This window comes from Musca domestica, unplaced genomic scaffold (genome assembly GCF_030504385.1).
Source record: "Musca domestica strain aabys unplaced genomic scaffold, Musca_domestica.polishedcontigs.V.1.1 38, whole genome shotgun sequence".
In the NCBI taxonomy this organism is placed as follows: Eukaryota; Metazoa; Arthropoda; class Insecta; order Diptera; family Muscidae; genus Musca; species Musca domestica.
The window spans coordinates 8939026-9011114 of NW_026712324.1; the positions used below are offsets into that span (position 1 = coordinate 8939026).

The window sequence follows — 72089 nt, forward strand, 5'->3', positions numbered from 1 at the left end:
GATATTACCCTTGGCATTTTGAACAGGGACATTTACACAATATTTACGCACTCCGTCGTGCTGTTATTATTGTTGTTTTCCATTTTACAGCTAAATATAATCAAATGATCATCCAAAATGCTAGAATTCTTCCTAGCCCTTAACTGTCTTCTCAGGCGTGTCGATTGGCTTCAATTGTGTGATCAGGCGATCATCTTCAAAAAGAGTAGGCTTCTATTCTGACCCTCATCTTATCCCCATGCAAAATTTCGTAAGGATAGGGCCATAAATGCGATCTGTATATGATATCTTGATATCTCAACTACTTAATTTTGTTAGCTATAGAAATATTACCAAATGTTTAATTCAAAATGAAAATATGCCAAAAATATGACAAAATTGAAAAAATATGAGACAATTTTACAAAATCAATATTTTCATCTTTAGAGAGATATTTTTATGCGATTTTTTCAGACGTTTTTTCTTTCCTGCCAAGAGGCCATTCTGAATTAATGAGAACTGTCGAAATCAGTTCAGTCGTTCTCGACATATAAGAGATCTTTCAAGCATATCTTCTTTAATAGACATATATATCGCACATATTTTGCTATATATCCGTTTTGTTGGATGTTAACATCAATGTAAAGATTAGAAGTAACCTTGTCATGGCTTTGGCATTTCGCCGGGATTTAAAATATTCGAGGTTTAATGAAAAATTTTGAATTGTTTCAACACAAAAGATATGGTCTATTTTACCCGCTAAATATTATCCGATGCTCACCCAATTTGCTAGGCTTCTTCCCCGCCCTAAACTCTAGCTACATGCAAAATTCCGCGTCGATTGGTCTATAATTGCGACCTGTACAGCTACTGCAAAATCCGACATTTTTTCAGTGTTTCAGTATTTCAACCCCTAAACATTTGGCGATCATCTCCAAAAGAAATAGGCTTCTATTCTCGTCCTAACCCCACCTTCGTGCAAAATTTCGTTAGGATCAGGCCATAATTGCGACCTGTAGCGTGATTACAAATTAACATGGAAAGACGGACAGACGGACGGACGGACATACATAGCTAGATCGACTCAGCTCGGCGAGCTAGGAAGATCCATATATACTTTCCTATGTGGGAAACCAATATTTCGAGGCGTTACATAATTTTTGGCCCAATCAAACTTATAATACGCCCAACACATAGTGTTGTAGGGTATAAAAATGTTTACCTTTTACACCAACAAATCTTTAAAATCTTTCATTTTGCCGAGGAGGATATTAATAAAACCATTGCACAATGGACCCATATATAATTTTTCTGTCCAAAACCATTTTAAGAAACTTCAATATCAAATTTCAAAATTTCAGTCAATACCAAATTTAGCAACATTTAGTACGTATATCCTAGACACCATCACTGATCCAAAACTAGTACCATTTAGTACTTTTTGAACAATTCTGGTAGGCATTTGCAAAACCACCACAAAATCTAAACAACAAGCACCAAAAGAAACCTCAAAATTAAAATTTCAAGATTCCATCTCTATACATTCACTCAAAACCCAACATTGACCTAAGTATCAAATTTCACAACTTCATCTGTATCGTTTCACCCACATCCAAATTATACCAAATTTAATAGCATTTAGTACACATAAGTACAAATTTCCATAACTACTTACATCATGCAATCTAATAGATTAAAGAATTCCAACTCTACTCTCCCAAAAGGTTAATTGTAGCAAATTTAGTACCATTTAGTACACATAAGTACGAATTTTCAAAATACATATCCCCCTGCCAGTAATCTTCATTTCAAATTTCCGGATTCCAGCTCCATCCGTTGCTCAATTCTTTTTCCTCCATTGTGCCAATTTCAATGCCTAGTACTTTTCGTACTCTTTTTTACAAAACTACCTCCCTACATCTACCATACTCCTCAACCTTGATCCAGATTTCAAATTTAGAGTTTTTAGCTCTAAGCGTTGACATGATGAGAAATGATTCCAAATTTAGGTTCTTTTAGTAATTTTAGAACACTTATAGTTCAAATTTCCAAACAACCTTTGGTAGGGTAAGTGTACCAGTAATCGGCACTTTTAGGATTTTCGCGTTTTTAATCGCTCACCATTCCGAGTGGAACTTTTCAATTATTACAAAGTTAATTTATTCAGATTCGAAATTTTGTATTCCAAATTTTTTTGCACACTTTCAGCGACCCTCATTCCAAATTTTATTTTATTTATTTATTTTCTATTAATACTATTTCCTAGCAATAAGGACATGGACGGTTCCAAAAATTTCAGAATTTTAGCTCTATCAATTTTTCCAATCGAGTGGTTTCAAATTGTTGTACCTTTTAGTACCCTTCTAGTATAAATATCCAAAAACCCGACCTTATCACGCCCCTACACACTTAGTCATCACTCTACTCTTTTTATACCCTCCACCATAGTATGTAGGGTATATTATGTATGTCATTACATTTGTAACACCTCGAAATATACATTTTAGACCCCATATTCTTGATCAGCATAAAATTCTATGTCGATGTCCGTCCATCTGTCCGTTTATGAAAATCACTCTAGCCTCCGAATTTTACTCAAACATGTATTATGTCTGTAGGACTTTTGGTATTGAAAATGGGCCATGTAGGTCCACGTTTTGGTTTAGTCCCCATTTTGGGAATTTTTGGTGATTAAAGCGACATTATTTAGCGGAAATGTTTCAAAGTTGGCTTTTGAAGTTCGTAATGGATTCCACAGCCTATGACTGAAAATTGTCTGAGCGGGTCCACGTTTTGGTATAGTCCCCATATAACGGCACCTCCCGATATTCGGTATTTTGATGATTTTAGCGACATTATTCACCGGAATTATTTCATATTTGGTATTTGAAGTTCGTAATGGGTACTTCAGCCTATGACAGAAAATTTTAAAAATTTGGTATAGCCCCCAGATATATTAGTACCTCTCTGTATTCGGTATTTTGATGAGTTTATCTACATTATTCACCGATTTTTTTAGTTTCACATTTAAATATTGTAATGGCTTATGACATGTCGTCGTATAGGCCCTAATATAACGGATACTTTCGGTATTTTTAGGATTTTAACAGCATTTTTAACTGATTTTATTTTTTTGAAAATTTGCTGCAAATGGTGGAGGGTATTTAAAATTCGGCCCGGATGAACTTACAGCTTTTTTACTTGTTTATATATATATAAATATATTGCGTCTATAACTCCAATTATCCCTTAAAAATCTATGGCTCTGATCGTCCCTTGAAAATAGTTTCTAAAACTTACGCCTGTACCTCGGATGATTCCTCAAAAATAGTCCTTTAAAATCCCTGCATATAGCTCTGATGTCCCCTTGAAAATAGTCCCTAAAACCTACATCTATATATCTGATGATCCCTCAAACTATAGTCCATTAAATCCTCGTATATAGCTCTGATGGTTCCTCTAAAATAGTCCCTAAAAGACTAAGCCTGTAGCTCTGATGTTCTGCAAAAAAAAATATATCTTAAAAATCCTGTCTGTAGCTCTGATGACCCCTGGAAAATATTCCCTTATAAATTTCGCCTGCTCCTTAAGAATGTCAATAGTTCCAATGATCCCTTCAGAAAATAGTCATTTAAAACCAAAGTTAATAGCTCTTATGATCCCATAAAAATATATATAAGAATGCATTTTAGTGGATCGTACGGTCCAAAATAGTCCTTAAAGATACACTTTTATGGTTCTGAAAAATGGTCCTTGAAAATCCACACAAAATAGTCCATAAAAGTCCACGTTAATGACTTTTTATGGTTCCTCAAAAAATAGTCCTCAAATCCATACCTAGGAAAATAGTCCTTAAAAATCCAAGCTCCTAAAGTCCGTAAAAAGCCCTTAAAATCCAAATTCAAAACTCTTAAAGTTCCTTAAAAAGAAAAATTCAAGTTTAAAGCTCTTCGAGTCGCTTAAAAAATAGTCCTTAAAACCACACATGTAAAGCTCTTAAAGTTCCTTAAAAAGAAAAATTCAAATTCAAGCTGAGGTACTGGACCTTAAAAAATGTTCCCCAAGAAATACACCCTTATAGGTCTTAGGGCCCATTTTTTTTTTTTTTTTTTTTTTTTTTTTTTTGAAGATTCCACGTTTACAACTCTCCTTCTGATATTTTTAAGAGCCAGCGTTTATAACCATTTCGACCCCTCACAAATTTTTTTCTTTAAAAATCCGCATTTCCAGTCCTCAAAATCTGTATTGGCATCACTGGCCGACATGTGTGATGGTTGGTTGACTGAACGGTATTGTAGCCAAGCTAAGCTAACTACCCACATTGAGAGAAACGGACAGACATACGTCTAGCCTTTCTGATGTTTTGGAATTAACTTCAAATTGTAAATAGCCTTCTTGTTGTACCAGACCAGTCCACAAGTCTGCCAGCCAGCCAGCCAGCTTGTCATCCACTCAGCCAGCTAGACAACCAAACACCAGCCGTGTATGATTTTAATTGCCATTTCAGTTTCAGTTGCCAAATGATACAGTTCGAAACGGTAAGTGAAACGCTTGCGTATTCAAATTTCAAATAAAAATCCTCTATTCAATAATTCTATAAAACAAAATTTCAGTGATTGGTTGAAAAGAAAACAAAAAAACAACAAAAAAATGCCCTGTTCCAGTTTTGTTAAGCGCCGTCGCCGCTCTACAGCTGTTGCTGTAACTGTGACAATTGTGGTTAGCTTGGCTTGTCTCAACTGCGTCTTGGCGGGGACCTATCGTAGCAGTGGAATTTACTCAGCACCAGCTTTGCCACCACAAGAGATTGAGTATGGCGGAGCAACGGCATATGGTTATGGTGCACCCGATGCACAATCAGTTGGAGCACCAATAACACGAAAATCACAAGCATTTCAAATTGTCAACCAATGGAAATATTTGGATTTTGAATACCCCACCTTTGGTCAGAGACAAAAGGCTATTGCCAATAGGTATGCAAGGCAGCCCTCTTTATAGTGAAATCTTTAACTGCTGAAGGCCATGGATTAGAAACTCATTTTTATGCCAATGTGTGTGTGTGTGTGTGTTTCTGTTTCTATTTCCAGAGAATTCATAGCCGAAAATAATCTACCCTTGGGTGTTGACTTCTATAAAGATCGCATATTTATAACAACTCCACGCTGGAAGGATGGTGTCCCCGCCAGCTTTGGCTGGTTGCCATATCCACCACAGGAAGAAAGTCCTCCAATACGTCCATACCCGAATTGGGAGGCCCATGGCGATCCCTACAATCCAGATTGTTCGAAACTTATTTCTGTCTATCGTACCCAAATCGATGATTGTGGTCGAATATGGTTAATTGATTCGGGCATTGTCAATGCCACGGTAAGCCTTAGCCAGGTGTGTCCCCCGAAAATTGTGGCCTTTGATTTGCGCACCAATCAAAAGGTGGTCCAGTATCAATTCCCTGCCGATCAGGTGAAGCAAGATAGTTTGCATTCCAACATTATTGTGGATGTTCATCGTAATCGTTGTGACGATGCCCATGCCTATGTGACAGATGTCTGGCGTTTTGGCATTGTTGTGTACAGCCTGAAGAAGAATCGTAGCTGGCGTGTGACCAATTACAATTTCTCACCCGATCCAGTGGCCTCGGATTTCAATGTGTTTGGTTTGAATTTCCAATGGTTGGATGGTGTGTTTGGCATGAGTTTGTCGCTGGCCAAGACTCCCGATGAGGAGAGGATTTTGTATTTCCATCCCATGGCTAGTTTTAAGGTGGGTGTTTTAAAATATTGAAAAAAAAAAATTAAAAACTATTAAATATTTTTCAATTCCAGGAATTTGTGGTCTCCAATGCCCTGCTAAAGGACGAAAGCCTCTGGCCAGCCAAGGCCCAGGATTTGGCCAAATATTTCCTGCCCATTGGGGAACGTGGTATCAATGGCCAGTCATCCACCTCGGGAATCGATCGCAACGGTGTCATGTTCTTCACCCAAGTACATCGTGATGATGTTGGCTGTTGGAATACCAAAAAGCCATATGATGCCACCAACTTGCATCGCTTCCTGGAGGCAGAGGGCAATAGTACGCTCATACAATTTCCCAATGATTTGAAAGTCGATCATGAACCGAAACAAAGTGTGTGGGTGATAAGTAACCGTCTGCCCGTCTATCTTTATAGTCAGTTGAATTATGAGGACATTAATTTCCGTATCTTGAAGGCGGATGCTGACACCTTGGTTCAGGGTACTGTCTGTGATACTCGCAATTATGGGCATCATCATCACCGGCATGAGTTGGTGCCGGAGTATCTATTTCATTGAAGACATTTTTGGGACAATCTAAATGGAATTCCAAGTCGAATTACCATAAATCCCCCGTAAGGAGTTCCATTTAGTAAGTCATTGTTGAATTGTTGTGAGTTCTACAAAAATTTTAAATTTCAAAAAAAAAAAAAGTTGTAAAAATGTTAATCCATCAATCCATCGTAAACTCTTGTAATATTTGAAATTTCAGTAAGGAAATTGGAAATACGCTTCTGCAATTATGACTTGTATTACCTGTAGTTGGATACATACAATGTAATATCATGGCTATACATTTTTCGAATCCAACTGCAGTTAATATTAAAAAAATGGAAATAAAATGTGCGACCAGATATTTAAATTCCAGGACTAGCAAGAATCTACCAGGCTGGCAATTTTCTCCGATATCATAAAGGGAATTTCGGATATCGTTGTAAAAACGTTTACATTCTTGCAGTTCTGGAATAGAACATTACTGACCGGTTTTTTATAAGCCATTTAGATTTTCTATTTATACCCTACACCACAAGGTGGTCAGGGTATTATGTCTTTGTGCATTTGTTTGTAACAGGCAGAAGGAAACGAGATAGACCCATAGTTCCTTTTGATGATCTGCATAGAATCACATTCTGAGTCGATTTATGCATGTCCGTCCGTCCGTCCGTCTGTCCATGTATTTTTGTAAACAAAGTACAGGTCGCATTTATTGCCCGATCCAGATGAAATTTTGCAAAGATCTTTTGTTTGCCCCAAGGACGAACCCTATTGAAATTGGAGATAATCGGTCAAAATTTAGATATAGCTCCCATATATATCTTCGTCCGATTCGAATTTTATTGTGCACCAAACGTGTAATATCAGCCCGAATTGTATGGAATTTTGCATATACACACAAATTAGGCCTGAAAATATGTACGCCAAATTTGATCGAAATCGGTTCAGATATAGCTATAGCTCTCATATATATATTGTTCATCCGATTTGTTATTTTTGTCCACCGCCGCCGTAATATGCACTATGCAACAACAATATTTGGGGAAATATATCAAATACAGCTCAGAAATACATTTGCTAAATCTTATCGAGATCGGTTCAGATTTGGATATAGCTCCCACATATAACTTCGTCCGATTTACCTTTTATTGTGCACCAAACGTCTAATATTTGTCCAAATGGGATGGAATTTGGCACTTACGACCGAATTGAGTCTAGAAGCTAGTATGTCAAATTTGGTGAAGATCGGTTCAGATATAGCTATAGCTTCCATATATATTATTCATCCGATTTTTTGTATTTGTTACCCACAACCGTAATATGCACTCCGTAACAACGATATTCAGGGAAATATATCAAATACAGCTCAGAAATATCTTTGCCAAATTTTATCGAGATCGGTTCAGATTTGGATATAGTTCCCATATATATTTTTATCCGATTTCAAATTAATTTCACACCAAATGGGCAATACAAGTCCGAATTTAAAAGATACAAATGCTTCGGCATATTTAGTCCTTTGAACTTTAAATTATAATTATAATCATAGCGTGTATGATTGAATTCTCCCATAAAAACTTTTACTTGTTATGTGGAGCTCTACTTAATTAGCAAAGTGGTGTAGGGTATCATAAAGTCGGCCCCGCCCGACTTGAAGACTTTCTTTACTGGTTTTACATTATAGTCGATTCAATGGGTCAATAGTTCATAACGAATGATTGAGTTTGCCTTGAGCCGATTTTGCGTCAATTTGACGTAGAAAAACTTACATAGACAATTTAAAATATTTTTTTAGAATCGCAACTTTTTGGCATTGCTTTCACATTCATATTCAGGGAAAAGGGTGTTGATAATTAGAATACCTATTTCATAAGCAATTTTCATTAAACATAAGTATTTTGTTTACACATTTTATTATTATTTTCCCATTATTTTCCCATATAAATAATATACATACCCTATTTTACTATATATAAAATAAATGTTCACTGTTCACGATAAAAATGTTGATTTTAAAGAATTTTAATCCGAGGCAGCACATTTAGGAAGTTTATGTCGCAAGGTAAACAGTCCAACATCGAATTCGAAACAAAGCAATTAAGCAAAGATCTTAAAATAACGCCATGGTATTTTTATGTCATCCACCATGAAACACCTGGAAATATACATTTCAGACCCTACAAAGTACAGGGTGAGATGAAAAATTGCAACCAACATCTGACTGCTGTTATTTCTAAGCCACTCGTCGTTACAGCTGATAAAATTATTCCAGTGACAGCTCATTATGTGGTTTATAATCGTACAAAAACATTTTGGTGAGAATTTTCCAGAAAAAAAATTTATTCGTGATGGAATTCAAGCGTGATAGTGTGATTTCTTTTTATTTGGCTGGAAAACCACAAGTGGCTATCGTTAGAGCACTCCAGCATTTAAATGTGAATAAATCTTTTGTGTCTCATACCATCGCTCGTTACCGTGATACGCAGCCCGACGTCAAGGAAGTGGACAAAAGAAAACAGCAACATCAGGAGAAATGGTTCGAAAAGTAAAGAAGCGACTTAATCGAAACCCACGTCGCAGTGGCCGAAAAATGGTTCATGAGCTGAACATATCGCAATATTCCATTCGGCAAATTTTAAAAAATGAGTTCGGGGTAAAGCCTTTGAAATTCCAAAAAGTGCAAGAATTTACACCGCAAGAGAAAGAAAAGAGACTCAAAAGAGCTAAAGAGTTGCTTCACTTGGCCGAAAGTGGTGAAGTGCTGAATTTGGTTTTCTCCGATGAGAAAACATTCATTGTCCAGCAGTTTGTAAAAAATAATAAAATGATCGTGTTTACTTGCCAAAGAGGTCAGCTGAAAATGTGCACCTTCTGTTGGCCACCAGAACTCAAGCGCCGGCCCACACCATCACCCGCTCGTATTAATCGACCGTGGCATCAGAATAAATGCCGAATATTATCGCTAAAATATTCTGGAGGGTGTACTAAAGCCTAGGGCACGCAAACATTTTGGCCGCAGACCTTGGACATTCCAACAGGACTCAGCATCATCGCACTCAGCACATTCCACCCGAGAATGGTTACAAGAAGAGGTTCCTCGCTTCATTTCCAGCGCACAATGGTCACCAAAATCTCCGGATACCAATCCGTTGCACTATTGTGTCTGGAGTATTTTGGAAAGCAAGGCTGATACTAAAAAATACCAAAGTGTCGATCACCTCAAGCAAGCGCTTCGCAGGGAATGGGCCAAAATACCGCAGAGCAACATTCGGGCAGCGTGTGACGCTTGCATTGGTCGTTTGAAGGCCATAATTCGTGTCAAAGGTGACCAATTCCTGTATTATCTTGATCAGCATAAAATTCTATGTCGATTTAGCGACGTTCGTCCGTCTATCCGTCTATGGAAAGGACTCTAGCTTCCGACCGAAATGAAGTAGGTTGACAAAATTTTACTCATATGCATATTTGTCTAGAGGACTTTTGGTATTGAAAATGGGCCATGTAGCTCTACGTTTCGGTATAGCCATGATGGTACCTCCCTACATTCGGTATTTTGGTGATTTATGAGGCATCATTCACCGAAATTGTTTCAAATTTGATATTTGAAGTTCGTAATGTATTCTACAGCCTAATACAGAAAATTGTCGATGCAGGACCACGTCTTCGTATAGCCCCCATATAACGGTACCTCCCGATATTTGGTATTTTCATGATTTTAGCGACATTATTCACCGAAATTGTTTCAAATTAGTTATTTAAAGTTCGTAATGGATACTACAGCCTATAACAAAAATTGTCTGTGCAGGTCCACGTCTCCGTATAGCCCTCATATAACAGTACCTCCCAATCTTCGGTACTTTGATGATTTTAGCGACATTATTCTCCTGAATTGTTTCAAATTTTGATATTTGATGTTCGTAATGTATTCGTAATACTGCCTAAGACAGAAAATTGTCCATGTATGTCCACGTCTTCGTATAGCCCCCATATAACGGTACCTCCCGTTATTCGGTATTTTCATGATTTTAGCGACATTATTCTCCGAAATTGTTTCAAATTTGGCATTTGAATTTCGTAATGGATACTTCAGTCTATGACAGAAAATTGTCTGTGCAGGTCCACGTCTTAGTATAGCCCACATATAACGGTACCTCACGATATTCGTTACTTTCATGATTTTAGCGACATTATTCTCCCGAATTGTTTCAAATTTTTTATTTAAAATTCGTAATGGATACTACAGCCTATAACAAAAATTGTCTGTGCAGGTCCATGTCATGTCCCCATATGATGATTTTAGCTACATTATTCACCTATTTTTCTTCAAGTTTCGCATTTGAATAATGTAATGGCTTAATTCTTATTTTTATTGAAAAAGTATCAAAGGAAGAATATTATGTATCCAATTTCATTAAAGGTGTCGATTATTCGGTTCAATCAGGTATTCAATTCGATTATTATTCACCACAATCCATAATAGAAAAGGAATTTTAGAGTTTTTAGTACTAGAATTTGAGCAACCGGTTAATCGAAAATCGACTTACCCCAGTCAGTATTTTTTGAAATTTATAATCACATTCGAGTCTTTTTTGATCCTACAGCACGATTAAAAAGGTAGAATATGACGAATTTTCTGATCATAAACATTACTTTTGTCGGGAGAAAAACGTACCCCCAGGACTCTTCTAAATAAATCACATATGTGTATTCCCCTTTTTTGCGGATACTTTATCAAGTCTTTTTGGAATCGTGTTTTTATCATTTATTGCACGAATTTGGGTATTTTTTATGATCGTTCACGAGTCCTAAGTGAATATTTTTTAGTCTTTTTATTATCACATATCACTTTTCTGTCAAATTTGAGTCATTTATAAGTCTAATATGAGTGTTTATGATTCTACAAATCACGTACGTGATCTGTAAGTATTCCTTTGTAATGAAAATTACCAAAACAGTATGTTCATATGTGTTTGCATAAAAGTTTATTTAAAATAAAAATAATTTGTTTTAGAAATATATATGGATTGAATTCATGTCCTTGCAGTTGATGTGTATTTAAGATGATAATTGACTGAAATAAAATATGTAAGAGTTTGTCCATTTTATTAATTTTTTACATTGGTGTTAGAAAAATAATCTTCCTTTTTATTATCGGCACTAGTATCACTTTTCGAGCTATACTGACAGACAACATATTCTTAAAAAACCTTTCGATCTACAGTTCTAAGGCAATAAACTCTCTCTGGAATTAGGTTATCAGAAATATTTGTATTAATAATTACACTTTTTAACACTTTAATACACTTTTGAATTTTTATGTTATGTCACATTTTAATAATAATATCTTCACACTTCGACGCAAGTTTTATAAATTAACAAAAAGTCAAGTTTTTGATAGCCATTCCAAAAAAACAACAAAATCTCCCGTTATACTTAGAAAGAAATACAACAAAATAAGCAAATCTTCTTTAAAAACAATCTTCCAAATGCCTCATGGTAGCCTCTAACCCCAACATAAGCCAAATCTTCTACATCTAAATTTTATTCAGTGCCTGATCATATAATATGTTATTTGAAATTATTGGGTTTTTTGGGGTTTATCGAACTGTTTCTGGGTATTTTTAATAAATAACAAATATGGCAACTCTAAACGCAGTTCACTCTTATTCTCATAACATATAAAATGAATTGCGTTTTATGCTCTCATCGTGGTGACGTATCCACTGTATACACTTTGCTTTGACGAAAATTTGTAAACAATGAATTTTCCATACTTACCATTATTATATTCATGAATTAACAAATATATCAGTTAACTTTTATATCCATGCATCTACAACGGTATTATAAATATTTCCAAGAGTACACGAATATTTATTGCGGAGACACATACCAAAAACAGAGAACAAACAAAAATAAAAACCACTGCTGGCACTGGGCCAAGTTGTTGACTGACGTTTGTTTTTGTTGTATTTTTACATACAATTTGTTATTGTAGCAGCTGATTGTATCCAAGCAAAGCTTTTTTGTTACGGATTCAAACTTCCATTGTTTATTTGTAAGCTCTAGTTAAATTAATTAAGAGCGCCTAAAATTATACTTCATTTTAGAAAGAAAACTCAAAATTGCTTTTGAAGAAATTCACCGAAAAAAATAACTTTGTTCCAGTAACAACGTTCAGAGAAAAATTAATAAAACCGATAGTGATAGTGTCATTCCGTTTGTAACACCTCGAAATATATATTTTAGAAACCTTAAAGTATATATATTCTTGATCAGCATAAAATTCTTTGGCGATTTTTCGATGTCCGTCCGTCTGTGGAAATCACTCCAGCTTCCAAACGAAATGAAGTAGGTTGATAAAATTTTACTCAAATGTATATTATGTGCGCAGGACTTTTGGTATTGAAAATGGAAGATGTAGGCCCACGTTTTGATATAACCCCAATATAATGGTTCCTCCTGATATTCGGTATTTTTATGATTTTTGCAAAATTATTCACCAGAAATGTTTCAAATATGGTATTTGAAGTTCGTAATGGTTACTACAGCCTATGACTAAAAATTGTCTGTGCAGGCCCACGTTTTCGTGTAGACCCCATATAACGCTACTTTCCGATATTCGGTATTTTGATGATTTTAGGGGCATTTTTCACCAGAATTATTTTAAATTTGGTATTTCAAGTTTGTAATGGATACTACAGCCTAAGACAGAAAATTGTCTGTGCATGTCCACGTCTTCGTACCGCCCGATATTCGGTATTTTAATGATTTTAGTGACATTCACTGGAATTGTTTCACATTTTGTATTTGAAGTTCGGAATGGATACTACAGCCTAAGACAAAAAATTGTCTGTACAGGTCCACGTCTTCGTTTAGCCCCTATATAACGGTACCTCCCGATATTTAGTATTTTGATGATTTTAGCTACGTTATTCACCGGAATTGTTTCAAATTTGTTATTTAAAGTTCCTAATGGATACTACAGCCTATTACAGAAAATTGTCTGTGCAGGTCCACGTCTTCGTATAGCCCCCAAATAACGATACCTCTCGATGTTTGGTATTTTGATGATTTTAGCCACATTATTCACCGAATTTTTTTGCAAGTTTCGCATATGAATATTGTAATGGCTTATGACAAAAGTAACCAATGCAGGTCCACGTCGTCGTATATACCCTAATATAACGGATACATTCGGTATTTTTAAGATTTTAACAGAATTTTTAACGGATTGTATTTGGTTTTATTTATTTATTTATTTATTTTTTTTTTATTTATTTTTTTTATTTATTTATTTTTTTTTTTTTTTGAAAATTACCAAATTCGTCCGGCCGAACTTACAGCTTTTTTACTTGTTTATTATTATATTTTTACGCGATTTTCTTAGATTTTATCCTTTTCTGGCAAGATACCATTTCGAATTGATGAGAATTGTGAAAATCAGTCCAGTGGTTCTTGACTTATAAGCAGAATAACAAAAAATATAGTTCTTTTACATATATATATTGTACATATTTTGCTAAATATCCGATATCTTGGCTATAAGTATCATGGTCAGAAGTGACATTTAAATGTATTTGTGATTTGGCCGGTTTAAAAAATATTCGCGGTTTAGTTGAAATTTTCGTATGTTTTGACATAAAAGTTATGGTTTATTTTACCCTCTACATATTGTCAGATGACGGTACAAATTGATAGGCTTCTGCCCAGCCCTGAACTCTAACTCCAATCAGGAAATTTTTCTCTTTTTGGTCCATTTTAATCCCTAAATATTTTGCGACCACCTCCAAAAACAAAAGGCTCCTATTCTGACCCTAACCCTACCTCCATTTTCAATGTCGTGAAGATCGGGCCATAAATGCGACCTCTAGCTTGATTACAAATTAACAGGGACAGACGGAAAGACGGACGGACGGACATACATTGCTAGATCGACTCAGCTCGGCGATATAGGAAGATCCATATATACTTTCCTATGTGGGAAACCAATATTTCGAGGTGTTAAATAATTTTTGGTCCAATCAAACTTATAATACTCCCAACACATAGTGTTGTAGGGTATACAAATGCGTAAATAGCAATGTCCAAAGGTTCTATAGTTATACAAAATAAAATCTTTAAAATTTCACTTTTTTTTAGCTCAGAAGACTTCTCAAAAATATTATTTAAAATGTTAGTTTAACGATAGTTAGATGTAAATCTTCGGCCTATGTTCCCAGCAAAAGTATCCATTACAGTTATGTTACCAACCTATGGTTTTAACAAGGGCATAACTCACCCACAATGTGTAGTCATTTAGTGGCTACTTAAAGTCGATATAAAAGTAATTATGCAACGACTTTAAGTGGTCAAAATTATCTCGTTAAAATTCCGCGATATTTAGGTCAACGATACCAAAATCAATGTTTTTTGCCACTAAGACTCTGAAAAAATAAATCAGGGATTTCATACCTGAAAGCCCCTGAACTTTTGGGCAAATAGTCCTTCATTTTTTTCTACAAAAGCGACAAATTTTAACAAAGAAATATTCTACTATTTTTGGCCAAGAAAGTTTAAAATATTTTTAACAAGTCCATGATTCTGTTTTATTCTGTGAATTTTTGGCCATGAATGTCGTAAAAAATATGATTTTTTTTTGTAAGAAATCGTTTAAATTTCAATGCTTTGGCGTTGTTAAAAAAAAATATTATTTAAAAATTCACTTTAAAGGCTTCAATGGTTTAAATGATGGCTCCTCAAAAAATATTCTTGAAAATTTGACGTTCTTCAGTCAGTTCTTCAAAAAATATTGTAAAAAAATCTACGTTATAGCTCTATTGGTTCCGCTAAAAATATCCGCAAAAAAAGTCCAAATTGAAGGAGAAGTGAACACTTTCTCCTCAAAAAAATGTTTTTGTTAAATCAGCAATTAAAAAGATTTAAAGCTTTATCTGTTCTTTAAATATACTTGACTTTAGCGTGATTACAACAGACGGACAGACAGGGCTAAATTGTCTTTAAATTTTACGCTGATGGGTCCAAAATTGTTTCGATGAATTACAAGCGGAATGACGAACTTAATATACCCTCAATACTATGAATGGTGGAGGATTAGTGGACATTTTCGTATGTTTATTGGTCATAAAATATTTTGCGACCACCTCCAAAAACAAAAGGCTTCTATTCTGACCCTAACCCTACCTCCATTTTCAATGTCGTACATTGATTACAAATTAACAAGGACCGACGGACATACAAAGCTAGATCGACTCAGCTAGGCGAGATAGGATGATCCATATATACATTCCTATGTCGGGGACCAATATTTCGAGGTGTTACATTATTTTTGGGTATAACAAATAATTAACATTTCTTTCAAATTTTTATTGATCACAAAAGGATACCATGTACAAAAAAATACAAAAATTCATATAAAAAAAGTAATAATACAAAATATTACCTCTAAAACTAGTTAAACAATAAAAAAAAAAAACAATTTTCTACAATATGGAAATAATAGAAATTTTGTGGTCAAACGGAGAATAGAGTTTTTGAAGAAGCCAACCAGTAGAGAGAGAAAAAAATAAAATAAAATAAAATGCAGTATTGTCGTACTTATTTTTAACTTAATTGTAGCGAGTATTTTTTTTTCAGTTTAAAGAACAATTCAATCGTATTTCACAATTTTCACAACGCAGACACACAGTTCAACACATATGCCACAAAGATTTTGATGAATGGAAAATGTGTGTGATTTTCCCTGTTATTTTTGATCAGATCGTACATAATGCCAAACTATTTAAGCTGTCGAATTTTGCACTCGCCAAGTACTCAGTGCCCATTCAAGGGATGGTGCAACGTCCATCTTTGGTTTGATCGTTTGAGCAACATCATTTCATGCCAACGACATTGTCTTGGTGTCGTTGTCGTTGTTGTCGGTTTGGTAATGATGGTGGTCAAGCATCCATTGTCCATCACCGCCATCATTGTCGTCGTCATCAGTGCAGCCTTTTCGTGCCCTTCTTCCATTCATTCGACGGCCTCAATTATTTCGTATTCCTCATCCAGTGAATGATCATAATCGATGTTGTATTTGTTTTTGATTTTACTCTTGTAGTCTTTCAGCTCTTCGTTGTTGTTGATGGTGTTGGCATTTGAGGATTTCTTGCCCGAACTGAAATTACCGAATTGCGATGACTGATGTTGCGACTTTGAATGCTGACGTTGCCTTTGCATGGGCCGGGAATGATGATCAGATTCTTTGTTGTTCTTGTTGCTGCTACTGTTGTTGTTGTTGTTGTTAATACGTTTTCGTTGTTCATTGGTGTGAAATTGTTGTTGTTGTTGTTTATCATGATTGAATTTTATCTTTTCATGATTATGATGATTGAAAAGCTCATTTCTATTATTACTATTTGTACTAATACTACTGCTACCGCTCGAACTACCACTACTGCTACTACTACCGCCATGGGATGCTATTGCATTAGGACTACTTTGGATTGTTTGTGAGTATTTCATGTGGCCTCTAAAACTATTTTTGGTATTATTACGAGTTGTGGAGCTTGTAACTGCATTTTGTAGGGCTGGTGATATGGGCGATATATCTTCTGGTGGGCTAAAAGGATACGATCTGCTGGGTGCTATTGTTGCTCTTAATGGTGCTATTCTCTGCCTCTGCTGTTGCTGCTGCTGCCTACTTGTTGTTCGTGGTGGGGGTGGTGGTGCTAATTCTAATTGTAATCTCTGTTGTTTTGGTTCTTCTCCTCCATTTTTATTAAACATTCCTTCATTGCTATTTCCACGCGTTCTTAACTCTTGTCTTCCCCTTAATATTCCCTCATTTCCATTATTGTTGTCTCCACGGCTGCTACTACTCCTCTCTGGCTCTTGGGCCTTATATCAAATGGTGTTGCCATCGCCCCCATTGCTGTTGGGCTCCACGGTTCGATAGAGTTCATCGTTGTTTTCGTACAATTGTTCCGAGGCCGGACAATTGACATTGGACCACCAATCACAAACACGAACAGCCTGATTGAAAACTGTGCCATTTGGACAGACAAAGGAATATTGATGGCCGGAATGAAGACACCAATGCCAAATCTGAAAAAAAAACACAATAATAAAACAAAACGAAATAAAAATCAGCCAAAATTAATGGGCAATAATAAATTGAGTTAGATATTTTCAATGCAAAGGTAATTTGTAAAATACAATTTCTAATTTTATGACTTTTTTATGAAAAAATTTAGGAAAATATTCTAATCGAAAATATAATTAGACTTCGCCATATTTTAGTCACATTTTCAAAATTTGAATTTAGGATTTTAGGTAATAAAAAGTAAGGGGTAGGTATTTTTACCCTGAACCCGGGAAACTATTTTTTCTTTGGGGGGACGGACCCGGTACCACAGATTTTTGACCCGAAAGTCTGGGTTCAATACCCCGACTAGACCCGAATCCAATTATCCGATATATACAATATAGGTATCGTTTATGAAAATACCTATTCAACAAGTGGTCACATGATGGGGTAAGTGGTCACGGTTCGGAAGTTATAGTCAAATTATCGAAATTTTGGACCCGGATTTTTTATAGAATCCCCAAAAAGTCAAAAAAGGCCCCAAAATGCTACAATTTGTGCTAATACCTTTACTGAGTCCAGAGATATGGGTCTTTTCATCCGCATAACCCGATTTCAACCAGTTAGAATCCTGGTAATCGAGTAAGTGGATCCCAGGCCCGGACTTTCGGGTCAAAAATCTCGGGTCCCGGGTCCGTCCCCCAAGAAAAAAAATAGATTCCTGTAATCAGGATAAAAATACCTATATCTGGAAAAAATTTCGAAAAAAAAATTGAAGAGTTTTTACTAAACTAGAATTGTTCCAAAGTAAAAAAAAAAATATTAAGTTCGGCCGAGACGAAATTTTAATATCCTCCACCTTTGGGTAAAGAAAGCATTTTTATATAAAAGTATCTGAAGTCAAACGTTTTCTACTTAAAACTACAAATACCGTTTGGACAATGCTGTTAAACTTTTCAAAAAACCATAAAGTCGGTGAGGCAGCTGTAAGGAGGCCATACCAAAATGGGAACCTCTATTGACAATTTCAGACTTTATGGATTGTCATCTAACAAATCTTCTTAAATATCACATTTGAAACAATTTCGTTGGTAAATGTGACTTGGATTATCAAAATACCGAATACCGAATATGGGTATCGCAATATGTGCGCTATAGGAAAGCGTGGGCCTAAATATTTAATGTTTTGCCATCGGAGCTGAGAGTCATACGAAAACGTGGACCTATAGAGGAGCTAGAACCTATTACGAACAACAAACACCAATATTTGGACAAATCCGTGAAAAATGTCGCAAAAATTATCAAAAGAACGAATATCGGGAGGTATCGTTATAGGGGGATATGCAATGAAAGCAAAAACTGTCGGAAATAATATCAAATTTTAGAATAAGTTTATATTTGTTCGAAATGATCACCTTTGGCACGAATTATGGCTTTCAAACGGTCAAACGCTGCCCGAATGTTGCTCTGCGGTATTTTGGCCCATTCTCGGTGAAGCGTTTGCTTGAGGTGATCGACACTTTGGTATTTTTTTAGTGCCAACCTTGCTTGCTTTCCAAAATACTCCAGACACAATAGTCCAACCGATTGGTATCCGAAGATTTTGTTGGCCATTGTGCGCTAGAAATGAAGCGAGGAACCTCATTTTATAACCATTCTTGGGTGGCGCGTGCCGATTGAGTTGGTGCTAAGTCCTGTCGTAATGTCCAACGTCTGCGGCCAAAATGCTGGCGTGCCCAAGGCTTTAATATACCCTCCAGAATATTTTCGCGATAATATTCGGAATTTATTCTGATGCCACGGTCGATTAACACGAGCGAGAGCGACCATCGGCTGAGGGCTGATTGCGTCCTCACTATCACCATGGTCGGCGCTTGAGTTCTGGTGGCTAACCGAAGGCGCACATTTTCAGCTGACCTATTTGGCAAGTAAACACGATAATTTTGTTTGTTTACAAACTGCTGGACAACGAATGTTTTCTCATCAGAGTAAACCAAATTCGGCAGTTCACCATTTTCCGCCAAGCGAAGCAACTCTTTAGATCTTTTGAGTCTATTTTCTTTCTGTTGCGGTGTAAGTTCTTGCACTTTTTGAAATTTCAATGGCTTTACCCCGAGCTCATTTTTCAATATTTGCCGATATGTTCAGCTCTCGAGCCATTTTTCAGCCACTGCGACGTGGCATTCGATAAAGTCGCTTCTTTACTTTTCGAACTATTTCTGTTTATGTTGCTGTTTTTTCCGTCCACTTCCTTAACGTCGGGCTAAGCTACCAGTATCACGGTAACGAGCGATGGTATGAAACACAAAAGATTTATTCACATTTATATGCTGGAGTGCTCTAACCATAGCCACTTCTGGCTTTCCAGTCAAATATAAAAGAATTACACTATCACACGTGAATTCCATCACGAATAACTTTTTTTTCTGGAAAATTCTCACCAAAATTCTTTTGTACGCTTGTAAACAATATAATGAGCTGTCACTGGAATAATTTTAAAAGCTGTCGGACGAGTGGCTTGGAAATGATAGCTGTATGAATTTGGTTGCAGTTTTTTCATCGCACCCTGTATTTCACATATCATACGTCGATTTAAAACTTACCTGACATCTAGTTTCTGTATCGGCATAGTATCCGGGTGCACGGCCTTGACACTTGAATGACAAGCCTTTGGGCACCGAATCATATGTTGGATAATCAACACCAGCTTCATAGCCGTCAATTTGCTGGAAAGAAGAGAAAAAAGAATAAAAATAAATTTATTTTATTGTCTTGCAGTTCTCAAGATATGAAGCAATTGCCTGAGAGAATCATACGAACAAGAAACAAGAAGATGTTGTAATAAATTCATTCTCGACAGGAAAAAAAACCATAAACAAACAATAAGTTAGAAAGAATGCAAATATTAAGTGGGGATCTGTTAAGAAGCGGTTTTTAAAGGAAGACCTATGGAATGTATTCTAACTATAAATTACCTTTAGATAGTTCTCTGTTAAGAGAATATTTATATCCATATGAGGTCTTCTCTATCTAAAATTACATGTTAATCTGAAGAAATGTTTTAGATAGAAAAGACCTCTTATGGATATAAATATTCTCTTAACAGAGAAAGATAATTTATAGATATAATACATTCCAGAGGCTTTCCTTTAAAAGCCCTCTCTTAACCAGCAAGTTCCCGCTACTTCGTCGGCGAAAAGTCCACCTTAAAATTTTAGATTCTGCCCAACAGTTAGGCCTTTTTAGTACTCAAAGTGTACAATTTGTTCAGTCAAAAAAAAAAAATAATCAAAAACTTTAAACATCCTACTAAACTTGAAAACTTTCTAGTTTTTATATAACATTCATTTATTTCTTGTATCGGAAAAAATAGCGAAATGTTTATTTTACACCAAAAAGTCCTCAAAATCTCTCATTTTGGAGTATAACGAGGAAAACATTAGTAAAACCATTGCACAATGGCCCCTATCCAGTTTTTGTTTGTCCAAAACTATTACAACGCAACCGTATGTCAACCTTAGAAACTAACTGTGACCTCAATATCAAGTTTCAGAATTTCCCTTCACTCAATACCAAATTTAGTAACATTTGGTACGCATATCCAAAACATTCTACTTCTCTCCATCCTAGACACCAACAGCGTCCAAAATAGTACGCATTTGCAAAAAAAAATCATCAGATCTCAACAACAGATACCAATAAAGACCTCAATATTAACCATGGGGATCCCAGCCCTATTCTTTCACCCAATACCAAGTTTAGTACTTTTTAATACTATTGTACAATTATAGTACACATTTTCGATAAACCACCTCCATATGTCCATGATACACATTAACATTGACCCTTATATCAAATTTCAGATTTCAAGCACTATATGTTCACCCAATACCGAATTGTACCAAATATAGTACTATTTAGTACTTTTCGTGCACGTGTAGCATACATTTTTAAAACCATATCTTTATCACAAACTTAACACCATCAGGGACTCCATGCAGATTTTCAAAATTCCACCTTCATCCGTCCACCCTCAAACAAACTGTTCCAAATTTTGTACCATTTACTACAATTGATACACTTACTACACATTTACACAAAACCACCTTCATATGCCGAACTAACCTTAAAATTTTGATTCTCATATCAAATGCCATGTTTTTAGATCTATCAGTTCACATAATACCAAATCGTACAATTTTAAGAGTTTTCGTAACCTTAAAGTTTGAATTTCCAAAAACCCTTTGGTATATCTATCCTGTGCTTCATCAGTAAATCTCATTTCAAATTTGAGATTTCTAGCTCATTCCGTTTGTTCAAAACATAGTATTCAATTTAGTACTTTTCATACCCTTTTAGTAAGAATTTCCCAAAAACCCAGCCTTATCACACGCCTACGCACCAAGACTAACCCTCGTCCTAAATTTCAAGATTTCAACATCAGACGTTTCTCAGAACATTTCCAAAATTTCAGCTATAGAAAATCCATTGAAGTTCTTCTATCTGTAAAAGTTATACAAAACTTCTCCTGTATACATTAAATTATTTAAAGGAATTTGCCTTTGCATATCTATGAAACAGCATTAAAAGATCTACCATCATGTCTACTGGAGACATATTAACCCATGGTACAGTAAGGAGGTATAACTGCATCGTAAAACTACAGAAATACGACCCTGAGTCTATGCCAGCTTATTGTCAGACTCATTCAAAATTTTTTACAAAAAGTTGTTTTCATTTATTATACCCTCCACCATACATAGTATGGAGGGTATATTAAGTTCGTCATTACGTTTGTAACTCATCGAAATAATCATTTTAGACCCAACAAAGTGTATATATTCTTGATCAGCGTAAAATTCTAAGACGATTTAGTTCTGTCCGTCCGTCTGTCCGTCTGTTGTAATCACGCTACAGTCTAATCGAATTAAGATAGGAAGCTAAAATTTTGCACAGATCCCTCTTTTGTCTGCAGGCAGGTCAAGTTCGAAGATGGGCTATATTGATCCACGATATCGTATAGCCCCCATATAACGGTACCCCGCGATATTCGGTATTTTGATGATGTTAGTCACATTTTTCAATGGAATTGTCTGAAATTCCGCACAAGGAGTCCCTAGTGGGTACTTTATACCTCGAATGAGAATTATCTATATAGGTCTCTATATAGGTTAACGATATCGTATATCCCCCCGATATTTGGTATTTTGATGATTTTAGCCATATTTTCCTATGGTATTGTCTGAAAATCCACACAAGGAGTTCTTTGTGAGCACTTTAACCCCTGAAAGGTAATTGTCTATATAGGTCCACAATATCGTATATCCCCGCATATATCGGCACCATCCGATGTTAGATATTTTAAATATTTTAACAGAATTTTTAATGGATTTTATTTTTTGAAAATTTTTCTAATTCGTTCCAAATGGTGGAGGGTATTCAAAGTTCGGCCCGGCCGAACTCACTGCTTTTTTACTTGTTTTTTCCTATTTTTCCTCATTTTTAAAAAGAGTTAAATAGCGCCAAAAAAGAATGAAATGTCTCAAAAATATGATCCAAACTGTTCAATCTTTCAATTTCATGACTAAAGTGGTTAATAGCTTTAGTGCGCGAGCCGCAATGTACGTGTCTTCCTATCAATGGTTTTGAAAATATTTTTTTTTATTTTCATTTTTCAAATTAAAAACACAAAATTGGCAGAAATCGGACACACTTAGAAAAAATGTTAATCAGCTGCTAACTCTACCTTATATTGTACCATACATTGACCTAATATCCTATAGTAAAACTACGTAAAACCTTCTATTAGGACTACTTATAGGAAGTTCTTCAAATTATAAAAGACCTTTAAAAGCTCTCGTAAAAGTGTTCGTTCCTTAAGTCTTTCTATTTCTTAATGTGATGTAGCGAAAAGTTACTTCGCTGACAAAAATGCACCGACCCATTAAAAACCAGTAAAGAAAGTCTTAAAGTCGGGCGGGGCCGACTTTATGATACCCTACACCACTTTGCTAATTAAGTAGAGCTCCACATAACAAATAAAAGTTTTTATGGGAGAATTCAATCATACACGCTATTATTATAATTATAATTTAAAGTTCAAAAGACTAAATAGGCCGAAGCATTTGTATCTTTTAAATTCGGACTTGTATTGCCCATTTGGTGCAAAATTAATTTGAAATCAGATAAATATATATATGGGAGCTATATCCAAATCTGAACCGATCTCGATAAAATTTGGCAAAGATTTTTCTGAGCTGTATTTGATATATTTCCTTGAATATCGTTGTTACGGAGTGCATATTACGGTTGTGGGTAACAAATATAACAAATCGGATGTATAATATATATGGAAGCTATAGCTATATCTGAACCGATCGTCACCAAATTTGACATACTAGCTTCTAGACTCAATTCGGTCGTAAGTGCCAAATTCCATCCCATTTGGACAAATATTAGACGTTTGGTGCACAATAAAAGGTAAATCGGACGAAGTTATATATAGGAGCTATATCCAAATCTGAACCGATCTCGATAAAATTTAGCAAATGTATTTCTGAGCTGTATTTGATATATTTCCCCAAATATTGTTGTTACATAGTGCATATTACAGCGGCGGTGGACAAAAATAACAAATCGGATGAACAATATATATGGGAGATATAGCTATATCTGAACCGATTTCGATTAAATTTTGCATACATATTTTCAGGCCTAATTTGGGTGTATATGCAAAATTCCATACAATTCGGGCTGATATTACACGTTTGGTGCACAATAAAAAGCAAATCGGACGAAGATATATATGGGAGCTATATCTAAATTTTGACCGATTATCTCCAATTTCAATAGGGTTTGTCCTTGGGCCAAACAAAAGATCTTTGCAAAATTTCATCTGGATCGGGCAATAAATGCGACCTGTACTTTGTTTACAAAAATACATGGACAGACGGACAGACGGACGGACGGACATGCATAAATCGACTCAGAATGTGATTCTATGCAGATCATCAAAAGGAACTATGGGTCTATCTCGTTTCCTTCTGCCTGTTACAAACAAATGCACAAAGACATAATACCCTGACCACCTTGTGGTGTAGGGTATAAAAATTAAAACCAGTAAGGAAAAGTCAAAAGTCGGGCGGGGCCGACTATATGATACCCTACATATTTAGTAGAGCTCCCGTAATTTTTTATACCCTACACCACAAGGTGGTCAGGCTATTATGTCTTTGTGCATTTGTTTGTAACAGGCAAAAGGAAACGAGATAGACCCATAGTTCCTTTTGATGATCTGCATAGAATCACATTCTGAGTCGATTTATGCATGTCCGTCCGTCCGTCTGTCCATGTATTTTTGTAAACAAAGTACAGGTCGCATTTATTGCCCGATCCAGATGAAATTTTGCACAGATCATTTGTTTGGCCCAAGGACGAATCCTATTGAAATTGGAGATAATCGGTCAAAATTTAGATATAGCTCCCATATATATCTTCGTCCGATTTGCTTTTTATTGTGCACCAAACGTGTAATATCAGCCCGAATTGTATGGAATTTTGCATATACACCCAAATTAGGCCTGAAAATATGTATGCCAAATTTGATCGAAATCGGTTCAGATATAGCTATAGCTCCCATATATATTGTTCATCCGATTTGTTATTTTTGTCCACCGCCGCCGTAATATGCCCTCTGCAACAACAATATTTGGGAAAATATATCAAATACAGCTCAGAAATACATTTACTAAATTTTATTGAGATCGGTTCAGATTTGGATATAGCTCCCATATATAACTTCGTCCGATTTACCTTTTATTGTGCACCAAACGTCTAATATTTGTCCAAATGGGATGGAATTTGGCACTTACGACCGAGTTGAGTCTAGAAGCTAGTATGTCAAATTTGGTGAAGATCGGTTTAGATATAGGTATAGCTTCCATATATATTATTCATCCGATTTGTTACCCACAACCGTAGTATGCACTCCGTAACAACGATATTCAGGGAAATATATCAAATACAGCTCAGAAATATCTTTGCCAAATTGTTTCGAGATCGGTTCAGATTTGGATATAGTTCCCATATATATCTTTATTCGATTTCAAATTAATTGTGCACCAAATGGGCAATACAATTCCGAATTTTAAAGACACGAATGCTTCGGCATATTTAGTCCTTTGAACTTTAAATTATAATTATAATCATAGCGTGTATGATTGAATTCTCCCATAAAAACTTTTATTTGTTATGTGGAGCTCTACTAAATTAGCAAAGTGGTGTAGGGTATCATAAAGTCGGCCCCGCCCGACTTTAAGACTTTCTTTACTGTTTTTTTTTTTTTTTTGAAATAGATCATACCACCTATGGGAGTTATATCTAAATCTGATACGATTATTACCAATTTCAATAAGGTTCGTCCTTGGGCTAAACAAATGTTGTTTTGTAAAATTTCATCTCAATCGGATAATAAATTCGACCTGAATTTTGTTCACAAGAATACATAGACAGACTGACATGCATAAATCGATTCAGAAAGTGATTATATACAGATTCACAAAGACATAATACCCTTACCATTATGTGGTGTAGGGTATAAATAAACAAATTTTCCTCGCAACCTCGCATAAAGCACCAAGAAAAAAATACATAATCCCTTTGTTAAAATATCAAATCAAATTGTATGTTGTAATGACCTTCACATCACATCAAATACAAAACAGAAACAACAACAAAAAACACAATTTCATTTGTTTTGTTAATTTTTCTTCTTTTGTTATGTCTCAACCGGCTAGGAAAATTATTCTCTAATCAAACGATGAATTGAAATGCAAATCCATGTTAACAAACCGTAGACAGGTAAACAAATGTTACTACATATCCCCCCGAACACAGGCACATACATGTCTGTACACATATACATATCTGTACACACACATACATTGTAAAATGCCAACAATTCATTCATTCATCATCATCATCATCACTGCTAATTTAAAATTCTAATTTACCATAACAAACACACAAGAGATTTAGCGAGAAAAATAAGAGAATCATATAAAATCGTATTAAAAATAAAACAACAACAACAACAATGAAATATCGGAAAAAAGGTGACTAAAGTAACCGAAAAAGAGATAAATGAATTGTGTTGATGTTATTTTGTTTTTGTGGACTTTTCATTGACTACAACAGAAAGTTTGTTGCAATAGGGGTGATCTAGTTTAATTGGAGCGTTGGTACGCTTGAATAAAATATTTGTATTAGCCATGTAATTAAGTGATTGGATGAACTTATTTATTATTATTATATTATTATATTATTATAAGTTTGATTGGGCCAAAAATTATGTAACACCTCGAAATATTGGTTTCCCATATAGGAAAGTATATATGGATCTTCCTAGCTCGCCGAGCTGAGTCGATCTAGCTATGTCCGTCCGTCTGTCCGTCTGTCCATGTTAATTTGTAATCAAGCTACAGGTCGCAATTATGAACCGATCCTCACGAAATTGAAAATGGAGGTGGGGTTAGGGTCAGAATAGAACCCTATTTCTTTTGGAGATGATCGCATAATATTTAGGGGTTGAAATGGACCAAAAAATCAAAAATTTTCTTGATGTTGCAGTTGCTCTACAGGTCGCAATTATAGACCAATCACAGCGAAAGTTAGCATGGGGCTAGAGCTTAGGGCTGGGCAGAAGCCTTCCAATTTTTATGGTCATCGTGTAATATTTAGTAGGTGAAATAGACAATAACATTTCTGTTAAATAAAAGACAAATTTTATATTAAGCCGCGAATATTTTTAATCCCGGCGAAATCACAAATAGGAAAACATGTCAATTCTGATCGTTACGTAGATGCCGATAGTAAAAATATCGGATATATATAGCGAAACATATACAATGTATATATACAAAGGAAGGGGATGTTAGCTAGAATTCTTATATCTCCAGAATGGCTGGAGTGATTTTGACAAATTTTGTAAATTTAGAATACCCTTTTGGCATAAAAGAATAAAATCTACAAAAAATCGCATAAAAAGATGCCAATAATGATGTTAATATAGATTTTGTAGTATTTTGTGACATTTTTTATTTTTGTCATATTTTTTATCGCATGCGATTTTTTCAATTTGACTTATAATATTGAAGTGTATATTTTGTAATATTTTTGCACTTTACAACACAGGTTGAGGTTATTATTTATATACAGATTGCAATTATCGTTCGATCCTCACGAAATTTTTCACAAAGGTAGGGTTAGGCTCAGGGTTGAGGGTTAAGGGGTTGAAATGGACCAGCAACTCAAAATGTTCCTGATTTTGCATTCGTTATAAAGGTCACAAATAGAAACCAAAGGACACAAAATCTTGCACGAAGTTAGAATTTAAGACAGCGGGTAGAATTGACTACCACTTTTGTTTAAAAAAAATACCAACATTATTTACAGGCGACATCCGAAATACACAATAGGCGAACTTCTGGCTTTTTTATGCTAATTTCGTTGACGAATATAGCCAAATATCGTAGACAAGCAAATAATATAGATGAGTCTAAATAAAAAAAAAATCCTGTCACATCATTGAAGCCAATCGACACGCCTGAGAAGATAGTTAAGCACAAGGAAGAGTTCTGGAATTTTGGATGACCATTGGATTATATTTAGCCGTAAAATGGACCACAAAAACTAACAGCACCGCGGAGTTCATAAATATTGGGAAAATGTCCCTGGTCAAAATGCTAAGGGTAATATCGGGCAGTGCTCCGTGACATAATTTCAAAAGTGAAATCTTCCAAAATAGATTTGGACATGAGGGTGCTTCTCACATATTGTAGTGTTGTAGGGTATCACATAGTCGGCGCCGCACGACTATAGCCTTTGCTTACTTGTTTAAATATGACATTGAAATATAACATTGATATCAGAAGATCACGTTAACCTATACATATAATGTGCTGCCACTAAAATTAGAACCCATTACAAACTCATGATACCAAATTTGGAGTAATTCCGTGGAAAAATATAGCTAAAATCATCAAAACATCGAATATTGTACCATTATAAGATTGGTCTACGAAGATGTGGATCTGCACAGGAAATTGCATGTCATAGAAAGTAGTATTTATTGCGAACTCAAATTCTGAATTTGAAATAATTTTGGTGAAAAGTGTTGTTGAAATAAGTAACAAAGCAATAAGTTCGGCCGGGGCGAACTTTGAATACCCCCTACCATTTGGAACAAATTTGGAAATTTTCCAAAAAATAACAATCGTTAAAAATTCTGTTAAAATAGCCGTTATAGCCGAATATAACGGTTATATTGGGGTCTATACGAAAACGTGGACCTGCATAGGCAACTTTTGTCATAAGCCATTACAATATTCAAATACAAAACTGGAAAAATACCGAATATGGAGAGGTATCGTTACATGGGGGCTATACGAAGACCTGGACCTGCATAGACAATTTTCTGGCACAGACTGTTTTCCCATTCCGAACTCTAAATACGAAATTTTAAACAACTCCGCTTAAATCATCAAAAAACGAATATTGGGAGGTACCGAAGATATGGAGGCAATACGAAGACGTAAGCCTGCATATGCAATTTTTAGCCATAGGCTGTAGTACCCATTACGAATTCGAAATACGAAATTTGAATAAACTTCGGTGAATAATGTCCTCCAAATCGTCAAAATATCGAATATCGGGGGTACCGTTGTATCTACGCTATACGATATGGTGGGTCTACATAGACATTTCTCTTCTAGGGGGTAAAGTGCTTAGAAAGAACTTCTAGCACGGATTTTTAAACAATTCCATTGAAAAATGTAGCTAAAACCATAAAAATAGCGAATATAGGGAGGTGCCGTTGTATGTGGACTATGCGATATCGTGGACCTATATTGGCAATTCTCTTTCAATGGGTAAAGTAGTTATGAAGAACTTCTTGTGTAGAATTTCAGACAATTGCATTGAAAAATGTGGCTAAAATCATCAAATACCGAATATCGGGAGGTACCGTTATATGGGGCCTATACGAAATCGTAGACCTATTCTCTTCCAGGGGGCGAAGTACTCAGAAAGAACTCATTGTGTGGGTTTTCAGAAAATTCCATTGGAAAATCTGGCTAAAATCATCAAAATATCAAATATCGTGGAGTACCGTTGTATGGGGGCTGTACGATATCCTGGACCGATAAAGCCCATCTTCGAACTTGACCTGCCTGCAAACAAAAGACTGATCTTAGCTTCCTATCTTCGTTTCATTTTGACTCTAGCGTGATTTCAACAGACGGACAGGGCTTTGTTATGTCTAAAATTATTATTTCGATGAGTTACAAACGGAATGACGAACTTAATATACTACAATACTATGTATTGTGGAGGGTATAAAAAAGTATCAGTCGGTTTCGCCGACAGATGTTTACCCTCAGCCTGTTTGTTTGAACTATTGTCCCTTAAAGAGGGAGGTTCCGCAGGAGTGGGCCGGCGAAATAATATTATCAAACTTAGATTGAGTTCGGAGATGGGCAATATCGGTTTACTCCTTCTGGCAGTTCGAAATTTTCAAAAAAAAAAAATATTTTGCTGCACAAAAAGAGAAAGAATAACGCGATTTTGCTCCTACTTTACGAATCCTAATATTTATATCAGTGCTAGGTCAGGTGCGAAAATGGAGAATATCCGTTCACTCCAATGGCTCAAAATTTTGAATAAATATAACTCTTATAAGATGTGATGCCCGATTGTCTTCAAATTACCCGCGTCACAAGACCTGTTATAAAGATGGTAGAGGTCGGACTATTTTTTCTGGTACCTCCCTCACATTGGGTGAAAATTTTGAAAACCAAAACGATTTTAAAATCCAAAATAAACATCCGGTTCTCTTTATATTTCACCCATCCAAATATTTCTACTAACACAAGATCTGCTGCGAAGATGGGATACATCGGTTCACTCCTTCTGATACATCACCCACAAGGGGTCAAAATTTTGAATATCCATGAAGCTTAAAACGATAAATTAGCATCCGATTCCATTCAGATTTGGCACATCTCAATATTTCTACCAACACAAGATCTGTTATAAAGATGGTAGAGATCGGACCATTTTTTCTGGTCCCTCCTCACACAGGGTAAACATTTTGAAAACCAAAACGATTATAAAATCCAAAATAATCATCCGGTTCTCTTCTTGTTCCACACATCCAAATATTTCTACTAACACAAGATCTGTTGTGAAAATGGGATATATCGGCGCACTCCTTCTGGTACTTCTCTTATATCTGTCATATCTTGCGAAACGAGTCGGCGATTTTATACAAGTTGCTATATTTAAATATTTCTTTTAACCAGAAATCTGATATGAATACATGATTTATCGTAATTTATGATATATTTGTTCCATTCCCTTTAAATTTTATACCCTACACCACAAGGTGGTCTGGGTATTATGTCTTTGTGCATTTGTTTGTAACAGGCAAAAGAAAGCCATAGTTAATTTTGATGATCCGTATAGAACCACATTCTGAGTCGATTTATTCATGTCCGTCTGTCCATGTATTTTTGTAAACAAAGTACAGGTCGCATTAATGCCCGATCCAAATTAAATTTTGCACAAATAATTTTGTTTTTGGACGAACCCAATTGAAATTGGAGATAATCGATCAAAATTTAGATATAGCTCCCATATATAACTTCGTCCGATTTGCCTTTTATTGTGCACCAAACGTCTAATATTTGTCCAAATGGGATGGAGTTTGGCACTTACGACCAAATTGAGTCTAGAAGTTAGTACATCAAATTTGGTGAAAATCGGTTCAGATATAGCTATAGCTTCCATATATATTATTCATCCGATTTGTTATATTTGTTACCCACAACCGTAATATGCACCCTGTAACAACAATATTTTGGAAAACATATCAAATACAGCTCAGAAATACATTTGCTAAATTTTATCGAAATCGCTTCAGATTTGGATATAGCTCCCATATATAACTTCGTCCGATTTACCTTTGATTGTGCACCAAACGTCTAATATTTGCCCAAATTGGATGAAATTTGGCACTTACGACCGAATTGAGTCTAGAAGCTAGTATGTCAAATTTTGTGAAAATCGATTCAGATATAGCTATAGCTCCCATACATATTGTTCATCCGATTTATTGAATTTGTCCTGCACAGCCGAAAAATATACACTCTATAGTAACGATATTCGGAAAATATATCAAATACGTCCTTGCCAAATTTTATCGAGATCGGTTCCGATTTGGATATAGCTCCCATATATATCTTTATCTGATTTCAAAATAAGTCCTTTGAACTTTAAATTATAATCATAGCGTGTATGATTGAATTCTCTCATAAAAACTATTAATTGTTATACGGTATTTTGATAATTTTAGCTACATTTAAACAGATTTTTCTTCAAGTTTCGCATTTAAATATTGTAATAACTTATGACAAAAGTTGTCTATGCAGGTCTACGTCGTCGTATAGGCATTCGGTATTTTTAAGATTTTAACAGAATTTTTAACGGATTTTATTTATTTATTTATTATTTTTTTTTTGAAATTGCCAAATTTATACCAAACGGTGGAGGGTATTTAAAGTTCGGCCAGCTGCTTTTTACTTGTTAAATATTCGTATATCGTCTCCAATGTATTTATAATAAATCAAAGATAACTCTAGAATCGTTTATATTCGATGAAACAGCTTAAATCAAAAATTATTTACATCACCAGCATCATAGAGATAGTTCAGACAAGATAAGCTGAGTACATTGAACATGTACATATGTAATGAAACAACATGTGGCATGTTGCAAGAACAACAACATTCGACAAGTTCGCTACGCTATTGCAATTTGTTTGTAATACATTTTTTTTATTCGACATAAAATTGAATTACGTACCGACGAGACTGCAAAATGAACGCATTCAACGAACGAAGGTGATGTATTTTGTTTTGTTTTGTTTTGTTTCGTTTGTGACAAAAGAGCAACAACGTTCATTCGTTGGCAATGTTAAAATTTAAATAAATTGTGTCATCGACTTGTAAATTTGTTATAAATTAATGATAACAACAATTCGCACATCAAACAACAATAGAATGACTTGAGTGAATGTTATAAATAATTTAGTGTAGAATTTGTTTTATGATTTCAAACGCATTTTTAATTTTATGTGAGATAATACTTTTTGAGGGGGAGGTGGCAGAGAATTTGTTCTGCTCTAAATGTTCTCATGTTGGTTTTGAAGAAATAGAATATAAAAAGTTAAAATGTAAATAGGCCTATGTGATGCAATTATTTAAAAAAAAAACGTATATACTGAGGGTATTATAATATTGGGTCAAAAATTTCGTAATTTTAGCCCGATCCTAACAAAGTCCTCCTTAGGGTCAGAATGGAAGCCAACTGTTTCTAGACATGTATTATCGTGGTTGGTACATTTTTTACATTGGAATCAGAGAGAAATGTATGTGAATGCTATATTCAAATATTAACCGATCTTGACAAAATTTGGCAAGGGTAGTTCCAGGCTGTACACATACAAGTGCTGCACAGAAGACTCTGAATGGGACGAATACATGTATGGGGGCTAGGACCAAATCTGTTACGATCCCGATAAAAGTTCTAGTATTTCTAGTCTGTGTCTTATATCTTGTTCCGGATGTCAGGGTTATGGGAAAAAAGAAATGTCAAATTTTTGTCTCAATCGGACAATAGATGCGACCAGTTCTAAGGACAGATTGGTGGACATCCATAAATCAACTCTAAAGATCCAAAAAGAATCTATGGGTATACTTTGTTTCCTTCTTCATGTTGCAGTCAAATGAACAAAGTGGAAAGTTCGTGGAATGGGCCGGGCCGAACTTTTAATACCCTCCACCATTTGGTACAAATTTGGCAATTTCCAAAAAAAAAAAAAAAATAATAATAAAATCCGTTAAAAATTCTGTTAAAATCTTAAAAATACCGAATGCTTATACGACGACGTGGACCTGCATAGGCAACTTTTGTCATAAGTTATTACATTATTTAAATGCGAAATTTGAAGAAAAATCTGTTTATAATGTAGCTAAAATCATCAAAATACCGAATATGGGGGGTACCGTTATATGGGGGCTATACGAAGACGTGGACCTGCACAGACAATTTTCTGGCATGGGCTGAAGTATCCATTACGAACTTTACATGCTAAATTTGAAACAATCCCGGTAAATAGTGTCGCTAAAATCATCAAAATACCGAATATCGGGGGTACGGTTTATGGGGGCTATATGAAGACGTGGACCTACATGGCCCATTTTCTGTTTTATACTGCAGTATCTATTACGAACTTCAAATACCAAATTTCGAGAATTCCGCTAAATAATGTCGCTAATATCATCAAAATACAGAATATCGGGAGGTACCGTTATATGGGGGCTATATGATAACTTGGACTACATGGCCCATTTACGAACTTAACCTGCCTACTGGCTAAATATACATGTGTGCAAAATTTTAGCCTTCTATCTCAATTTGTTCGAAAGATAGCGTGATTACAACAGACAGACAGACGGACAGACAGACAGACGGACAGACAGACAGACACACAGACAGACAGACGGACATGGCTAAATCGTCTTAGAATTTTACGCTGATCAAGAATATGTATACTTTGTTGGGTCTGACATGAGTATTTCGAGAAGTTACAAACGGAATGACAAAATTAATATACCCTCCATAGTATGGTGGAGGGTATAAAAAGGGGAAGAATATTACTATTATTTCCTTCACAAGACATTTTAATTATCATTTGACCCCTTCACTCTCAGAATCTGTTTTGAATTAGACTCATCAGACAAAGAACTTGGATCACGAAATGTGCAACACCTCAAGATATTGGCGGATGGATGAATGGATTTTCCTATCTTGCCGAGCTGAGTCGATCTGCCTATGTGCGTCCGTCTGTCCATGTTAATTTGAAATCGAATTTATGGCCCAATCCTCACAAAATTTCGCATGGAGGTAGGTATAGGGTCCGAAAAAAAGCCCACTGCTATTGGAGATGATCGCAAATTTAGGGGTAAAAAATGTTTTTTGTCATAGAAGTTATTTTAAAATAACTTTTTAAATAACTTCCCAGACAAAAAACAAGGGAACTGATGAGGATTGGTGGCTCTTTACGAAACCTATGTATTCCCTGCCTTACCCCCTGGTAAACATTACCATAGTTCTCCACTAATAAACAAACGTTGTTTTTATAAAAACAACAAAAAAAGGGATAAAGCCTGACCATTTTGCAACAACAAAATACTACGGTGTCCCGAACAAACAAGCCACACTGTTCTGGACTAACAACTTAAAAATTGTCTGGATTTTGAAAAAAAGAGAAAATTTTCTTGTTGTTGTAGTTGCTCTATAGGTCACAATTGTAGAACAATCGACAGAAACGGAATTTTGCATGAGATTAGAGCTTAGGGCAGAAGTCTACCAATTTGGATGGTCACCGGATAATATTTAGCGGTTGAAATAGACCATCATTATATCCTCAGTCATATGGCTAGAGAAGGTGTATATCATTTGATTAAGCGAAAACGTGCCTCATCGAAATAACGGTTTTAGGCCCTAAGACTCTTTGGACCAAATCCGTTTCAGAACATTTGGAGTCGATCTAGCGATGGCCGTCCTTCTATCTGTCTGGCTGGCTCGAAGGGAGTATCCGATTTAGTCCAAAGTTGGTATATCGTAATATTATTATCAAACTTAGATCGAATTTGGAGATGGACAATATCGGTTCACGCCTTCTGGTACCTCACATTCCAAAAAGTTGACATTTCCAAAAAAAAAAAAAAAAAAAAAAAAATAATAATATATATACATATATATATACATATATATATATATATATATATATATATATATATATATATATATATATATATATATATAAAAAGAAAGAATAACCCGATTTTGCTCCCACTTTGCGAATTCCAATATTTGCATCAGGTGAGAAAATGGACAATATCGGTCCACTCCATCAAGTACCTCCCCCACAAAGGGTCAACATTTTAAATATTTTTATTAACCCACGGTCTGGTGCCAAGATGGAAGATATAGGTCCACTCCTTCTAGTACCTCCCCCCCAAAGGGTCAAATTTTGAATATCCATGAGGCTCATAAAACGTCAAATTAATATCAGATTTCATTCATACTTGTCACATCTCAATATTTCCATCAACACATGATCTGTTATAAAGATGGTAGAGATCGGGCCTTTCCTTCTGCTACCTCCTCCCAACAATGTTTTTTTTTATAACCAAAACGATTATTATTAACACAAGATCTACTGTGAAGAAGGAATATATAGGCACACTCCTTCTGGAATTTCCCCCACAGGGTCAAAGGGTCAAAATTTTGAATATCCATGAAGCTCATAAAACGAGAACTTAACTTGTCTTGGTGTATCTCACTATTTCCATTAAGACAAGATCTGTTATAAAGATGGTAGAGATCGAACCATTTTTTCTGGTACCTCCCCCATATAGGGTTCAATATTTTGAAAAAACACGCCGCTCAAAGAAAGCGAAATAAGCATACAACTCTCTTGGAATTTCACACATACAAACATTTTTGCTAACAAACTATCTGTTGGGTAGGCAACATATATCTGCGAACCCCTTCTGGTACCTCAGAAACAAGTCGGCGATTCTTTACAAGTTGATGTCTCTAAGTATTTCTCTCAACCAGAAACCTGAGATGGATATGGAATTTAAAAAAAAAAAAATATTTAAAATTGAAAATATATTTTCGATTGTCTTGTAATTTTGAAGCATGAAAATAGGATACTTCGATTGACTGTTTGTCTATAAAGGCCTACATTTTCCCTAATGTCCTCGCCTTATAATCATAATCTAATAACATAATTAAATTTTTGGAATTAATCAGAATTTCTATCATTCACCAAATTTACCTTATTACCAATTGTTCTTCAACAACAGCAGCAAAAATATGGCACAACTTGGCACTCAATCAAGATAATTCATATTTTTTATCTGTGGCATATTTAATTGTGAAATGCAACTTTTAAATCAAAAAACACTTGGCAAAGGCTTCCCCTATTCTCTGCCTTATATAAAAGTTATGTCTGAGAACATTAGAAACGCAAAAATCGCATCAAATCGCTGACACACAAGTCGAAAGACAGACATCTCCGCTGACGCTGACGTCTGCCTAAAAACTGTCAACAACATTGAAAAGAGTGATAATTCAATAATGTGATTGCACACATTTGTCTCTGGCTTGTCGTTGATAGTGATCTATACCCAGCGACGACCACAAGAAGAGGAGGAGTACCCTAAGTCAACACAGATCCACCTTGCATTACAATGCAGCAGCAGCGACAACAGGGCTTTTGTTGTTCAAAGCTTTTCGCAAAAAAAAAAAAAAAAAAAAAACTCCAAAAAGAAGCAAAAAATAACAGCAACAATGCGATCAACAACAACAACGACGACGATGCCAACTTCCATGTGGAACACAAAAACTCCCACGCCAAAAACGGTAACACCAACAACGACGACACACTGCCCTGCACACACAACCAGCCAGCCAGCCAGCCACTAACAACAACAACTCCACCAATAAACAACAAGTTGCAATCAGAGCAGACAAAGTGTTGGTAGCCCCAAAAACTAACAGTAAAACAAGCCAAAAATAAAACCCCAAGTTTGAAACTATAACAATTATCCACCACCACCACTACCACTACCAAGCAACAGCATCAACGACGCCACCACCACCGCCACAACAACGACAACAACAAGAAACACCATCAAAATGTAGAAATCCATAGAAACAAATACAAATCTTACGTTATGTTGCACTCAATTTGGAAATTTGCTGGAAATGCCACATAATGTTGCAGCAGCAGCAGCAACAGAAAAAGAAGAAGATCCGCCAAAGCCACACACAACAGCCGTCATGAGTACTACTGCTTTGGCTGAATCACTTCATCACTTTACTCCAGGCCATTGCAACATTCAAATGTTAAAGGGAAATGGGAAAATACAACAGCAACGGCAACAACATTTAAACGACTTGCACCTTTCATTGGTTAACTGATCGTTTATTGTAATTTTCCCAAAACGCTTTTCCCCCATTGAGTCTTTCTTCTGGGGCGATCGGAGATGCTGTTGGTATTTGGGTAGATTTCAGTTTGAATGTATGTGTGTGTGTGTGATGGGAGATGGTTCGTTTTGAAATGCCTGTCAAGCCAAGGCAATTAGCATTTAACATTATCATTAAATCAATTTCGTTTAGACCTAATGCGGTTCTTGCCAAATATCTATCAAAGGGGGGTTAAGGGGTCAACATGGGGCTGCTCATCAAGCAAAAAAAAAACGGAATGCCTTATAAGGGGATTTTCTTTATAAAATGAGCTGATTCTATACTAAAAAAGTAAAAATGCAGCTCATTTCAGCCAGGCCGAACTTTTAATACCCTCCACCATTTGGAAGGAATTCGAAAATTTTCAAAAAAAAAAATCAAATACAGTTCTTGCCAAATCTCTATCAATGGGGGGTTAAGAGCTCAACATGGGGCTGCTCATCAAGAAATGACGAAGTGGCTTGATTTCTCAAAGAAAAAAACGGAATGCCTTATAAGGGGATTTTCTTTATAAAATGAGCTGATTCTATACTAAACAAGTAAAAAAAGCAGCTAATTTCGGCCAGGCCGAACTTTTAATACCCTCCACCATTTGGAAAGAATTCGAAAAATTTAAAAAAAAATCCGAAATTTACCACTCGAATGAATACGAAGACGAAATTTTTTGCCATAGGTATCCATTAAGATCTTCCAATACAATATTTGAAACGATTCCGATAAATAATGTCGCAAAAATCATGAAAATACCGAATATCAGGAGGTACCGTTATATGGGGGCTATACGAAAACGTGGACCGACATGGCCCACTTTGGCAAACTATGCATGTATGCAAAATTTTAGCCTTATGTCTCAATTCGTTCGACAGATTATAACAGACAGACAGGCGGACATCTCCAGATTGTCTTAGAATTTTACGCTGATCCAGAATATACTTTTTAGGGCCTATTATTAATATTTCGGGAAGTTACAAACGGAATAACAAAGCTAATATACCCTCCATGGAATGGTGGAGGGTATAAAAATAACTTCTATGGAAAATACGTTGTGCAAGACTTTTAGAAACACATTGTTCCACTGAGAGAGGGTCATTTAAGGGACTTCTGTAGAAAAGAACATTGCAACGCTTTATGTAACTAAAACACCTTCCAAAAATGTTCCATAAAACATAAAGTTCTGCCGGGCCAAATTTTTAATACCCTCCACCTTAGGGTAAAAGAAACATTAGAAGAAATGTGGCAAAAAACCATTAAAATGCCGAATATCGGGAGGTACCGTTATATAGGGGCTACACCAAAAAGTGGACCTATAATTACAATGTTTCGCTACACGAACTAGGACCCATTATGACCCACAAATACCAATTTTTAGACAAATCAGTGAAAAAATGTGGCAAAAACCATCAAAATACCGAATATCGGGATGTACCGCTATATGGGGGCTATATCAAATCATGAACCCATGCATGCAATGCTTCGCCACCGAAGCTGGAACCCGTTATGACCAACAAATATCAATTTTCAGACAAATCCGTGAAAAAAATGTGGCAAAAATCATCAAATTACCGAATATCGGGAGGTCCCGTTATATGGGGGCTATACCAAAACGTGGACCTATAATTACAATGTTTCGCTACACGAACTAGGACCCATTATGACCCACAACTTCTAATTTTTAGACAAATCAGTGAAAAAATGTGGCAAAAACCGTAAAAATACCGAATATTTGGAGGTACTGTTATATGGGGGCTATACCACAACGTGGACATATACATGCAATGTTTTGCCACACGCTCAGGGACCCGTTATGACCTACAAATACCAATTTTCCAGACAAATCCGTGAAAAAAATGTGGTATAAATCATCAAAATACCGAATATCGGGAGGTACCGTTATATGGGGACTATACCAGAACGTGGACCGACATATCTCATTTTCAATACCAACCATCCTAGACACAATGCAAATAACTCTGCTTAGTTTTGGCGCTCTACGTCAAATAATGTGGGCTGTATCGTGATTTCAACAGACAGACGGACAGACAGTCAGACGGACATCGTTAAATCGACTTAGAATTTTATGCTGATTATGTATATATATATATATATATATATATATATAATATATATATATATATATATATATATATATATATATATATATATATATATATAAAATACTCTCAAAGCTCTTCTATAGTAGAAGATCTTCTAAAGTTTTCAGTAACTAAATAATTTTTAAAAGCTCTTCTATAGCTAGAATACCTTTAAAAGCGCTACTATGGTTTGAAATTCTTCTAAATCTCGGTTATCTATAGGAGTTCTTCTAAAGCTAGAATGCCATTCAAAGCTCTTCTATTGATAGAATACGCTTAAAAGTTTTTCTGTAGCTTAAAATAAACAATTTAAAAGCGCTTCTATAGATTTTTCCTAAAATGTTCAATAAATGAAAAATCGTTTTAATTTATTTGACGAATATGTATTAAACGCATCTCAAAGCTCTTCTACACATAGAAGATATATAGAAGAGAGAGAGAGGCCCTTTCAAAGCTTATCTATAAAACTTCCCAAGCTCTTCTTTTAAAGTACTTATAAATATAACAGTTTAAGAGGCTCATCTGTGTATAAAGCTCTTCTAGAGATAAAATACCACTCTCCCAAAAAGACGAATTTCTCTTCTTAGAATGTAAGGCATTTTAATTTTATCCATATTTTATAAGAACTTTTCAAGCTTTTATTTAAATAGATTATCGATAAAAAAAAAAACAATTTTATGGCTATCGACAGATCTTTGAAGATTCCAGAAGGTATTAATAGATCACAAATCCTTTGAAGCTTTTTATTGTTAGATTTTTATTTATAGCTCTTCTATAGACCAAGAGGCCTTCACGGCTATGTTATTCACAAAATTACTTTTGAAAGCTTTTTTATACCCTCCACCATACTATGGAGGGTATATTAATTTTGTCATTCCGTTTGTAACTCCTCGAAATACTCATGTCAGACCCAACAAAGTATATATATTCTTGATCAGCGTAAAATTCTAAGACGATTTAGCCATGCCCGTCTGTCTGTCCGTCTGTCTGTGTGTCTGTTGTAATCACGCTATCTTTGGAACAAATTGAGATAGAAGGCTAATGTAGGTCCAAGTTATCATATAGCCCCCATATAAAGGTACCTCCCGATTTTCGGTATTTTGTGATTTTAGCGACATTATTCACTGGAATTGTTTCACATTTGGCATTTAAAGTTCGTAATGGATACTACAGCCTAAGAGAGAAAATTATCTGTACAGGTCCACGTCTTCGTATAGCCCCCATATAACGGTACCCCCCGATATTCGGTATTTTGATGATTTTAGCGTCATTATTCACGGGAATTGTTTCAAATTTGGTATTTGAAGTTCGTTATAGATACTGCAGCATAAAACAGAAAATGGGCTATGTAGGTCAACGTCTTCGTATAGCCCCCATATACCGTACCCCCGATATTCGATATTTTGATGATTATAGCGACATTTTTTACAGGGATTGTTTTAAATTTCGCATGTGAAGTTCGAAATGAATACTTCAGCCCATGCCAGAAAATTGTCTGTGCCGATTCACGTCTTCGTATAGCCCCCATATAACTGTACCCCCTATATTCGTTATTTTGATGATTTAAGCTACATTACAAACAGATCTTTCTTCAAGTTTCGCAATTAAATATTGTAATAACTTATGACAAAAGTTGCCTATGCAGGTCCACGTCGTCGTATAGGCATTCGCTATTTTTAAGATTTTAACAGAATTTTTAACGGATTTTATTATTTTTTTTTTTTTTTTGGAAATTGCCAAATTTGTACCAAATTCGGCCCGGCCGAACTTAAAGCTTTTTTACTTGTTTGTTTTTCTTTATATAGAAAATCTTTAAGAGCTTTTCAATAAATATAACCCTTTAAAAACCTAATTATAGGTAGAGGACATACAAAAACATCTATACCATGTGGACCCCCACTGACATTCTAAAGTTAGAGGACGTATATTGCTGTTCCTTCAAGCCCTTTAATGCCTTTTAAAGATTAAAGATTTAAATACCTTAAAAGGTTAATCTGTGAAAAGAAGACTTTTTAAAATTGTTCTGTAAAGCCAAATAATTTCTCCATTTCAGTAGAAAATGTAATTTAATTTAAGAATGCCTCCTCTTTACACAAAGACACTCTTCAACCTATAAGGCCTACAGAAGTCAGTCTCTTTGAACATTTCCCCAACAACGAAAAACCTTTCGAATTTTTACCCACTACACTGCAATTTAAAACCTAATATCATATATTACCCCCCCCCCCCCCCCTATAAAAAAGGGGGACTTTGAAAGAATATTCCAAATGCAATGAAACATCATCTGCAGGAAATTCTCATGCATTTGAAAACACACAATGATGACTATCTAAATAACTACTCATCCAATCCACTCCAATCGACCATCCATAGTCATCCTCTACAATGGCCAAGAAGGCATCTTCAAGAAGAGTCTCAGCTAATAAAATTACCATTTAGATAGATGGCTGCCTTCACTTTTTGGCGTTTGTGTTTTCCTTGACGCTTCTAAACTGAATCTGCCAAAAGTACAAGTAACATAACATCATCGGCGGCGGCGACAGCGAAAGGTGCAATTACTAAAAATAAGTCTCTCTCTGAGACAATTAAGTCTTTCGCCACATAAAAAGTGCAGGAATAGTTGACAGATCCCAAAGAATAGATGTAAGTGTCATTTTTACCATTACTAGCAATGACAACGCCATAGCCCCCATATGACGGTACTTCCCAATACTCGGTACTTTTATGATTTTTTATGATTCGTGCGACATTATTCCCCGGAATTATAACAAGTTTCGTATTCAAAGTTCGTAATTGGTACTACAGCCTATGACAAAAAAGATCGTATGTAGGTTCACGTTTTCGTATATCTCCCATATAACGGTACATCCCGATATTCGGTATTTTGATGATTTTAGCGACATTATTAACCGGAATTGTTTCAAATTTGATATTTGAAGTTCGTAATGGATACTACAGCCTATGACAGAAAATTGTCTGTGCAAGCCCACATCTTCGTATAGCCCCCATATAACGGTACCTCCCAAAATTCGGTATTTTGATGATTTTAGCGTCATTATTCACCAGAATTGCTTCAAATTACGTATTTAGAGTTCGTAATGGGAAATACAGTCTGTGACAGAAAATTGACTATGCAGGTTCAGGTCTTCGTATAGGCCCCATATATCAGTACCTCCCTATATTCGGTATTTTGACGATTTTAGGTGCAATACTCAACGAAATTGTTTGAGATGTCGTATTTGAAGTTCGTAATGGATGCTACAGCCTGTGACAGAATATTGTCTATGCAGGTTTAGGTCTTCGCACAGCTCCGATATAACGGTACCTCTCTGCATACCATATTTTGATGATTTAAGCTACATTATTCACCGTTTATGGTAATGGCTTATGACAAACAATGCCTATGTAGGTCCACGTCGTATAGACCCCAATATAAAGGCTATATTCGGTATTTTTTAAATTTTAACAGAATATTTTAAGGATTTTATTTTTTTGAAAATTGCCAAATTTGTTCCAAATGGTGGAAGGTATTAAAAGTTCGGCCCGGCCGAACTTAGCTGCTTCTCTACTTGTTTAGTACTTAAAATGCAATATTTCTTTAGTTTAACAAAAATTTTTAATCAGACACATTGCGGAACTCCAGCTTTATTCATTTACCCAATAGAGTACCACTTAGTACTTTTCGAACAATTATAATACCTTATCTTAACCACAGCCACCACCAATGGCATCTATATCAATTTTCAAGATTTCAGGTCGATTCTTCACCCAATACCAAATTCAATACTATTTAGCACTTTTCGTACATTAATAGCAAAACCACCACCAGATACCAAAAGATAGCTCCAAATCATATTTCGGGACTCATTTCACCCAATACCCAATTTAGTACCATTTAGTACTTCTAGTACCCATTTCTGAAACCAACCTCGTCCTCAGATATTAACAATGACAGGATTTCAGCTCTATTCCTTCACCAAATACCAAACATAGCACTATTTAGTACTTTTTGTACAATTAAAGTACACATTTTCAAAAAGCACCTACATATCTCAATTCCAGATATATAACAGAGACAAAATATCAAATTTGAGGATCCCAGCCCTAACCAGTGTGACTGAATGAGCAATATCTGGTGTTTGCGAAAATGGTGGAATGTGTGAAGCTTAGAAGGAATTGGATGTTATTCCGCAATTTAGTAGAGTTTAGTGGGGGAGATATCAGAAAAAATGGTCCTATTCAGGGAGAGATGAAAAAGCTGCAATCAACATCAGACTGCGGTCATTTCTAAGCCACTCGTTCGACAGATGTTACAATTATTCCAGTGACAGCTCATTACATTGTTTACGAGCGTACAAAAGCATTTTGGTGAGAATTTTCCAGAAAAAAAAGTTATTCGTGATGGAATTCTTTATATTTGGCTGGAAACCACAAGTGGCTATCGTTAGAGCACTACAGCATTCAAATGTGAATAAATATTTTGTGTCTAGTACCATCGCTCGTTACCGTGATACTGGTAGCGAAGCCCGGCGTCAAGGAAGTGGACGGAAGAAAACAGCAACATCAGCAGAAGAGGTTCGAAAAGTAAAGAAGCGACTTGATCGAAACCCGCGTCACAGTGCCGAAAAATGGCTCGTGAGCTGAATATATCGCAATATTCCATTCGGCAAATATTGACAAAATAAGCTCGGGGTAAAACCATTGAAATTTCAAGAAGTGCAAGAACTTACACCGCAACAGAAAGAAAATAGACTCAAAAGAGCTGAAGAATTTCTTCGCTTGGCCGAAAGTGGTGAACTGCTGAATTTAGTTTTCTCCGATGAGAAAACATTCGTTGTCCAGCAGTTTGTAATCAAACCAAATGATCGTGTTTACTTGCCAAGAAGGTCAGATAAAAAGTGCACCTTCGGTTGACCACTAGAACTCAAGCACCGCCCATGGTCATGGTGTGGGCCGCCATAACAGCCGATGGTCGCTCTCCGCTCGTATTAATCGACATTGGCATCAGGGGGTATTAAAGCCTTGAGCACGTGCCATCGCACTCAACACGCGCCACCTAAGAATGGTTAAAAAGAGGTTCCTCGCTTCATTTCCAGCGCACAATGGCCACCAAAATCTCCGGATACCAATCCGTTGGACTATTGTGTCTGCAGTATTTTGGAAAGCAAGTTTGGCACTAAAACATATCAATGTGACGATGACCTCAAGCAAGCGCTTCACCGGGAATGGGCCAAAATAGCGCAGAGCAATATTCGGACAGCGTGTGACGGTTTCATTTCCGACATTTTTTGCTTTCATTCAATAAAATTAAAAAAATAAATAAAATTATGGCGGTTGTCTTTGTTGCAGTTTTTTTTTGTGTCACCCTGTATATTCCATTTTCACGCCAGATAATGTTTTAGTAAAAAAAATTGAGATGTGTGAAGTTCGAAGAGAATTGGATGCTCAATTCGCATTTATAATAGTTTTGGTTATTAAAAATTTGGATTCTTTGTGGGTTAGTTACCAGAAGTAGTATGTCGATATGTACCATTTTCACAGCAGATCCTCTGTCGATAGAAATAGAAGCTTGCAAGGAATTGAATGCTCATTTCGCGTTATATGAGCCTCATGACTATTCTAAATGTTGACCCATTGCGGGGGAGGGTCGAATTGAATACCCTGCAGCATTTGGAACGAATTTGGATATTTAAAAAAAAGGTTAAAAATCCTGTTAAAATCTTAAAAATGCAGAATATAGCCAGAAAGAGTGGCCCGTTCTATCCCATCTTCATTCCATGTCTCGTATAAATAAAAGTGGGGGAGGAATCTGATGTAGTGGACACATATTGTCCATATTAGGGACGATTTTAACAAAAAACTCAAACATAAATATGTATAGAAAGTTACAATTTCCGGCTAAAAGGAAATGTTATATTACTTCCATGATTCAATTCCAAAAAGCGGAGGAAAATCTGAGCAAAAAAAGTTAAATATTTTCATATTTTTTATTAACAAATATTTTTTTAGGCGTATAATGGAAATAGGAATTTTCGGTGACTTGTAGTGAAAATTAATTACGAAAAATGCAGTTTGAGTTTGCGCTAAATTCCTGGTGTTTAAATAAACTTGTGAAACATAAATATGTTTTTAAAAGGGCCGGGTCGAACTTTGAATACCCTGCACCATTTGAAACGAATTTGGATATTTAAAAAAAGGTTCTGTTAAGATCTTAAAAATGCAGAATATAGCCATTATATTGGGGTCTGTACGAAGACCTGCACAGGCAACTTTCAATATTCAAATACTGTAGTATCCACTACAAACTTCAAATACCAAATTTGAAACAATTCCGGTGAATAATGTCGCTAAAATCGCCAAAATACCAAATATCGGGAGGTGCCGTTATATGGGGGCTATACGAAGACGTGAACCAGCACACACAATTTCTGTCATAGGCTGTAGTTCCCAATACGAACTTCACATACCACATTTGAAACTATTCCGGTGAATAATGTCGCTAAAATCATTAAAATACCGAATATCAGGAGGTACCGTTATATGGGGGCTATACGACAATTTTCTGTCACAGGCTATAGCGCCTATTAGGAACTTCAAATACGAAATTTCAAATAATTTCTGTGAATATTGTACCTAAAATCGTTAAAGTTCCAAATATAGGGAGGTACTGATATATAGGACCTATACGAAGACCTGGACCTGCATACATAATTTTCTGTCATAGGCTGTAGTACCCATTACGAATTCTAAATACGAAATTTAAAACAAGTCCGGTGAATAATGTTCCTAAAATCGTCAAAATATCGAATATCGAGGGGTACCGTGGTATGTGGCCTATATAGACATTTCTCTTCCAGGGAGTTAAGTACTCAGGAAGAACTTCTTTTGTGGATTTTCAGACAATTTCATTTATAACTTTGGCTACAATCATGAAAAAATACCGAATATCGAGGGTACCGTTATATGGGGCTATACGATATCGTGGACCGATATAGCCCATCTTCGAACTTGACCTGCCTGCAGACAAAAGACTGATTTGTGCAATATTTTAGCTTCCTATATTTATTTGTTTCGACTCCAGCGTGATTAAAAGAGACGGACCGGCTTAAATAGTCTTAGAATTTTACGCTGATCAAGAATACATACTTTGTTATGTCTGAGAATTATGTTTCGATGAGTTACAAAAGAAATGACGAACTTAATACAATCTCCATATTATGTATGGTAGAGGATATAAAAATTGGGCTCCACATCTATATTTCCGATAATTCCAATGATATATTTATTCAGAGAATACTTTGTCTTTGCAAATCGATTCTTTGTATATTCTTTGAAGATTTTTATTTGACTTTTTATACCCTACACCACAAGGTGGTCAGGGTATTATGTCTTTGTGCATTTGTTTGTAACAGGCAAAAGGAAACGGGATAGACCCATAGTTCCTTTTTATGATCTGCATAGAATCACTTTCTGAGTTGATTTATGCATGTCAGTCCGTCTGTCCGTCCGTCCGTCCGTCCGTCCGTCCGTCCGTCCGTCTGCCCATGTATTCTTGTGAACAAAATGCAGGTCGCATTTATTATCCGATTGAGATGAAATTTTGCAAACAACATTTGTTTGGCCCAAGGACGAACCCTATTGAAATTGGAGATAATCGGTAAAAATTTAGATATAGCTCTCATATATATCTTCGTCCGATTTGCCTTTTATTGTGCACCAAACGTGTAATATCAGCCCGAATAGTATGGAATCTTGCACATACATCCAAATTAGGCCTGAAAATAAGTATGCCAAATTTTATCGAAATCGGTTCAGATATAGCTATAGCTCCCATATATATTGTTCATCCGATTTATTGTATTTGTTACCCACAGCCATAATATGCACCCTGTAACAACAATATTTGGGGAAATATATCAAATGCAGCTCAGAAATACCTTTGCTAAATTTTATCGAGATCGGTTCAGATTTGGATATAGTTCCCATATATATTTTTATCCGATTTCAAATTAATTTCGCACCAAATGGGCAATTCAAGTCCGAATTTAAAAGATACAAATGCTTCGGCATATTTAGTCCTTTGAATTTTAAATTATAATTATAATCATAGCGTGTATGATTGAATTCCCTCATAAAAACTTTTAATTATTAAGTGGAGCTCAACTAAATTAGCAAAGTGGTGTGGGGTATCATAAAATCGGCCCCGCCCGACCTTAGGACTTTCTTTACTGGTTTTTAATTTCAATCTCGGTTAAAATGGGTTTTCAAGTTGTGTTTAATTAATATTTTTTAAGTCCACTCTCCTTTTTTTGGAAAGGACAGGCCTACAAATTCAAAATACGTACGTACGTATGTGTGTGCGTGTGTGTGTCTAAGGTAGGCACCTCCGTATCTGTGCCACGATACACACGAAATCGAAATGAAACGAAAATTGAAGTCATAGTTGAATTAATATTCGTACTTACCCCACTGACACAAATGCAGGAGAGTAACAGGCCCAATATGACAGTAGCTACGACGGCCAAACGAGGTAGCTGGAAACGAAGATGATGCCTGCAATGTGGTTGCTGCTGCATGCCTCTGACAATGGACGATGATGTCGGAGATGTGGATGGATCCGCGAGGTTGCTACTGTCGTTGTTGTTATTGTTGAGTGTCTTAAAATTGTTGCAGTTAAATTTGTGGGCCATAATTTGTCTGTGGCAATGTTTTGGCTTAGCGAAGAAGAAGAAGATGGTGTTGTTGGTGATGCTGCTGCTGCTGCTGCAATTGTCGGTTGGTGATGGTAGTCGACTGACGTTGGGTGATTGTGTTTTCCGTCGACTGGCTGCTGAAAAACACACACATACACAAACACAATGAAAAAATAATAATAATAATGAAAGATTGATAGATGGTTTGTTTACACGATAGCAAAAACATCAACAAAATAGTAAAAGGGATAGATGGAGGTGCAGATAAACGGTGATGTTCTTAACAAAAAACAAATTGTATGTTCAGTCATTGCCAAATTGGAAAGGATTTTGGTAATTTCATCAATAGCTCGCTTGTACTTCAAATTTATTGGGCAATATAGAAATAAATATTTTTGTTTTCAAACTATTGTCTTCTTTAGTTTTCGATTCGTGTTAGTATTCCCACGTTTGTGCATGAAATCAACCACAAAACTTTATTTCTTTCAATGGTTCTTTAGATTTGTTACGTGACACCATCATCAGCTACTCGAAGTCTAGCAATTGCTGAACGATGGGGTTTATTTATTCTTCTTATAATGTTTTTAATATCGTTTTTTTTTTTGGAGTTTAGAAAATTTTAATAAAAAAAAAAATAGAAATGAAAATTTACGCACTTTTCAGTTACTCAAACACTTGTATTCCAACGGTGAAGGGTTTTGTTTTTGAGGGGGTGTTTGTTATACGCGCTCTATTCGCTGCACGTGTTACCTCGCGTCTGGTTGTAATGAAAAAGCTAAAAAAATCTGCCAACATTTTAGTTTTATACCAGCTCCCACCAAAAACACCGCATCATTTGGCTCAGCTTCTAAACAAACCCCCCTACCTACAAACGAGGCTAACAGTCATTGTGGCCAAAACAAAACAACAGCGTCATCATCGTTTTCATCATCATCACCATCATCGTCGTCGTCGTCGTCGCGATCATTGTTAACAGCCAACACCAGCACCACCATTGTCATCATCATCATCATCATAGGTATTGGCATCGTGGTTTGCCAAAGCGTAAAAGACTAGATCATCATTATGACCAGTTAACAGTAGCTGTGAACTATGGCTGCTACCTCTGTGGGACTCTCAATCGCACATCAGCAGCCTTAATCATCTTGGTAGTGGCAAAGTTTTGTGACGGTGCTGCAGGGATGGACATTTAAATCTAAAACAAGTAAAAAAGTAGTAAGTTCGGCCGGGCCGAACTTTGAATACCCTCCACCATTTGGAACGAATTTGAAAATTTTCAAAAAAATTAAATCCAATAAAAATTCTTTTAAAATCTTTAAAACATCTAATATAGGAAGGTGCCGATATATGGGGGGATATACGATATTGTGGACCTATAAAGACAAATCTATGTCTGCGTGTAAAGTACTCACAAGGAACTCCTTGTATGGATTTTCAGATAATTCCATTGGAAAAAGTGGCTAAAATCATCAAAATACCGAATATAGGGGAGTACCGTTATATGGGGGCTATACGATATTGTGGACCTATATAGATGATTCTCTGCAGAGGTATAAAGTACCCACAAGGACCTCCTTGTGTGGATTTTAAGAAAATTCCATTGAAAAATATGACTAAAATCATCAAAATGCCGAATACCGGGGGTACCGTTATATGGAGGCTATACGATATTGTGGACCTATATAGATAATTATCTGCCGAGGTATAAAGTACCCACAAGGAACTACTTGTGTGGATTTTCAGACAATTCCATTGAAAAATGTGGCTAACATCATCAAAATACCGAATATCGGGGGTACCGTTATATGGGGGCTATACGATATCGTGTACCGATATAGCCCATCTTCGAACTTGACCTGCCTGCAGACAAAAGAGAGATCTGTGCAAAGTTTTAGCTTCCTATCTTAATTCGTTTAGACTGTAGCGTGATTACAACAGACGGACGGACGGACAGACAGGGCTAAATCGTCTTAGAATTTTACGCTGATCAAGAATATATATACTTTGTTGGGTCTAAAATGATTATTTCGATGAGTTACAAACGGAATGACGAACTTAATATACCCTTTTTTGGTGGAGGGTATAAAAAAAGTCGGGTATATGCAGAAGAAGAAATATAGAAGATCTGCCATAGATCGAAGGTACAAAACCATTTTCATGTACAGGGTAAGATGAAAAAACTGCAACCAACTGCAGACTGCTAAGCCACTAGTCCGACAGCTATTAAAATTATTCCAGTGACAGCTCATTATATTGTTTACATGCGTACAAAAGCATTTTGGTGAGAATTTTCCACAAACAAAGTTATTCCTGATGGAACTCAAGCATGATAGTGTGATTTCTTTATATTTGGCTGGAAAACCACAAGTGACTGACGTTGGAGCATTCCAGCATCTTCTTTTGGGTCTCGTACCATCGCTCCTTACCGTGATACTGGTAGCGTAGTCCGACGTCAAGGAAGTGGACGGAAGAAAATAGCAAAATCGGCAGTAATGGTTCGTAAAGTAAAGAAGCGACTTGGTCGAATCCCGCGTCGCAGTGGCCGAAAAATGATTCGTGAACTGAAAATATCGGTAAATATTCCATTCGGCAAATATTGAAAAATGAGCTCGGGGTAAAGCCATTGAAATTCTAAAAAGTGCAAGAACTTACACCGCAACAGAAAGAAAATGGACTGAAAAGAGCTTCGCTTGACCGAAAGTGGTGAACTGCCGAAAATGGTTTTCTCCGATGAGAAAACATTCGTTGTCCAGCAGTTTGTAAACAAACAAAATAATCGTTTTTCGCCAAAAAGGTCAGCTGAAAATGTGCACCTTCCGTTGGCCACCAGAACTCAAGCGTCGGCCATGGTGATGGTGTGGGCCACCATAACAGCCGATGGTCGCTCTCCGATCGTATTAATCGACCGTGGCATCTGAATAAATGCCGAATATTATCGTGAAAATATTCTTGGGCACGCAAACATTTTGAATGCATACCTTGGACATTCCAAGAGGACTCAGCACCTTCGCACTCAGCACGCGCCACCCAAGAATGGTTACAAAATGAGGTTCCTCGCTTCATTTCCAGCTCACAATGGCCACCAAAATATTCGGATACCAACCCGTTGGACTATTGTGTCTGGAGAATTTTCGAAAGCAAGGTTGGCAATAAAAAATACCAAATTGTCGATCACCTCCTATCTCCGACGTGTTTTGCTTTCATTCAATCAAATTAAAAAAAATGTAAAAATTATGGCGTTTGACTTCGTTGCAGTTTTTTTATCTCACGCTGTACATCATTGGAAACCTCAAAAAAAACATCCTCTCCCAAAAAAAAGGAAAAATATTAATTATAAAATTTTTTTTTAGACAAAATAAAAAATTGTTGTTAAAAAAAATTAAATATTATTTTCTTTAAACAATTCACGAATAAAAAACCGCGCGCTTATACTTTCAGCCTACATATGTCTACAGACAGAAAATTTGGAGTCGAACCAGAGGTGTCCCTTTGTCTGGTTGATGAGCACAATTACTCTCGAAGGGCGAATCCGATTTGGTCCAATTTTGGTGGAGATGGGGAACATCGGTCCACTCCTTCTATTACCATCCCCACAACGGGCTAACACTTGGAATAATTGAAACTTTAAAAATGTGAAAAAAAAGAGTCCGTTTGTCTTCAAGTTTCGCACATCCTGATATTTTTATCAGCATAAGAGCAGGTGTGAAGATAGACTATGTCGGAACAATTCTTCTTGTACTCCACCCACCACGAGTCAACATTTTGATATGAACTACAATGCCGAATTTTAAACAAATCTGATAGAAAATGTGGTCTAAATATGAAACATCTGCAGGCACCATTATATGGAGGATACCACAGGAGGTAAAATACATTACAAACTGTAAATGCCATATTCAAAACAAGTAAGCAAAGGCTACAGTCGAGCGGGACCGACCGTTGAATACCCTACAACACTATAATAAACGATACAGTTTATATAGGCGAGATACTCGAAAGAATTCCACATGATATTGTGACAAATAATAAAAGAAAACCAGGTTTCGTCAGGTTTCATTCTCTAATTTTCGAATAATAGCAACTTAAACTAATTTGCTCGTTTCCAATTTATTGGTAGATGATGCACTTAAATGGTCTTCCTGGTATTTCGCACATTGAATATTTTTGGATGGCATCCAAAACTGCTTGGCTATCGCAATGTCCGGTAACCCCCATGCAAATGAGCGTGAGGACCGGGCGATAATTACGACCTGCTGACAATTTTGCAGTTTTTGGTCCATTTCAACCCCTAAGTACATTGCGATCATCTCCAAGAAGAGTAGGCTTCTATTCTGACCCTCATTTTATACCCATGCAAAATTTCGTAAGGATCGGGCCATAAATGCGATCTGTATATGATATCCTGATATCCCAACTACTTAGTTTTGTTAGCTGTAGAAATATTACCAAATGTTTAATTCAAAATGAAAATATGCCAAAAATATGACAGAATTGAAAAAATATGAGAAAATGTTACAAAAGCAATATTTTTATCTTTAGAGAGATATTTTTATGCGATTTTTTTAGACGTTTTTTCTTTCCTGCCAAGAGGCCATTCTGAATTAATGAGAACTGTCGAAATCAGTTCAGCCGTTCTCTACATATAAGAGATCTTTCAAGCATATCTTCTTTGATAGACATATATATCACACATATTTTGCTATATATCCGATTTGTTGGATGTTAACATCAATGTAAAGGTCAGAAGTAACCTTGTCATGGCTTCGTGATTTCGCCGGGATTTAAAATATTCGCGGTTTAATGAAAAATGTTGAATTCTTTAAACTCAAAAGATATGGTCTATTTTACCCGCTAAATATTATCCGATCACCACCCAAATGGGTAGGCTTCTTCCCCGCCCTAAACTCTAGCTACATACGAAATTCCGTCGATTGGTCTATAATTGCGACCTGTATAGCTACTGCAAAATCCGATATTTTTTCAGTATTTGGTCCATTTCAACCCTTAAATTGGCGATCATCTCCAAAAGAAATAGGCTTCTATTCTGACCCTAACCCCACCTCCATTTTAAATTTCGTGAAGATCGGACCATAATTGCGACCTGTAGAGTGATTACAAATTAACATGGACAGACGGACAGACGGACGGACGGACATACATAGCTAGATCGACTCAGTTTGGCGAGCTAGGAAGATCCATATATACTTTCCTATATGGGAAACCAATATTTCGAGGTGTTACATAAATTCTGGCCCAATCAAACTTATAGTACCCCCCAACACATAGTGTTGTAGGGTTGTTGTTGTCTCATAAAAAATTTGACTAAAATATTCAAAACACCGAATTTTGGCAGATACCGAATATCGAAAGCACTAGAGGAAAACGTGGATCTATGTATACAATGTTTTCCACCGAGGCTACAACCTTTTGCGAACTACAAATATCAAATTGTAGACAAATTTGTTAGAAAATGTGGCTTAAATCGTCCAACTTCCCTTTCTTACAAATAATATCACTGAGTATGTCAGGGTTATTTCTCAGAAGCCTTTTTAAAAATCTCAAAAATATATATAAACATAAATCAGATAGTCTATAACAAAATAATTTTTTTGTCTATATATTAATGAAACTATAAACATTCTTAACAAATCCACTATTATAGTTTCGTTTTTCCATCCCTGCATTTGTCTACGGTGACCATTCAATGTTTGACTTTTGCCAACAATCTTGCAGATTGTTTTGTTTTTTTCTAGATGTTGTTATTGTTTTCTTTGTACGAGCACAAGCAGATCATCATTACTGTTTACTTATTTTACGTTATGTTGTTTATATTTCTCTTTTTGCCTCTTACAACTAAATTCTACAACTCATCGTCATAATGATTGATGATAATGATGGCTTTGCTCAGTTGTTAGTTGGTCGCTCTGTTTCTCACTGTGGCATGTTGCTCATCTCCAATGTACATCGTCATCTCTCTACTCTACAATTGATCTAAATTATTTTCAAGGTTATTTGACCAATTGTGCACATCTCTCTTCTCACACACACACACACACACACACACAATTGTTTTTGGGGAGAGTAGTAGAGCATTAATACCGTTTATTTTAACATTTAATCAATTGTTTGGACTATTTTGTTTTATTGTGGTGTAGTAATTATCGGTTATAGGTTAACAGTTTAAAGTGAATTACTATATTCACCTTAAATGGGTTCAATTTATAAATTTTGGTGTGAGTATTAGAAAGACTTAGGAAATAAACGTTATAGTTAAAAAAAGAAGATCAATAAGAAAAAAACAAAAGACCTAAGCAACGAACTTGCTTGAGTTCAGAAGGTGTTAACATAAAATACTTAGGAAGGAAACAATAATGAGAGAAACTTAAATCTATACAAAAGGCTTAATATATACCTATATACCGATTTATATACAAGAAAAAGAAAGTGCCCTCTACATCATGAGTGGAAAGTCCACCTTAAAATTTTAGATTCGTTCCAAAAGTTCATGTTAGGTCTTTTTAGTAATTTTTATACCCTCCACCATACTATGGAGGGTATATTAATTTTGTCATTCCGTTTGTAACTCCTCGAAATATTCATGTCAGACCCAACAAAGTATATATATTCTTGATCATCGTAAAATTCTAAGACGATTTAGCCATGTCCGTCTGTCTGTCTGTCCGTCTGTCTGTCTGTTGTAATCACGCTATCTTTCGAACAAATTGAGATACAAGGCTAAAATTTTGCACACATGTATATTTTGCCAGTAGGCAGGTTAAGTTCGTAAATGGGCCATGTAGGTCCAAGTTATCATATAGCCCCCATATAACGGTACCTCCCGATATTCGGTATTTTGATGATTTTAGCGACATTATTCACCGGAATTATTTCAAATTTGGTATTTGAAGTTCGTAATGGATACTACAGCCTAAGACAGAAAATTATTTGTGCAGGTCCACGTCTTCGTGTAGCCCCCATATAATGGTACCCCCCGATATTCGGTTTTTGATGATTTTAGCGACATTGTTTACCCGAATCGTTTCAAATTTGGTATTTGAAGTTCGTAATGGATACTTCATCCAAAGTCAAAAAATGAGCCATGTAGGTCCACGTCTTCATATAGCCCCCATATAACGGTACCCCCCGATATTCGGTATTTTAATGATTTTAGCGACATTATTTACAGGGATTGTTTCAAATTTCGCATGTGAAGTTCGTAATGGATACTTCAGTCATGCCAGAAAATTGTATAAGCATTCGGTATTTTTAAGATTTTAACAGAATTTTTAACGGGTTTTATTTTTTTTGGAAATTGCCAAATTTGTACCAAATGGTGGCGGGCTTTTTTACTTGTTAGTAATAATTTGTTCCGTTTGACAACATTTTTAATTAAAACTTCATACGGCGTACTAAATTTTCAGACGTCTTCATATGTAAGTCCTAGAAACGAACAGTGAACTCAATATCAATACAAATATAGGACACTATTCGAAACCAAAGTCAAATCTCAAACACAGATGCAATGAGTAATCTTGATATTGAATTTCAGAATTTTATTACCCTTCGACTAATACCCAATATAGTACCATTCATTACTTGTCGAACAAATATTGTACGGAATTCCAAAAACAACCAACATATCTGAATTTCAGATAACAAGAGTGACCTTAATATCAAATTGCAGGATTTCAGCCCTTCACCACTTAGTAATTTTCGTACAACTATACGTACGCATTTCCACGTACCCACAGCCAAATCTCAATCCCAGATATGAACAATATAAAATTTGAGGATTCCAGCTCTATCCCTTCATCCAATACCCAATGCAGTACCATTCAATACTTTTCAAACAGTAATCGTAAACATTTCCAAAACCACCTTCATATGTCCAGCCTACACATAAACTGCACTACCTTTTCTCAAAATACCAAATTGTACCAAATTGTACCATTTAGTACTTTTCGCAGAATTATAGTACACATTTACAAATCCTCATCCTTATTTCTACTACAGATACCAACAGTGACCGATATCAAATTTCAGGATTCCAGCCATATCCCTTCACCCAATACCAAATATAGTATTATTTAGTACTTTTCGTATATATATAGGACACGTTTCCAAACCGCCGCCAAATCTCAATCCCAAATACCAGCAGAAGCCTGAATAACGAATTTCGGCATTCCATCTATATATCTTTACCCAATTTAATACCATTCAGTACTTTTCGGACAATTATTTTCCAAAACTACCTCCATATGTCCAGGCTACATATAAACAACGACACTAATACAAAATTTTAAACTGCAAGCACTATATGTTCAACCAATACCAAATTGTACCACATTTAGTACTTTCCGAACAATCATATTATGTCCAAAACCACTTAAATATCTCAATTCCACCTTACTTTCCAAAATACTCCAGACACAATAGTCCAACGGATTGGTATCCGGAGATTTTGGTGGAAATGAAGGAACCTCATTTTGTAACTATTCTTGGGGGGGCGTGCTGAGTGCGATGTTGCTGAGTCCTGTTAGAATGTCCAAGGTCTGTGGCCAAACATTTTGCCGGCCCAAGGCTTTAATACACCCTTCAGAATATTTTCGCTATAATATTCGGCATTTATTCTGATGCCACGGTCGATTAATACGAGCGGAGAGCGACCATCGGCTGTTATGGCGGCCCACACCATCAACATGGCCGCCGCTTGAGTACTGGTGGCCAACAGAAGGTGCACATTTTCAGCTGACCTCTTTGGCAAGTAAGCACGATCATTTTGTTTGTTTACAAACTGCTGGACAAAGAATGTTTTCTCATGGGAGAAAACCAAATTCGGCAGTCCACCACTTTTGGATAAGCGAAGCAACCCGTTTGAGTCTATTTTCTTTCTGTTGCGGTGTAAGTTCTGGCAGTTTTTGGTATTTCAATGGTTTTACCCCGAGCTCATTTTTCAATGGATTACTGCGATGTGTTCAGCTCACGAACCATTTTCGGCCACTGCGACGCAGGTTTCGATCAAGTCGCTTCTTTACTATTCGAACCATTTCTGCTGATGTTGCTGTTTTCGTCCTTCCACTTTCTTGACGTCGGGCTACGCTACCAGTATCACGGTAACGAGCGTTGGTACGAGACACAAAAGATTTTTTCACATTTAAATACTGGGCGATAGCCTCTTGTGCTTTTCCAGCCAAATATAAAGAAATCACACTATCACGCTTGAATTTCATCACGAATAACTTTAATTGTGGAAAATTCTCACCAAAATGCTTTAGTGGGCTTGTAAACAATATAATGAGCTGTCACTAGAACAATTTTAAAGAAATGACAGAAGTCTAAAGTTGGTTGCAGTTTTTTCATCTCACCCTATATTCTGCACTCCATCAGTGACTCTCATTCCCAATTGCACAATTCTAGCTCATTCCGATTGTCCAATACAAACTATAAAATTTTTAGTACATTGTAGTACTTTGAATACGGATTTCTTTCTCACAAACCTACCACCAACATTGGCCCAATAAAAAAATTAAAAATTCCAGCTTCATGCGTTCACTCTTAACCAAACCCTTCATCAAGCTTTAAGTACAGTTTGCACATTTAGTACAAATTTCTAAAACTACCACATCAAACTTTCTTTCCAAGCTGGATTCTTACACCGAATTTTTTTAGCTCTTTTGATACATCTCTCTCATTCCATCTAGCTCCTTCCGTTGGTCCAATACAAAGTATTAACAAGTAAGCAAAGGCTATAGACGTGCGGGGCCGACCATGTGATACCCTACAACACTACAATATGTTCGAAGTCCCTTTATATGCAAATCCATTTTGGAAGATTTCGTTTTGAAATAATGCCAAGCCCTTCCCAGAGGTTAAACTTAGGTTTTTGACCCGGAGAAGTTGGCCAATATTTACGCATTCCGTAGTATTGTGAAGTATTCAAAACAATTACACACGAAAGTTGTGGTCCATTTTACAGCTAAATATAATCCAATGGTCAATGGCTAGACTTCTTCTCTGTCTTCAACTCTCTAGAAAAAATAAAATTTTTTTAACCATTTAAACCTCTAAATGCACATCCTAAGAACAATAGGCTTCAATTCCGACCTACCCCCATGCAAAATTTCGTGAGGATCGGACGATAATTGCGACATACATATAATAACCTCAAAACGTAGTGTTGGGGGTGTAAAAATTTAGAAAACTTAAAATTGAAAATTGTAAGTCAAATTGAAAAAATCGCATGCGATAAAAAAATATGACAAAAATGGAAAAAAATGAAACAAAATATATAACTTTTTTATTGGTATATTATCCCGCGATTTTTTTAGATTTTATCCTTTTCTGGCAAGAGACCATTCTGAATTGATGTGAATTGTGAAAATCGGCACAGCGGTTCTTGATTTATAAGCAGAAAAAATAAGATCAATTCTTTTACATATGTATTGTACCTATTTTGCTATATATCCGATTTCTTGGCTATTAGAAGCGCTGTAATGGTCAGAAGTGATCTTTAAATGTATTAGTGATTTGGCTGGGATTAAAAATATTCGCTTTACTGGAAATTTTCCTATTTTCTAACATAAAAGTTAGGGTCTATTTTACCCGCTAATTATTGTACGATGGCCGCCCAAATTGGTCCAAATTGGTCCAGTCCCAAACTCTAACTCGATGTAAATTTTCGCGTCGATTGGTTCATAATTGTGACCTATAGAGCAACTGCAAAATCAGCAAAATTTTCTGTTTTTGGTCCATTTCAACTCCTAAATATCGTGCGATCATCTCCAAAAACAATGGGGTTCTATTCTGACCCTAACCCTACCTCCATTTTCAATTTCGTGAGGATCGGTTCATAATTGCGACCTGTAGCTTGATTACAAATTAACATGGACAGACGGACGGACGGACATACATAGCTAGATCGACTCAGCTCGGCGAGCTAGGAAGATCCATATATACTTTCCTATGTGGGAAACCAATATTTCGAAGTGTTACATAATTTTTGGACCAATCAAACTTATAATACCCCCAACACATAGTGTTGTAGGGTATAAATATTTAGTACTTTTCGTACCCTTTTCGTACGAATTTCCAAAAAGGCAGCCAAATCAAACGCCTACGCACCAAGACTGACCCTGGTGCAAAATTTCTTTCACTAGTGAAATAACTGACTGAGTGGAATCAGCGGCCAAACGGCTGAAGCCAGTATCCTGAAATTTTGCACGAGATTCAGTCTTGGATCGTAGGTTTGTGATAAGTTCTCCATATAGGTTCCCGTGTTGGTATAGCCCCCATATACCGATTCCACTCACTTCATGGTATTTTCAAAACTTTAACTGCATTCATCAACCGATGTCATTGGTATGTGCAGTGTATGAATCCATGATCAAGTACCCTCCAATATACTTTAGCCGGCTTTGCGGAACAATCTTCTTACTCAATTCTTAAATATAAAATGATAATTATACTCAATTTTTACTAGAGTGCATTTTCTATTTGCAAAAAAAAATCTCAAAATGTCAATGTATCATTCAAAGCTATTCAAAGTTAAACTTCCAACAAAAGTTGATCCAATTTTTTTTTGTTTGTGTGTATGTATGTGTGGACTGTATATGATAACGCTTAACATTCTTTGTATTTATTATTTTGATCGCATTTGTTTTTATTTTTTATATATATTTTTTTGTGTGTGTTCTTTGTAATGTCAAATAGCAGCAGGTTGTCAAGTGTTGTTTCGAACACGTTCGCAGCATAAGTGTAAAAAACTCCAACACTTGACTGGTAACGGGGACTTGAAGCAGCGTCATCATCAATAGATGGACGACGGTCGGATCGCTTGGGTCCATTAGTTATGCATCCATCTGCTGTTGTTTAGTGAATGTCATCAAGTGAAGTACTCGATGCTAAAAACCAAACGGAAAAACCATGGGTCTGCTTTAATTCAAGTAGTTATTTGTTGTTGTCAAAAGAAATATTTCGATGGCAATTTAATCAAAGTGGAACTCGATTGAGAGTGGCGTTTGAGAGCCGGTGAAAATATGGAATGACATAAAATTTAGTAATTTATTTTTATACCCTTAGTCATATGGCTAGAGAGGGTATAAATCATTCGATACGGCCAAGACGAGCCTCATGGAAATAACGGTTTTAGACCACAGGTCTCTTTGGGCCAAATCCGTTTTAGGACATTTGGAGTCGATCTAGCGATGTCCGTCCGTCCCTCCGACTGTCTAGTTGGTGCCCACGACAACTCTCGAAGATAGTATCCGGTTTGGTCCAAACTTGGTACATCGTAATATTATTGTCTAAATTAGATCGAGTTCGGAAATGGACAATATATGTCCACTCCCTCTGTGAACTCTCCCACAAGAGGTCGTCATTTTCAAAAAAAACCAGTAAAGAAAGTCCTAAAGTCGGGCGGGGCCGACTTTATGATACCCTACACCACTTTGCCAATTTAGTAGAGCAAAGAGGAGAATTTAATCATACACGCTATGATTATAATTATTATTTAAAGTTCAAAGGACTAAATATACCGAAGCATTTGTATATTTTAAATTCGGACTTGTATTGCCCATTTGGTGCAAATATAATTTGAAATCGGATAAAGATATATATGGGAGCTATATCTAAATCTGAACCGATCTCGATAAAATTTGGCAAAGATATTTCTGAGCTGTATTTGATTTATTTTCCTGAATATCGTTGTTAAGAAGTGCGTATTACGGCTGTGGGTAACAAATACTACAAATAGGATGAACATATATATGGGAGCTATAGCTATATCTGAACCGATTTTCACCAAATTTGGCATAATACCTTCTAGACTCAATTCGGTCGTATGTGCAAAATTTCATCCCATTTGGACAAATATTAGACGTTTGGTGCACAATAAAATGTAAATCGGACGAAGTTATATATGGGAGCTATATCCAAATCTGAACCGATCTCGATAAAATATAGCAAAAGTATTTCTGAGCTGCATTTGATATATTTCCCTGAATATCGTTGTTACGGAGTGCATATTACGGCTGCGGAGGACAAAAAATCAAATCGGATAAACAATATATATGGGAGCTATAACTATATCTGAACCGATTTCGATCAAATTTGGCATACTTATTTTCAGGGCCAATTTGGTCGTATGTGCAAAATTCCACACTATTCGGGCTGATATTACACTTTTGGTGCACAATAAAATGCAAATCGGAAGAAGATATATATGGGAGCTATATCTAATTTTTTACCGATTATCTCCAATTTCAATAGGGTTCGTCCTTGGGCCAAACAAATGTTGTTTGCAAAATTTCATCTCAATCGGATAATTAATGCGACCTGCATTTTGTTCACAAGAATACATGGACAGACGGACGGACAGACGGACTGACATGCATAAATCAACTCAGAAAGTGATTCTATGAAGATCCTCAAAAGTAACTATGGGTCTATCTCGCTTCCTTCTCCATGTTACAAACAAATGCACAAAGACATAATACCCTTACCACTATGTGGTGTAGGGTATAAAAACATACTCCAACTTGGTAAATCCTAATATTTTCATCAATGCTAGGTCAGGTGCGAAAATGGATAATATCGGCCCACTTCATCAAGTACGTCCCCCACAGAGGGTCAAAATTTTGAATTTTTATAACTCTTATAAAATATGATGTAAGAGTCCGATTGCCTTCAAATTTCACAATATTTATATAAACCCAAGATCTGGTGTTAATATGGAACATATCGGTCCACTTCTTCTGGTACCTCCCTCCCAAAAGTTCGAAGTTAAAAATTTTAAATATCCATGAAGCTTATAAAACACAAATTTAACATCCGATAACATTCAGACTTGGCACATCTCAATATTTTTATCAAAACAGGATCTTTTATAAGTTGGTAGACATCGGACCATTCCTTCTGATACCTCCCCAAAAGGATCAAAGTTTTGAATAACTAAAATGATTATAAAATCCGAAATAAGCATCAGGTTCTCTTCATATTTCACATATCCCATTAGTTCTACTAACACAAGACCTGTTGAGAAGCTGGAATTTATCGGTCCACTCCTCCACTCCAAGACCTGCGGTGAAGATGATGAGACATATCGGTTCACGTTTTGGTATAGTCCCCATATAACGGTACATCCCGATATTCGGCATTTTGATGATTTTTGCCACACTTTTTCACGGACTCGTCGGAAAATTGGTATTTGTAGGTCATAATAGGTTCTAGCTCCGGTGGCGAAACTTTGCATGTATAGGTTCACGTTTTAGTATAGCCCCCATATAGCGGTACCTCCCGATATTCGATATTTTGATGATTTTAACCACATTTTTCCACGGATTTTTCTGAAAATTGGTATTTATAGGTCATAATTGGTCCTAGTTCGTACGCCGACACATTGTATGTATAGGTCCACTCTTTGGTATAGCCTCCATATAATAGTATCTTCCGATATTCGGTATTTTAATGGCTTTTGCCACATTTTATCACGGATTTGTCTAAAAATAATGAGTTCTAGCTCCGTTGGCGAAATATTGTATGTATATGTCCACGTTTTTGTATAGCCCTTTATAGCGGTACCTCCCGATATTCGGTATTTTGATGATTTTTGCCACGTTTTCCCACGAATATGTCTAAAAATTGGTATTTGTGGGTCATAATTGGTTCTAGTGTTTCCATTACCCTAAGGTGGAGTGTATTAAAAATTCGACCCGGCCGAACTTAATGTTTTTTTACTTGTTTTATCTGTCACAACTTGCGAAACAAGTGAAAGAATACTATATCCAAATATTTTTCGCAACCAGAAACCGAGATGAATGTGGAATTTATGATTTTGCATAAAATTGGATATAAATATTCGATTTTCTTCTAATTTTGCCAATACCAATATTTTTTTCTGTATTATATGATACCTTATCAGATACCCTATATCTGATGCTTCTCCCACATTTTAATTTTTTTTAAATTATCACATATCTCATAAAAATTGAAGGCAGTTACCAATTAGGTCCAAACCTGGCGTTGCATTATTTATATGATATTTATTTAGGTCCGATGTGAAATGGACAATATTGACTCATTCCTTCGAAAAGTTCTCCATAGAGGGTCAAACATTTGAATAATCATAACAGAAGTTAAAAAATATTTAAATAATCGAACATTGGCTGAAGGTATACATATATCGGCTAAACACACTGACACTTTTTACCTTGCTTTTTAACATTGATTTAATGATTTGAAAGATAGCTAATTTTTTTCAAATATCCCTATTCTTCCCTTACCCAACAAAACTCTTTTCCAAAATCTTACTTAAAAGTAACTTTATATGCCCACCTCCAATTACCTTGATTTAGTTTACAAATAACTGCAACAATCACCATCTGAAAAAACGGAAGGATAAACTAATTAACCAGCAGCAGATAAACAATTAAACAAAATTCTACCTTATTACCACATAAGATGAATATAACTTAAGCTAAAGTTTAAATAATACACTGCATCACAACTAAACAAGTTAAAAAGCGGTAAGTTCGGCCGGGCCGAACTTTAAATACCCTCCACCATTTGGAACGAATTTGGAAATAAAATCCTGAAAAAAATTTGGTAAAATTTTTAAAATACCGAATATTGTCGTTATATTAGTGCCTATACGACGTGGACCCACACAGGCATTATTTGTCATGAGTCATTACCAAATTCAAATTCGGAACCTGCGTAGACATTTTTTTCATATTCTGTAGCATCCATTACGAACTTCAAATACGACATTTCAAACAACTTCGGTGAGTATTGTACCTAAACTCGTCAAAATACCGAAAGAGGGAGGTACTGGTATATGGGGCCTATACGAAGACCTGGACCTGCATAGACAATTTTCTGTCACAGACTGGAGTTTCCATTACGAACTCTAAATGCGTAATTTGAAAAAAATTTGGTGAATAAAGACGCTAAAATCACCAAAATACCGAATATAGGGAGGTACCGTTATATGGGGGCTATACGAAGACGTGGACCTGCACAGAAAATTTTCTGTCTCAGGTTGTAGTATCCATTTCGAACTTCAAATACCAAATTTGAAACAATTCCGGTGAATAATGTCGCTAAAATCATCAAAATACCGAATATCGGGAGGTACCGTTATATGGGGGCTATATGAAAACGTGGACCTACATGGCCCATTTACGAACTTAACCTGCCTACTGTAAAAATAAACCTGTGTGCAAAATTTTAGCCTTGTATCTCAATTCGTTCGAAAGATAGCGTGATTACAACAGACGGACAGACGGACAGACAGACAGACAGACAGACGGACATCGCTAAATTGACTTAGAATTTTACGCTGATCAAGAATATATATACTTTGTTGTGTCTGACATGAGTATTTCGAGGAGTTACAAACGGAATGACAAAGTTAATATACCCTCCATAGTATGGTGGAGGGTATAAGAAAAGAAGCTCTAAACTAAATTAACACATGTAATTATTTGTTAACATTTTGTAGGTAGCTGTCTTTGTATCTCGTTTTGAGATTCGTTTTGAACTTTTTTTTTTTTCTTAAACAACACCTTTTATTTAATTATCTTGCCTATTTTAATTTAACATCCTCAAATTTGCTACCGATGTCAGTAAGTCAGTCGCCATATCCGTTATATGATGGCTGGCAAAAAAAAAAACCGAACTAACAACAAATAAATGAAGAAGCCTCTTACAACTCACACTGAACATGAACACCGAGAACAACATCCAACATCATGTTGGCCCTGAGAAGTGGGAGGTTCTAAAAGTTAATTTGATAATACGCTGAGATGTTCTTGCTGTTGTTGGAACATTGTATTCAATGTTCGTCATTAATAGTATTCAGAATAGAATACATGAGCACTTAGAAGACTCTGGCCTGTGATGGTGAATAAATTTTAGAACGCTGGCGATATATATATTAAAGAGTAGTAAAATAACTGATTGACTGAGATTCAACTCCCAGAAGATACGGATAAAGCTAGAATCTTGAAATACACAAGGAGCAATCTTGGTGTGTAGGGGATGTGATAAGTCTGGGGATGTGGAAATTTGTACTATAAGGAAGAAGAATAGATGAAGCTGTAATGTTGATTTTTTTTTTTTTTTTTTGTATTGAGGTCCCTGTTAGTGGTAGGTTTTTGATAAAGAGCTGGTTTTGGAAATGTGTACAACAAGTGTACGAAAAGTACTAAATTGTATTATGCAGGGTGAGATCAAAAAACTGAAAAAAAAGTCAAACGCCATAATTTTTACTTTTTTTCTTAAATTTTATAGAATGAAAGCGAAAATGTCGGAAATAGCATTAAATTTTAGAATAAGTTTAGTTTTTTTTGAAGTGGTCACCTTTGGCACTAATAATGACCTTCAAACGGCCAATGAAACCGTCACACGCAGCCCAAATGATGCTCTGCGGTATTTTCGCCCATTCCCGGCGAAGCGCTTGCTTAAGGTGATCGACACTTTGGTATTTTTTAGTGCCAACCTTGCTTTCCAAATTACACCAGACACATTAGTACAACGGATTGGTATTCGCATATTTTGGTGGCCATTGTGCGCTGGAAATGATGCGAGGAACCTCATTTTGTAACCATTCTTGGGTGACGCATGCTGAGTGCAATGGTGCTGAGTTCTGTTGGAATGTTCAAGGTCTGCGGCTGAAACGTTTGCATGCTCAAGGCTATAATACACCCTCCAGAATATATTCGGCATTTATTCTGATGCCATGGTCATTTAATACGAGCGGAGAGCGACCATCAACTGTTATGGCCCAAGGCTATAACACACCCTCCAGAATATTTTCGCGATAATATTCGGCATTTATTCTGCTGCCATGGTCGATTTATACGAGCGGAGAGCGACCATCAGCTGCTGGACAACAAATGTTTTCTCACCGGAGAAAACCAAATTCGGCCGTTCACCACTTTCGGCCAAGCGAAGCAACTCTTTAGCGCTTTGGAATTTCAATGGCTTTATTTCGAGCTCATTTTTCAATATTTGCCGAATGGAAAATTGCGATTTGTTCAGCACACAAGCCATTTTTCGGCCACTGCGACGCGGGTTTCGATCAAGTCGATTCTTTGCGTTTCGAACCATTTATTTATTCACATTTAAATGCTGTAGTGCTCTAACGATAGCCACTTGTGTTTGGTGGTTTTCCAGCCAAGTATAAAGAAATCACACTATCACGCTTGAATTCCATCACGAATAACTTTTGTTTTTCTGGAAAATTCTCACCAAAACGCTTTTGTGCGCTTGTAAAGAATATAATGAGCTGTGTCTGGAATAATTTTAACAGCTGTCGGACGAATGACTTAGAAATGACAGCAGTTTGAATTTCGTTGCAATTTTTTCATCTCACCCTGTATATTCTTGATCAACATAAATTCGACATCGATTTAGCGATGTCTGTCCGTGTGCCATCTGCCAGTCTGTGGATATCACTCTAGCTTACGAATAAAATTAAGTAGGTTGATAAAATTTTACTCAGATGTGTTTTGAAAATGGGCCATAAAGGTCCACGTTTTAGTATAGGCCCATATATCTGAACAGAAAGATTTAAGTATTTTTCGGTCTCAATTTCAAACTGATACTGACTGACAATTTTCTGTACAGATCCCATATAACTGTACCTCCTCATATTCGGTTTTTATACCCTACACCACAAGGTGGTCAGGGTATTATGTCTTTGTGCATTTGTTTGTAACAGGCAAAAGGAAACGAGATAGACCCATAGTTCCTTTTGATGATCTGCATAGAATCACTTTCTGAGTTGATTTATGCATGTCAGTCCGTCTGTCCGTCTGTCCATGTATTCTTGCGAACAAAATGCAGGTCGCATTTATTATCCGATTGAGATGAAATTTTGCAAACAACATTTGTTTGGCCCAAGGACGAACCCTATTGAAATTGGAGATAATCGGTAAAAATTTAGATATAGCTCCCATATATATCTTCGTCCGATTTGCCTTGTATTGTGCACCAAACGTGTGACATCAGCCCGAATAGTATGGAATTTTGCACATACAACCAAATTAGGCCTGAAAATAAGTATGCCAAATTTTATCGAAATCGGTTCAGATATAGATTTGTTATTTTTGTCCTCCGCAGCCGTAATATGCACTCCGTAATAACGATATTCAGGGAAATATATCAAATACAGCTCAGAAATATCTTTGCCAAATTTTATCGAGATCGGTTCAGATTTGGATATAGTTCCCATATATATTTTTATCCGATTTCAAATTAATTTGGCACCAAATGGGCAATACAAGTCCGAATTTAAAAGATACAAATGCTTCGGCATATTTAGTCCTTTAAATTTTAAATTATAATTATAATCATAGGGTGTATGATTGAATTCTCCCATAAAAACTTTTACTTGTTATGTGGAGCTCAACTAAATTAGCAAAGTGGTGTAGGGTATCATAAAATCGGCCCCGCCCGACTTTAGGACTTTCTTTACTGGTTTTTATTATTTTAGCCACATTTCAAGAGAATTATCTCAAACTTGGTTTTTGCAATTCGTAATAGGCACCATCTTCTCCGGCAAATAATTGGCTGAAGAAGTCCACGTGTTCGTATAGGCCCCATATAAATGTACCTCCAGATATTTGACATTTTTTTGAGGTGTGTCACACTTTTCACCGGAATTGTTTATTTTTTAACATAGTTATCCTAAACTTAGTGTTTTAAGTTCGTAAAAGCCTACGTTTTCGTATAGCCCCATGCAACTATAACCGAAATTTGTATACCCTCCACCATTCATAGTATGGAGGGTATATAAAGTTCGTCATTATATATATTCTTGATCAGCGTAAAATTCTAAGACGATTTAACCTCTCCGCCTATCCGTCTGTTGCAATCACGCTACAGTCAAAACGAATTAAGATAGAAGGCTGACATTTGAACAGAACTGTCTTTTGTCTGCAGACAGGTCAAGTTCGAAGATGGGCTAGATCGGTAGACAATATCGTATAGCCCCGATATTCGATACTTTGATGATTTTAGCCATATTTATACCCTACACCACAAGGTGGTCAGGGTATTATGTCTTTGTGCATTTGTTTGTAACAGGCAGAAGGAAACGAGATAGACCCATAGTTCCTTTTGATGATCTGCATAGAATCACATTCTGAGTCGATTTATGCATGTCCGTCCGTCCGTCCGTCTGTCCATGTATTTTTGTAAACAAAGTACAGGTCGCATTTATTGCCCGATCCAGATGAAATTTTGCCAAGATCTTTTGTTTGGCCCAAGGACGAACCCTATTGAAATCGGAGATAATCGGTAAAAATTTAGATATAGCTCCCATATATATCTTCGTCCGATTTGCCTTTTATTATGCACCAAACGTGTAATATCAGCCCGAATTGTATGGAATTTTGCATATACACCCAAATTGGGCCTGAAAATAAGTATGCCAAATTTGATCAAATCGGTTCAGATATAGCTATAGCTCCCATATATATTGTTCATCCGATTTGTTATTTTTGTCCACCGCCGCCGTAATATGCACTCTGCAACAACAATATTTGGGGAAATATATCAAATACAGCTCAGAAATACATTTGCTAAATTTTATCGAGATCGGCTCAGATTTGGATATAGCTATCATATATAACTTCGTCCGACTTACCTTTTATTGTGCACCAAACGTCTAATATTTGCCCAAATTGGATGAAATTTGACACATACGACCGAATTTAGTCTAGAAGGTAGTATGCCAAATTTTGGTGAAGATCGGTTCAGATATAGCTACAGCTCACATATATATACTATTCATCCGATTTGTTCTATTTGTTACCCACAGCCATAATATGCACTCCGTAACAACGATATTCAGGGAAATATATCAAATACAGATCAGAAATATCTTTGCCAAATTTTATCGAGATCGGTTCCGATTTGGATATAGTTCCCATATATATTTTTATCCGATTTCAAATTAATTTCGTACCAAATGGGCAATACAAGTCCGAATTTAAAAGATACAAATGCTTCGGCATATTTAGTCCTTTGAATTTTAAATTATAATTATAATCATAGCGTGTATGATTGAATTCTCCCATAAAAACTTTTAATTGTTATGTGGAGCTCTACTAAATTAGCAAAGTGGTGTAGGGTATCATAAAGTCGGCCCCGCCCGACTTTAGGACTTTCTTTACTGGTTTTTTAATGGAATTGTCTCAAATTCTACCCTAGGAATTCTTTGTGATAGAAAGAGAATTATCTATATAGGTCCACGATATCGTATATCCCCCATATAACGGTACCCCTCGATATTCGGTATTTTGATTTGACGGAATTGTTTAAAAATTCGCACAATGAGTTCCTTGTGAGTACTTTATCCCCCGAAAAGAGAATTGTCTATATAAGTCCACGATAACGTATACACCCCGATATTGGGTATTTTGATGATTTTACCCACATTTTTCAATGGAATTGTTTGAAATTCTACACATGGAGTTCTTTGTGAGTACTTTACACCCTGAAGGAGAATGGTCTAAATAGGTTTAGTATAGCGCTCATATAACGGTACCCACAGATATTCGGCATTTTCATGATTTTTTCGACATTATTCACCGGAATTGACCACGTAAAGTTGACCAAATAAAGTTAGATAGACTTCCAAATATTTAAAAAAAATCCACGTTTATAGCCCTTAAATATTTGTTAACAAGTAAGCAAAGGCTATAGTCGTGCGGGGCCGACCATGTGATATCCTCTTATGTCCAAATTTATTTTGGAAGATTTCGCTTTTGAAATTATGTCACGGAGCACTGCCCAGCATTTTGACCAGTGACATTTGCCCTATATTTACGAACTCCGTTGTGCTCTTTGTTGTTGTGGTCCATTTTACAGCTAAATATAATCCAATGGTCATCCAAAATGCTAGACTTCTTCCCTGCAATATTTGACTATATCAGCATAAAAAGCCAGAAGTTCGCCTTTTGGTGTATTTTGGATATCGCCTGTAAGTAATGTTGGTATTTTTCACACAAAAGTAGTGGTCCATTCTACCCTAAACTCTAACTACGAGATTTCATGTCCTTTGCATTCTATTTATGACCTTTATAAGGGCTGCAAAATCAGGAACATTTTTAGTTTTTGGTCCATTTCAACCCCTAAATTTATTGCGGACATCTTTGAAAACAATAGGTCTAGCCCTTCTGAGCCTAACCCTACCCTTGTGAAAATTTTCGTGAGGATCGGACGATAATTGTAATCTGTATATAATAACCCTAACCTGTGTTGTAAGGCAAAAATATATTACAAAATATACACTTCAATATTATGAGTCAAATTGAAAAAAATCGCATGCGATAAAAAATATGAAAAAATAAAAAAATTTCACATACGCCAAGAGGGCATTCTGAATTCACAAAATTTGTCAAAATCGATCCAGCCATTCTTGAGATATAAGCATTCTAGCTAATATCCTCTTCCTTTGTATATATACATTGTATATATTTCGCTACATATATCCGATATATTTAGTATCGGAATGTACGAAATGGTCAGAAATGACCTGTTCGTCTATTTCTGATTAAAAATATTCGCGGTTTAATGGGAAATTCTACTTTTATTTAACACAAATGTTATGGTCTATTTCACCCACTAAATATTACCCGATGACCATCAAAATTGAAAGGCTTCTGCCCAGCCCAAAGCTCTATACTATAATTGCGACCTGTAGAGCAACTGCAAAATCAGGATTTTTTTCATTTTTTGGTCCATTTCAACCCCTAAGTATTATGCAATCATCTCCAAAAGAAATAGGGTTCTATTCTGACCTTAACCCCACCTCCATGTTCAATTTCGTGAGGATCGGGCCATAATTGCAACCTGTAGAGTGATTACAAATTAACATGGACAGACGGACGGACGGACATACATAGCTAGATCGACTCAGCTCGTCGAGATAGGAAGATCCATATATACTTTCCTATGTGGGAAATTAATATTTCGAGGTGTTACATAATTTTTGGCCCAATCAAACTTATAATACCCCCAACACATAGTGTTGCAGGGTATAAAAATAAAATCAAATAGATTTTCAAAAATTTTTTAAGAATTCCACGTTTATAGCTCTCAAATATTTGTTAATAATTCCATGTTAATAAACCCACAAATATTTGTTAAAAATCCTACCGTTTAGATAACTAAACTTTCATCCAAAACTAATTAGAAGAGGGTCCATTAAAAATCACTTAAAATATTTTCAATACAATTGAATCGAGTGTCATCGCCAGTAACTAAAACGTCTTTATTAATATTTGCATTGTTATACAATAAAAGATAAATTACGCAAAATTAATAAAATCGACAAAATAAAATCATACCTGACACAATTACACCCACGACATTCAATCATTTCACACTTGAATTTTTTTTCTCCAATTGGCAAATTTATAGCACTAATTTATTGCAATTCAATTCATTTATCCATACAGACATATCTACATTAAAAAGTAGCTCATTATGCACATACACGCGCATTTGAAGCACTTCAAAATTGTATTGAATGATGTCTCAATTTTCAAAATTGAATATTTTCGCTTACTTCTTTTAAGTTGTTCATTTCAATGGTTTTGTCGTTGATGAAAACTTAAATCTATGGAATCAAAAAAAAAAAAAAAAATTGCCCAAAATTACTTTCCAAGGTAAGCTGTAGTAAAATGTGTCATCATCATCATCACCTCACAATTTGCTGCATAATAAGAGGATGATGATTGTGAAGATGATAATGGGCAATAAAAGCAATTGAAAATAAAGACATTTTTTTGCAAATTCATTTCAT

The 72089-nt window shown here is 35.9% G+C and overlaps 3 protein-coding genes across 3 annotated transcripts; 1 reads left to right on the forward strand and 2 right to left on the reverse strand.

The window, feature by feature from the left end:
- Positions 1-4209: 4209 nt before the first annotated feature.
- On the forward strand, positions 4210-8255 carry LOC131804072 (protein yellow-like). The gene is made up of 4 exons (XM_059126383.1): positions 4210-4517; positions 4593-4952; positions 5067-5739; positions 5802-8255. The coding sequence occupies exons 2-4, from the start codon at positions 4630-4632 to the stop codon at positions 6285-6287; spliced, it is 1482 nt and encodes a 493-aa protein (XP_058982366.1). The 5' UTR covers positions 4210-4517; positions 4593-4629; the 3' UTR covers positions 6288-8255.
- A 7577-nt stretch (positions 8256-15832) lies between these two features.
- On the reverse strand, positions 15833-17030 carry LOC131804069 (GATA zinc finger domain-containing protein 16-like). The gene has a single exon (XM_059126377.1). It carries the CDS (start codon positions 17028-17030, stop codon positions 16275-16277), a length of 756 nt encoding a protein of 251 aa, XP_058982360.1. The 3' UTR covers positions 15833-16274.
- A 117-nt stretch (positions 17031-17147) lies between these two features.
- Positions 17148-49081, reverse strand: LOC101898049 (U-scoloptoxin(01)-Er1a-like). Its single transcript, XM_059126379.1, has 4 exons — positions 48931-49081; positions 48047-48408; positions 19932-20054; positions 17148-17348 (listed from the first exon to the last, which is right to left on the reverse strand). The coding sequence occupies exons 2-4, from the start codon at positions 48269-48271 to the stop codon at positions 17148-17150; spliced, it is 549 nt and encodes a 182-aa protein (XP_058982362.1). The 5' UTR covers positions 48272-48408; positions 48931-49081.
- Between the last annotated feature and the right edge of the window lie 23008 nt (positions 49082-72089).

Excerpts from the sequence above, each read along its gene's own strand:
- LOC131804072 (XM_059126383.1), top strand. The coding sequence starts at position 4,630 with ATGCCCTGTTCCAGTTTTGTTAAGCGCCGTCGCCGCTCTACAGCTGTT. Across the intron at positions 4,953-5,066 it reads CAAAAGGCTATTGCCAATAG|AGAATTCATAGCCGAAAATA; the intron begins GTATGCAAGGCA and ends TTCTATTTCCAG. Across the intron at positions 5,740-5,801 it reads ATCCCATGGCTAGTTTTAAG|GAATTTGTGGTCTCCAATGC; the intron begins GTGGGTGTTTTA and ends TTTCAATTCCAG.
- LOC101898049 (XM_059126379.1), bottom strand. The coding sequence starts at position 48,271 with ATGGCCCACAAATTTAACTGCAACAATTTTAAGACACTCAACAATAAC. Across the intron at positions 20,055-48,046 it reads CCTGCATTTGTGTCAGTGGG|CAAATTGACGGCTATGAAGC; the intron begins GTAAGTACGAAT and ends TCTTCTTTCCAG. Across the intron at positions 17,349-19,931 it reads ATACAGAAACTAGATGTCAG|ATTTGGCATTGGTGTCTTCA; the intron begins GTAAGTTTTAAA and ends TTTTTTTTTCAG.
- LOC131804069 (XM_059126377.1), bottom strand. The coding sequence starts at position 17,030 with ATGTTTAATAAAAATGGAGGAGAAGAACCAAAACAACAGAGATTACAA.